This window comes from Amblyraja radiata, chromosome X (genome assembly GCF_010909765.2).
Source record: "Amblyraja radiata isolate CabotCenter1 chromosome X, sAmbRad1.1.pri, whole genome shotgun sequence".
Classification (NCBI taxonomy): Eukaryota; Metazoa; Chordata; class Chondrichthyes; order Rajiformes; family Rajidae; genus Amblyraja; species Amblyraja radiata.
Window position 1 is genome coordinate 6045814 of NC_045999.1, and position 72089 is coordinate 6117902.

The 72089-nt window shown below is 47.6% G+C and overlaps 2 protein-coding genes across 2 annotated transcripts; one reads left to right on the forward strand and one right to left on the reverse strand.

Moving 5' to 3' along the window:
* Positions 1–10686: 10686 nt before the first annotated feature.
* LOC116968231 (neuronal acetylcholine receptor subunit beta-4-like) lies at positions 10687–22895 on the forward strand. Its single transcript, XM_033014910.1, has 6 exons — positions 10687–10796; positions 14021–14166; positions 15384–15428; positions 15509–15618; positions 16466–17438; positions 22582–22895. The coding sequence occupies exons 1-6, from the start codon at positions 10754–10756 to the stop codon at positions 22708–22710; spliced, it is 1446 nt and encodes a 481-aa protein (XP_032870801.1). The 5' UTR covers positions 10687–10753; the 3' UTR covers positions 22711–22895.
* A 12266-nt stretch (positions 22896–35161) lies between these two features.
* LOC116968230 (neuronal acetylcholine receptor subunit beta-4-like) lies at positions 35162–52244 on the reverse strand. The gene is given in 6 exon segments (XM_033014909.1): positions 35162–35596; positions 40726–41698; positions 42546–42672; positions 42675–42780; positions 44805–44950; positions 52174–52244. Coding segments are annotated over 6 exon segments (1524 nt in total). The 5' UTR covers positions 52217–52244; the 3' UTR covers positions 35162–35467.
* Between the last annotated feature and the right edge of the window lie 19845 nt (positions 52245–72089).

Below are 72089 nucleotides of genomic sequence, written 5' to 3' on the forward strand. Positions count from 1 at the left end.
TCAAACCTTCTCTCATCGACAACACATATCAACAATGGGATAGACTGGGGATTAGGAAAGTAGGAGATATGTATGAATTGGGCAAACTGTTATCATTTCAACAATTAAAATTTAAATTTAAATTGAAGGATAATCAATATTTTAAATATATACAGATATGTGACTTTATGAAGAAATATACACATAGATTTCAAACTATATTTTTAGACCCTTTAGAAGAAGCAATGAATATTAAGGCTGATTCACAAAAATTAATATCATACTTTTATAATAATATATTATATAGAGAATCACCCTCAACAGAAGCACTAAGGGAAGATTGGGAACATGAGCTAATGATAAAGATCTCGAAGGATAGATGGGAAAAGTATTTGATAAATACACATAATTGTTCTATTAATGCAAGACATAATTTAATTCAATTCAAATTATTACATAGACTATATTATTCAAAAACGAGGTTGAATAAATTTTATCCAAACGTCTCTCCCAGATGCGATAAATGTTTGTTTCAAAACGCTAATATAACACATTCATTTGTAGGATGTACAAAGTTGAATAAATTTTGGAGCGATATATTTGATATGTTTACAAAGCTCTTCAAGTCAAGAATAGAACCCAAAATGGAATGGATTATATTTGGAATAATAGTAGAAGATACCAATTTAAATAAAGACCAAAATGTTTTTTTTAATTATGGGTTAATAATTGGAAAGAAATTGATACTTAAATTTTGGAAAAATACAACCATACCAACTGATAAAATGTGGATTAGGAATATGATGGACATAGCACGCCTTGAAGAAATGAGACTCCGACTAATAGATAAATATGACCAATTCTTAAGGAGTTGGTCTCCTTTCATCGACTTTTTGGAATCATGTGATGCAGCGGTACCATAAGGATTGCTGATTTCAGTTCATGACGCGGATAGATCTACATCTCCCAATACAGATTTGAAAATTTCTCTTTTAAGTGGCCTTCTCTCCTATTTCTACTTTCCACTTTTTCTTTTTTCTTTTTTTTTCTTTTTTATATACACACTTCACGTTTTTCTATTCTCTATCATCTATTTTTCCACTTTTTCCCCTTTCTATTGTTTTCTTTTTCTTGTCTTGCTTACTTCCTTCTCATAACATAAAACTAGAGGTTGTACATAGAATGGATTACGGTATGACATAGTTGGCACCTAAAATTAGGTTCCACTGTACTGTTTTGTATTGTATTAACTTCTAATCAAATAAACAAAAAAAAAAAGAAAAAAAAAAAAAAGAGCTTCCCAGCGAACATCATCATTCATTTAACGCCGACTACTGCAGACTACACTCCGCTACTATCCCCATTTTACTTCGGAGTCACGTGAGTGACTACGTGAAGAACCCCGCCAGGACGCATGCGTGTCATATCGCTACACGCATTGCAACGAGTCACAGCAGGGGGAACGACGTTCCACTTAGCGGCAGAATTTGAAAGCCGGGAACAGCAGGTAAGGAGACTCTGCGTTCCTTCCACTTACCTTACAGGTGGAGACATGGACCAGATCCACGGAGGCTGCGAAAAAGTTGGCGGGGGAGAACCGCGGAGTTGCGGGCAGCCGGCAGCAGCAGCCAACGGCACGCCAATCTCCCGTAATGGGAACAGCAGTGCCCGACTTCGCTCCCTCACCGGCCACGGCTGGGCCGTAGAGCGAAGCAAAAAACTAACAGAGTCGTTGACTCCGATGAGTCCGACTCTGAATAGCCGCGACGGCCAGTGCCCGTGAGCATTGGGGCCGGTTGGAGCGGCTGCAGGAGCAGCCGCAAGCGGCCAGTGCCCGTGCGCATTGGAGCCAGTTGGAGCGGCTGGGAGCGGGGAACAAGAGCAGCCGCGACGGCCAGTGCCCGTGAGTATTGGAGCCAGTTGGAGCGGCTGCTGGAGGAAATACTCCAAAGTGGCAGATGGAGGCTAGCCACAGTGGACAGTTAGAAAGCCCCACAGCAGTACCTCTTGTGGGGCTGCACAGTGTTTCTCCCTCATCAGAGGGGAGCACGGAGGGTCAATTCTGGGCTGACCCTGAAGAGGGGAGTGATCAACATACCCCTAGTATGCCTGGGGTGAAAGAAAACATGTTGGATATGGTGTCCCAGTTTATCCAACCCGACCAAACTGGCCTAAACCTGGAGCCGAAAATAGCGGCAAGCATTGACTACATGTCTTTTAACCAACTACAGGGACAGGCATTATCGGACACCACAGCACGACACTTACCACCAGGGAACTGCAAGTCGCTAAATGTTCCCAGTTTCAACCAGTGCATCTGGAAACATGTCGGGGCATCAATTAGAACCAGGGACTTAAAAATACAGAAAGTCCTAAAAGTCCTAACAGCAGGAATTACGGCTTTTGCCCGCACATTGACTGAGCAAAACATGACCCAAGGCCACCAAGATGCACTGGCTTTACTCTGCAACTCACAATACGAGTTAAACAATATTAGGAAGAGTGCTATCCAACCGGCTTTAGACCCCAAATTTGCAGGCCTCTGCAAACCTGGAACCACCAAACCATCAATACTACTATTTGGAGGGGATTTATCAAAACAAGTCAAAGAACTTGACGAAGAGGCAAAAACCCTGGGGCTCATAAAAGCAGCATCTAAAAGCTACTACGGCCAAAAACATCACCCCTACGCACCCACCAGTCGGCCAAGACAAACTGGAGAAAGCGCAAAAACCAGGAACACCCAACATCGGTCTTTTTCAGGCCATGGCCCAGACCGACCTTCCTGGAATATGCGCAAGCCCTCAACACCAACCCAACAACAGACCCAGACAACGGCGCCTCAATGTCCACGGAGGATGCCGAAGAAGTAACACACCTACCACTGGTAACCATGGAGGTAGGTGGGTCTGGTTCCTTAAGAATTAAAGGGAGCATGGAAGTTGGTGGGAGATTACGATATTATTTGGATGCATGGAATAAGTTAACTACCGACTCTTATATTCTAAGCAGTATCCAGGGTTATACCATAGAATTTATACAAAAATATAACCCTCCAGTTCAGCATGTACCGAACCGAATGTTCGTACTCACAGGCATAGAAAAATCTAAAGCACATGCTGAACTACAGCGGCTATATAAAAAAAGGAGTAATTGAACACACCCAACACGAATCACAGGAATTCGTGTCCAATATCTTTATAAAAAACAAGAAAGATGGTGGTTGCCGCATCATCATCGATTTGACTACTTTGAATACCTTTGTACAATATATTCATTTCAAGATGGAAACCTTTGTTACTGCTAAGCAATTGATTTCCGAAGGCTACTACATGGCAAGCATCGATTTAAAAGATGCTTACTATACAGTACCCACAAGAGGTGACCACAGATGTTATTTAAAATTCAACTGGATGGGTCAGCTCTGGCAATACAGGGCACTACCTAATGGGCTAACATCAGCCCCAGGCTGTTCACAAAAATTTGAAACCAGCCCTAGCGTTACTGCGGAAACAAAAACACATGGTAATGGCATATCTAGATGACATACTTATTGTTGGCAAAACTTTTGAATTGGCTAAACAAGCGGTAACAGCCACAAAACAATTGTTTGGAAAACTGGGGTTTATCATCCATCCAGTTCAGTCTAAATTAACGCCTTCAACAAAAATGGATTATGTGGGGTTCACCATTAACTCAGTTCTCATGTCAGTGACTTTGCCGAAAAAAAAGGTTACAGCCTTAATAGAGGCTTGTAGCGAAAAAGCTAGAAAAATTGGGACGATAGTGGCTGCATTTCCAGCCACACAATTCGGACCTTTACACTATCGAAATTTACAGAGAGCAAAAATAAGAGCACTCAAACTTAATGATGGCCATTTTGACAGACCAATGAAGCTACCAACAGAGGCCATAATGGAACTAAAATGGTGGGAACATAACGTCAGGTATTGTTCCAATCCACTAATTATCAGCAACCCGTCTATGGTACTACAAACTGATGCCAGTGCACTTGGTTGGGGAGCTACCAATTCCATCTCCAGCTGTGGAGGGAGATGGAATGCACAGGAGGCATCATTATTACAAACACTGGGCATAAACTACCTGGAAATGTTAAGTGCATTCCTTTGCCTTAAGTCATATTGTTCTGGGTTAAATCACCTGCATGTTAGACTACAAATTGACAACACCACCGTCGTATGCATATATCAACCATATGGGTGGAAACAAATCGACATCATGTGACAATCTGGCCAACACAATTTGGCAATGGTGTATCCAGAGAGATATTTGGATATCAGCTACCTACTTACCAGGTACACTAAATTTAGTGGCAGACACCAGGTCACGCAAATTCAATGAAAACACTGAATGGATGTTGGATAAAAATGTATTTGCTGAAATTACAGCATGGTATGGAACACCAGATATCGATCTTTTCGCATCCAGGCTCAATCACCAGTTATCAAATTATGTTTCATGGGAACCAGACCTGGGGCAGCGGCAACAGATGCATTTTCGCTGCATTGGGGGAAATTGTTTATTTTTGCATTCCCTCCTTTCTGCCTCATCAGTCGGGTATTAAGGAAAATACAGCAAGACTCTGCGTCTGGTATTTTGATAGTACCCGATTGGCCTACTCAACCATGGTTCCCGGTGATACTAGACATGGTATTCGAACCATGCATCACCATCCATCATAGACCTAATTTACTGGTCCATCCGGTAACAAAGGAAAGATCGCCCACAGATCTATGAACATCCCATCTGTTCTGGAATTCCTGGCAAGCCTCCATTACGATGAGAGGCTCAGTCATAGTGCCATCAACTGCGCCAGAAGTGCTCTGTCAACATACCTGTGGCAAGGAACAGAGCAGCATTCTGTTGGGACACACCCTGGTAACCAAACTCATGAGGGGCATTTTAATGTTAATCCCCCAAGAACCTGGTACTCCCAAATATGGGATGTGAGCATTGTACTGACCATGTTAAGAAATTGGTCTCCAGCTACAGCTCTGTCCCTACAGAAACTGACTATGAAAACAGTCATGCTGATGGCCTTGGTCACGGCACAAAGGGTCCAGTCACTACAGAACCTGAGGCTGGACAACATGACTATTTCATCTGGAAATTTAACTTTTCACATCAATGAATTAGTCAAACAGAACTGACAGGGGTCAGCAGGCCTAAAAACAGAATTCAGGGCATACCCGACAGATGATCGTCTCTGTATTATAACACACTTACTATTATATATGGAGTATACTAAGATCATCAGAGGGTAAGAAATGTCACTTTTAATCAGCTACAAACAGCCACTCAAAACAGTGGCAGTCCAGACCATCTCTAGATGGCTAATAAGGCTGGAGTAGACACTAGCATTTTAAATCTCACTCCACCAGGGCTGCCGCTACATCGGCAGCTATGAAGTTGGATGTTCCTATGGACCAAATCCTCAAGACAGCAGGATGGTCAACGGAGAAAACATCCCAACGATTTTATAACAAACCAGTCATTGAACCTGGAACATTTGCAGAAACAATTTTAAGTTCTGTAATATGATTTACCCCATAAATAGGGGCTTTAATTTGGTGTTAATATATTTATCGTTGGGTTTTCAATATCGTATTGATGTCTAATGATGTTAACACTACTCTCACCATAATCAAGGCAGATGTGATGCATGGACTCGTTTCCACGGCATGAAATCACAGAGCTTTAAAATCTTCACGTAGTCACTCACGTGACTCCGAAGTAAAATAGTAAGATTAAACGAGAACTTACCAGTTTGAAGTTTGATCGTTATTTTATGAGGAGTAACGTTGAGGGATTACGTGCCCTCCGCTCCCACCCTTGATCATATACTCAACTGGTATCTCTTCTCTAATCTTACTATGTTTAGTCATTACAGTTATCTGTGATTTCACACCGCTGCTTTGAAGAATGACACGCATGCGTCCTGGCGGGGTTCTTCACGTAATCCCTCAACGTTCCTCCTCATAAAATAACGATCAAACTTCAAACTGGTAAGTTCTCGTTTAATCTTACTATTCTCTGCCACAGAAGAGAATTGAGGCCACAGTTCATTGGCTATATTTAAGAGGGAGTTAGATGTGGCCCTTGTGGCTAAAGGGATCAGGGGGTATGGAGAGAAGGCAGGTACAGGATACTGAGTTGGGATGATCAGCCATGATCATATTGAATGGTGGTGCAGGCTCGATGGGCCGAATGGCCTACTCCTGCACCTATTGTCTATGTTTCTATGTTTCCTCACCCGCTGAGTTTTTCCAGCATTTTTGTCTACCTCCAGATTCAGGGACAATTTCTGCCCAGCTGCTATCAGGCAACTGAACCATCCTACCACAACCAGAGAGCAATTCAGAACTACCATCTACCTCATTGGAGACCCTCAGATTATTTATGTTCGGACTTTCCTGGACTTTATCTTGCACTAAACGTTTTCACATTATTCCCTTTATCCTGTATCTGTACATTGTGGGTGGCTCGATTGGAATCATGTACTGTCTTTCCGCTGACTGGATAGCACGCAACAAAAGCTTTTAGACAATAGACAATAGGTGCAGGAGTGGGCCATTTGGCCCTTCGAGCCAGCACCGCCATTCAATGTGATCATGGCTGATCATCCCCAATCAGTACCCCGTTCCTGCCTTCTCCCCATATCCCCTGACTCTGCTATTTTTAAGAGCCCTATCATGCTCTCTCTTGAAAGCATCCAGAGAACCGGCCTCCACCAGGCAGAGAATTCCACAGACTCGCCACTCTCTGTGAGAAAAAGTGTTTCCTCGTCTCGTTCTAAATGGCTTACTCCTTATTCTTTTCACTGTACACTCGGTGCAGGTGCCACTAAATTAAACCACACCTTGAATAAACTAAACTCAAGGAGAAAATGCACATGTTGTAGAGGTTTATCACCGTGATGTTTGGATGAGGGATATTAACTACAAGCGGAGGTTGAACAAACTTCAATCGGTCAATCGATCAATTTATTCATCACATACACAATGAAGTGCAGTGAAATGAATTTGCCAGCAGCGGCACTATCAAAAAATAACACACAATACACAATAAATATTAACACAAACATCCACCATAGCATTCATCACTGTGGTGGAAGGCACAATATACGGTCAAGTCAAGTCAAGTCATCACTTGTATTTCTATAGCACATTTAAAAAACAACTCTCGTTGGCCAAAGTGCTTTACATTGGTATAAGAATAATATAACAAACAACATTGGTTCATAGATTAAGTACATACAACACTACATACATGTAGCCCTCGCTCAGAGGACGTCAAGAAAGGCTTGGGAGTAGAGATGAGTTTTTAGTCTCGACTTAAAGGAGTCGATGGAGGGGGCGGTTCTGATGGGAAGGGGGGACGCTGTTCCACAGTCTAGGAGCTGCAACCGCAAAGGCGCGATCGCCCCTGAGCTTATGCCTAGACCGCGGGATGTTCAGCAGCCCCAGGTCAGCCGATCTGAGGGACCTGGAGGTGGGTGAGAAGACTTTTGATGCAGGCCCATTGAGGGCTTTGTAGACATAAATGAGTAGTCAGTCCTCCAAACCAGTCTGAAGAAGGGTTTCGACCCGAAACGTTGCCTATTTCCTTCGCTCCATAGATGCTGCCTCACCACAGCTGAGTTTCTCCAGCGTTTTTGTCCACCTCCAAACTTCGATTGGTTTTCACTGGAAGTTGAGGGGAGACCTGAGAGAAATACAGAAAATTGTGGGAGACATAGACAGGGTAGACAGTCAGAACCTTTTTCCCCAAAGTGGAAACATCAAAGAATAGAGGGTGTGAGGGGCAACTTTAACGGAGATGTGCGGGGCAACTTTATTACAGGGAGAATGGGTGCCTGGAACACGGTGCCAGGGGTGGAGGTGGAGGCAGATACGATGGTGGCGTTTAATAAGCTTGTAGATAGACATGTGGAAATGCCGGGAATGTTGGAATAGCGTGCAGCCAGGCGAGATTAGTATAACTTGGCATCATGTTCGGCACAGACATTGTGGGCTGAAGGGCCTGTTCCTGTGCTGTTCAGTTCTATGGGCATTGAAAGAACTGCAGATGCTGGTTCAATCGAAGATAGACCCAAAATGCTGGAGTAACTCAGTGGGACAGGCAGCATCTCTGGAGAGAAGGAATGGGTGAGTGAAGATGGGTCTCGACCCATTCCTTCTCTCCAGAGATGCTGCCTGTCCCGCTGAGTTACTCCAGCATTTTGTGCCTGTACGGTTGGTTCTATGTTGTGTGAGAATCACATCCAAATTAACCAGAGGAATACATTTCTTTGAAGTGCTAGTCAGTCAGCATTGGTGCAGCATTTAAACCAGGCACCTGGCTTTAAACACGATGAGTGTTTCTTTCATCAACTGCAGCAGGATTAGTACAGCCATCGAGTTTCACAAGACGGGCAGATTGTTGCCGTCTCACCTTTTCACGTCTGAGACCATTACAAATGTGTGGTCTAATCCAGGAAGAAGCCAGTAAGACCTTCTGTTCCTCTTCAAAGAAAAAGAAAGGGTGAGCTGTTACTTAGAACGGATCTGAGCATTTTACCGCTAATTAGCTGGAGCTAATGTTGTTGATGGATAAGCAGTGGTCAAGACACCAGGGAGAAGGTTGCTCCTCTCCTTTCTGCATTGAGCTGAGAAGGCAAATGGTTTAAAGTGCCCTCTTACCTTTGACAGTGGGGAGCAGCAGTCTTTCAGTCCCTGATATCGTAAACAAGGTTATCGAATGGGACATGATCTTACATAGAAACATAGAAAATAGGTGCAGGAGTAGGCCATTCGGCCCATCGAGCCTGCATCGCCATTCAATATGATCAAGGCTGTACCTGCCTTCTCTCCATACCCCCTGATACCTTTAGCCACAAGGGCCACATCTAACTCCCTCTTAAATATAGCCAATGAACTGGCCTCAACTACCTTCTGTGGCAGAGAGTTCCAGAGATTCACTACTCTCTGTGTGAAAGATGTTTTTTCTCATCTCAGTCCTAAAGGATTTTCCCTCTATCCTTAAGCTGTGACCCCTTGTCCTGGACTTCCCCAACATCGGGAACAATCTTCCTGCATCTAGCCTGTACAACCCCTTAAGAATTTTGTAAGTTTCTATAAGATCCCTCCTCAATCTCCTAAATTCTAGCGAGTACAAGCCGAGTCTATCCAGTCTTTCTTCATATGAAAGTCTTGACATCCCAGGAATCAGTCTGGTGAACCTTCTCTGTACTCCCTCTATGGCAATAATGTCCTTCCTCAGATTTGGAGACCAAAACTGTACACAATACTACAGGTGTGGTCTCACCAAGACCCTGTACAACTGCAGTAGAACCTCCCTGCTCCTATACTCAAATCCCTTTGCTGTGAATGCTAACATACCATTCGCTTTCTTCACTGCCTGCTGCACCTGCATGACTACTTTCAATGACTGGTGTACCATGTTGATACGATAAGATACGTTACGATAGAACTTTATTTATCCCAAGAGGGATATTGATCTGCCAACAGTCATAAAACACAAGATACATGAAACGTGGGGATGTGCAAAGATTTGGGGGGGGGGGGGGGGGGGGGGGGGGGGGGGGGGAGGAGGGGGGGAGGATGTGTGTGTGTGGGGAGGCAGTCTATCCCACGACAGACTGGGTTCTTTGATGAGCGTCAGTCCTGACACCCATTTGTGCCCATTTCCCAAGAAAGCGAATGGCCTTTACAACAAGAGGAGTCAAGTATAGGAACAAAGAGGTCCCTCTGCAGTTGTACAGGGCCCCAGTGAGACCACATCTGGAGTATTGTGTGCAGTTTTGGTCCCCTAATTTGAGGAGTAGGCCATTCGGCCCTTCGAGCCAGCACCACCATTCAATGTGATCATGGCTGATCATCCCCAATCAGTACCCCGTTCCTGCCTTCTCCCCATATCCCCTGACTCCGCTATCTTTAAGAACCCTATCTAGCTCTCTCTTGAATGTATCCAGAGAACCCGCCTCCACCACGGTCTGAGGCAGAGAATTCCACAGACTCACCACTCTCTGTGAGAAAAAGTGTTTCCTCGTCTCAGTTCTAAATGGCTTACCCATTATTCTTAAACTGTGTGGCCCCTGGTTCTGGACTCCCCCAACATCGGGAACATGTTTCCTGCCTCTAGCGTGTCCAAGCCCTTAACAATCTTATATATTTCAATAAGATCTCCTCTCATCCTTCTAAACTCCAGAGTGTACAAGCCCAGCTGCTCCATTCGCTCAGCATGTGACAGTCCCGCCATCCCGGGAATTAACCTTGTAAACCTACGCTGAGCTCCCTCAATAGCAAGAATGTCCTTCCTCAAATTAGGGGACCAAAACTGCACACAATACTCCAGGTGGGGTCTCACTAGGCCGGATTCGGTGGGCTGAATGATGGATTCCTTCTCTCCAGAGATGCTGCCTGTCCCGCTGAGTTATACTCCAGCATTTTGTGTCTATGTAGGTGTGTGAATGTCACATAACTTGGTGCTAGCTGGCGGCTGCGGGACCTAAGGCAAGGCTTTGAGGCATTGCCATTGTGGGACAGCTCTGGAGAGACAGCCTGTCGCTGAGTCCCCTCCAGTCAGTGACGCTGGGACACAACGAGCATGTTCCGCAAAGCAGCTTGCGGTGAGGTGACGCTCTCGCCCTCCTGCCTTTAACTAGCGCCGGCTGCTCCTGTCTCTGTTCCGCTTGAAGCGCCTCGACTCGTCGGACCGGGGCCAGGCTGGCGTGGGGCAGCGCTCGGCGAAGATGGACTCAATTCGCTACCTCTGCCTGCTAACTGTTGCAACAAGTAAGCACACCGTTTATATATACATATACATATATCCTATTGCCAGTGGCATTTAAGCGGGAGGAAATGCTTGCTTCACACCCACCGCTGCATACTAAAGAGTGTGGGGAGACCTGATCTGATTTCTATCAATGTTAGAGTTACATTTTAAAATCTTTGGAGTTGCATTTTAAAATCCTTATTAGAGTTGCATTTTAAAATCCTTAGAGTTAGAAATAGATACATAGAAAATAGGTGCTGGAGTAGGCCATTCGGCCCTTCGAGCCTGCACCGCCATTCAATATGATCATGGCTGATCATCCAACTCAGTATCCCTTTAAAATCCTTAGAGATGCATTTTAAAATCCTTAGTTGCATTTTAAAATCCTATTGCAATGGGGGATTTTGCGCTTTTTTTTTGCATGGGTCAATGGCGAGAGATTTTCCTTGCAATGTGGTGGCATTGGGTACATTGCGAGGGGCAGACTTGTTCGCAGTCAATATTTGGGGATACAACTTAAAACGAGAGAACTGGCCGATCGATGCATCTCCTCATCCAACGGGTCGACTCTCCCAAACTCGCACCTGATGTGTTTTAGACACACAAAAAAAAGCTGGAGTCACTCAGCGGGTCAGGCAGCATCTCTGGAGGGAAGGGATAGTGAAAATCGCCCATTCATTCCTTCTCTCCGGAGATGCTGCCTGTCCCGCTGAGTTACTCCAGCATTTTTTTGTGTCTGTCTTCGGTTTAAAACAGCATCTGCAGTTCCCTTCCTACCTACACCAGGGCTGTTTTAGACTGATTAGCACTGGCTTGAATGCCGCAGGTCGTTAGAACGTGGACTTTGACATCTGTCTCATACACATGGCGGTCCCTTTAACACAGTATCACCGCGTGTGTGAAATAGGACGCTATCTAAAATCTTGACATCGGATGTTGGGGAAGTCCAGAACAAGGGGTCACAGTTTAAAGATAAGGGGGAAATCTTTTAGGACCGAGATGAGAAAAACATTTTTCACACTGAGAGTGGTGAATCTGTGGAATTCTCTGCCACAGAAGGTAGTTGAGGCCACAGTCCATGGGCTATATTTAAGAGGGAGTTAGATGTGGCCCTTGTGGCTAAAGGGATCAGGGGGTATGGAGAGAAGGCAGGTACAGGATACTGAGTTGGATGATCAGCTATGATCATATTGAATGGCGGTACAGGCTCGAAGGGCCGAATGGCCTACTCCTGCAGCTATTTTCTATGTTTCTATTTTTCTATGAAACGTTGCCTATTTCCTTCGCTCCATAGATGCTGCTGCACCCGCTGAGTTTCTCCAGCATTTTTTGCCTACCTTCGATTTTCCAGCATCTGCAGTTCCTTCTTAAACACAATATCTCTAAGATGGTGCCAGGATTTTCACCGCGTCGCTGTGAGACTTAACATAAGAAGGCGGATGTTTCACTTTTCACTTTCCAAAGGCCATTGAATATTTAAAATATTCACCATTATCCTTTAATGTGTTTTTTTTAATAATTGAGAGACGCACCAAGAATTGACTGTAGACAAAAGTGCTGGAGAAACTCAGCGGGTGCAGCAGCATCTATGGAGCGAAGAAAATAGGCAACGTTTCGGCCCGAAACCTGAAGGGTTTCGACCCGAAACGTTTCCTATTTCCTTTGGGTTTCGGCCCGACACGTTGCCTATTTCCTTCGCTCCATAGATGCTGCTGCACCCGCTGAGTTTCTCCAGCACTTTTCTCTACCTTCGATTTTCCAGCATCTGCAGTTCCTTCTTAAACACCAAGAATTCACCCCTGCCTTTATCAGTTCACACGTTCATAAGTCAAAGGAGCAGAATTAGGTCATTCGGCCCATTGAGTCTACTTCACCATTGACCAGTCTGAAGAAGGGTCTCGACCTGAAACGTCACCCATTCCTTCTCTCCAGAGTGTCCCGCCTGTCCCGCTAAGTTTAATCCAGCATTTTGTGTCTACCTTTGGTTTAAACCAGCATCTGCAGTTCCTTCCTACACATCTAATCATGTGTGATCTATCTTTCCCTCTCAATCCCATGCTCCTGCCTTTTCCCCACAACCCCTGACATCCTAATCAAGAATCTATCAATCTAGCCCAACTTGCCTACACCGGCCAACATGTCCCAGCTACACTCGTCCCACCTGCCTGCATTTGACCCATATCCATCTAATAATAATAATAATAAATTTTATTTTCGGGCGCCTTTCAAAGTCTCAAGGACACCTTACAGAAATTAACAGAAGAAAAAAAAAACATATAGTCGGAGTAAAAAGAATAATAAGGACATCACCAATACACAAATTAAAGACAGAAATCGCTCCAAAGACAAAAAATCAAAAAACACAATGTGAAGAGAGAGCAGCGGCTTCATGTCTTATCCATGTACCTGTCAAACTGTTTCTTAAACGTTGCGATAGTCCCAGCCTCAACTACCTCCTCTGGCAGCTCGTTCCATACACCCACCACCCTTTGTATGAAAAGGTTCCCCACTCAGATTCCTATTAAATCTTTTCCCCTTCACCTTAAACCTATGTCCTCTGGTCCTCGATTCCCCTACTCTGGGCATCTACCCGATCTATTCCTCTCATGACTTTATACACCAGCAGCAAAATACTCCAAGGAACATGCTAACAACCAGACCAGATCTGGATGCTGATGCAAGGAAGGTGGTGGGTTTTCTAAAGCTTGGTCAACAGGGTACGGGTTCTTTGCAGAGATTGTGAGGGTCCATGGTGGGGTTTCCAGAGACAAATACATTTTTAGCTTAAGGTTTGTTCTCACATGCACCACGTTACAATGAAAGGCTTTGGGTTTTGCAGGTTATCCAAACAGACCATATAACCAGTTCAAACTCAAGCACTATAGATAGAGCAAAGGGCAAGATACAGAATACAAGCCTCAACATTATAGAGCATCAAAGATAGACACCAAAATGCTGGGTTAATTCCGTGGGACAGGCAGCATCTCTGGAGAGAAGGAACGGGTGACGTCTCAGGTTCAGACCCTTCATCAGACTCATTGCTTCTCTCCAGAGATGCTGCCTGTCCTGTAGTTTTACTCCACCATTTTGTTGTCTATCTTCGGTGTAAACCAGCATCTGCAGTTCCTTCCTACACGTTGTGGTTCATCAGTCCTTTAAACAATGCACAAAGTGACTCAATGGGGAAGGAAACGGGACTATCGATCCATCTGCTAGTCTGAAAGCATTGCTTCTTATTCTACAGCAGCCTACGGAGCAGAGGTTGAAGAAAGGCTGATGGAACACCTCCTGAATTCTGAGAAATACAACAAGCTGATCCGACCGGCTAAGAACAATTCTGAGTTGGTGTCTATTGTCTTCCAGGTCTCACTGGCACAACTCATCAATGTGGTAAGTCAACCTCATCACAACCAACCTCCATTTCCACAGCACCTGAAGGACCATTACAACTGCATAGGGAGATGTTAGAACGGGCCACCATAACTCGGTCAAAGGGATTTAAGCTTCAAGGGAGAGAGGGAGTGGGAAGGTCTGAAGAGCATCGGACTCTGAGTCTGGGAGACGTGGCCATCAATAACAATCCAGGAAACCCTCTAAACGTTAAAATCTTTAGAGGTTTCACACCTGGAGTATTGTGTGCAGTTTTGGTCCCCTAATTTGAGGAAGGACATTCTTGCCATTGAGGGAGTGCAGCGTAGGTTTACAAGGTTAATTCCCGGGATGGCGGGACTGTCTAATGTTGAGAGAATGGAGCGGCTGGGCTTGTACACTCTGGAGTTTGGAAGGATGAGAGGTAATTTCATTGAAACATATAAGATTGTTAAGGGTTTGGACACGCTAGAGGCAGGAAACATGTTCCCGATGTTGGGGGAGTCCAGAACCATGGGCCACACAGTTTAAGAATAAGGAGTAAGCCATTTAGAACGGAGACGAGGAAACACTTTTTCTCACAGAGAGTGGTGAGTCTGTGGAATTCTCTGCCGCAGAGGGCGGTGGAGGCAGGTTCTCTGGATGCTTTCAAGAGAGAGCTAGATAGGGCTCTTAAAAATAGCAGAGTCAGGGGATAGGGGGGGAGAAGGCAGGAACGGGGTACTGATTGGGGATGATCAGCCATGATCACAGTGAATGGCGGTGCTGGCTTGAAGGGCCGAATGGCCTGCATCTGTTGTCTATTGTCTATTGTCTATTGTCTATTAATAAATCTAGTCTGAAGCTTCTGCACCATGGGTTGGGAAAGCAATCTAGATTCACCAAAGAAAACCAAATATTGGGCTATTTGCCAGGAGAAATGTAGTTTAGTTTAGGGATACAGCATGGAAACAACCCTTCGGCCCATCTTGTCCATACTGATCACCATTCATCCATTCACATTAGCTCTATGCTATCCCACTTTCTCATCCACACTCCCTACACACTGGGGGCAATATACAGAGGCCAATTAACCTACAACCCTACAAGGGCCAAATGGGACATGTGACGAAGCCAGAGCACCCAGAGGAAACCCATGTGGTCCCGGGGAGAACGTGCAAACTCCACACATCTGGTAGCCGAGGTCATGGGACTCTGACATTGATGCTAACTCTCTGATCTCCCACTTGTGTCTTTAGAACGAACGAGAGCAGATAATGACAACAAACGTTTGGTTGAAGCAGGTGAGTGTCTCTCCAAGGGAATGTCCACCACTCTGGACCAGGGGGCGTAGTCACTTCCACCTGTGTGTGCTTCATTGCAGGAGTGGGTGGATTACCGGCTCAGGTGGGATCCCGACGAATTTGAAGGGATTAACAAGCTACGTGTAAACTCCACGCAGATCTGGCTGCCAGACATTGTGCTGTACAACAAGTGAGTCCAACATCTAGGTGTTGGAAGGAACTGCAGATGCTGCTTTACACCGAAGATAGACACAACATGCTGGAGTAACTCAGCGGGTCAGGCAGCATCTCCGGAGACAAGGAATGGGCGACGTTTCAGATTGAGACCCTCCATTAGTCTGAAGAAGGGTCTCGACCCAAAACGTCACCTCCATAGATGCTGCCTCACCCATTGAGTTTCTCCAGCATTTTTGTCTACCTTCGATTTTTCCAGCATCTGCAGTTCGTTCTTAAACTAAACCATTTGAAGTCTCTATTAGAGAATAAATAGCTGGAGGAACATCTATTGATGGGTTCTTTCTGTTCTTCTGTTATCTGCTTCAAATAAATATTCTAAGGTGAGAGTGGAAAGATTTCATAGAAACATAGAAACATAGAAAACAGGTGCAGGAGTAGGCCATTCATCCCTTCGAGCCTGCACCGCCATTCGATATGATCATGGCTGATCATCCAACTCAGTATCCCATCCCTGCCTTCTCTCCATACCCCCTGATCCCTTTAGCCACAAGGGCCACACCTAACTCCCTCTTAAATATAGCCAATGAACTGGCCTCAACTACCTTCTGTGGCAGAGAATTCCACAGATTCACCACTCTCTGTGTGAAAAATGATTTTCTCATCTCGGTCCTAAAAGACTTCCCTCTTATCCTTAAACTGTGACCCCTTGTTCTGGACTTCCCCAACATCGGGAACAATCTTCCTGCATCTAGCCTGTCCAACCCCTTAAGAATTTTGTACGTTTCTATAAGATCCCCCCTCAATCTTCTCTATAGCTTCTCTGTTCAACGCCGTGAACCTTTCTCTCTCTCTCGCTGCAGCGCTGACGGGAGGTACGAAGTCTCCCTGTACACCAATGCCATCATCTGGTGCAACGGAAGCGTCTACTGGCTGCCACCCGCCATCTACAAGAGCGCGTGCAAGATCGAGGTGAAGCATTTTCCCTTTGACCAGCAGAATTGCACCATGAAGTTCAGGTCGTGGACCTATGACCACATGGAGATCGACATGACCCCCAAATCGGAGAATGCAAGTATGGATGACTTCACCCCCAGTGGGGAGTGGGACATCGTGTCCCTTGCAGGGAGAAAGAACACAAACCCAATGGACCCAGCTTACGTTGATGTTACCTATGACTTTATCATTAGGAGGAAGCCCCTCTTCTATACCATCAACCTCATAATACCTTGTATCCTCATAACCTCACTGGCTATTCTGGTCTTCTATCTACCATCAGACTGTGGTGAGAAGATGACCCTCTGTATCTCTGTGTTGCTGGCCCTCACTGTGTTCCTGTTGCTCATCTCCAAGATCGTCCCACCAACGTCTCTAGATGTTCCACTGATTGGGAAGTATCTGATGTTCACCATGGTCCTGGTGACCTTCTCCATTGTGACCAGTGTCTGCGTCCTGAACATCCACCACCGCGCCCCAACCACGCACGCCATGCCCCAGTGGGTGAAGGTGGTGTTCCTGGAGAGGCTGCCGGCCTTGCTCTTCATCAAAAGGCCCCAGGGCAACGGCAGCGGGCAGAAGTTGTCCCAGCAGAAGAAGAGCAACTTCTGCTGCGCTCACTTGAGCACGGCGGAGAGGAACAAGAACCCCGCCTTCTTCATGAACCCAACGTCGGCCAAAGTCTACGACCTGAATGTGATCGATGCCCCCGACGGCTTTGGTTGTCATCAGGACGTGAGGTTGAGAACTTCCACAAGGCACTCCCTGGACCTCCAGGAGGCCATTGACGGCATCAAGTTCATTGCAGACCACGTGAAGAATGACGATGAGAATCAGCGTGTAAGTGTGGCTTCATCACAACAGATCTGGACACGCATTATGTTAGCAACAGGTGGCTGCGGAGGCCAAGTCAATGGGTATTTCTAAGGCGGAGATTGAAAGATTCTTGGTTAGTATAATGCCCCTGTCCCACTTAGGAAACCTGAACGGAAACCTCTGGAGACTTTGCGCCCCACCCAAGGTTTCCGTGCGGTTCCCGGAGGTTGCAGGTGGTTGCCGGAGGTTGCAGGTAGTGGAAGCATGTAGGGAGACTGACAAAAACCTCCGGGAACCTCCGGGAACCGCACAGAAACCCTTGGTGGGGCGCAAAGTCTCCAGAGGTTTCCGTTCAGGTTTCCTAAGTGGGACAGGGGCATTAGTGTGTCCAGGGTTATGGGGAGAAGGCAGGGAGATGGGGTTGAGAGGAAGAGACAGATCAGCCATGATAGAATGGCGGAGTAGACTTGATGGGCTGAATGGCCTAATTCTGCTCCTCAGTTTAGTTTATTGTCACGTGTATCGAGGTACAGTGAAAAGCTTTTGTTGCGTGCTATCCAGTCAGCGGAAAGACAATACATGATTACAATCGAGCCGTTTACAGTGTACAGATGCATGATAAGGGAATAATATTTAGTGCAAGGTAAAGGGCCTGTCCCACTGTACGAGGTAATTCAAGAGTTCTCCCGATTTTTCCCCCGATTCAAACTCGGAGAATGTCCGTAGCGGGTCCGTAGGAGTTCGTGGATGTCCCGTAGCGGCTCGTACGAGTAAAAAGTAACAATTTTTTTCATCACGAGTATTTTTTACTCGTGGACATTTTTCACAGTGTTGAAAAAACGTCACGAGTTTACCGGATTTCCCGAGTACCTGCCGTTACTCGTACGAGCCGCTACGGGACATCCACGAACTCCTACGGACCCGCTACGAACATTCTCCGAGTTCGGATCAGGGGAAAACTCAGGAGAACTCTTGAATTACCTCGTACAGTGGGACAGGGGCTTAAAGCCAGCCAGGTCTAAACAAGGATAGTCCGAGGGTCACCAATGAGGTAGATAGTAGTTCGGGACTGTTCTCTGGTTGTGGTAGGATGATTCAGTTGCCTGATAACAGCCGGGAAGAAACTGTCCCTGAATCTAATAATAATAATAATAATAATACATTTTATTTATGGGCGCCTTTCAAGAGTCTCAAGGACACCTTACAAAATTTAGCAGGTAGAGGAAAAACATGTAAGGGGAATGAAATAAATAGTAGAGACATGACTAGTACACAAAGTAAAGACAGAATTCAATTCAAAACACAATATGAGGCAATTAATGCACAGATGAAAAGGGAGGGGGACGTGGGGCTAAGGATAGGCAGAGGTGAAGAGATGGGTCTTGAGGCGGGACTGGAAGTTGGTGAGGGACACGGAATTGCGGATCAGTTGGGGGAGGGAGTTCCAGAGCCTGGGAGCTGCCCTGGAGAAGGCTCTGTCCCCAAAACTGCGGAGGTTGGACTTGTGGATGGAGAGGAGACCGGCTGATGTGGATCTGAGGGACCGTGAGGGTTGGTAGGGGGAGAGGAGGTCAGTGAGATATGGGGGGGCCAGATGGTGGAGGGCTTTGTAGGTGAGGATCAGGATTTTGTAGGTGATCCGGTGAATCTGGAGTTCTGCGTTTACACACTTCTGTACCTTGTGCCTGATGGGAGAGGGGAGAAGAGGGGGTGGCCAGGGTGCGACTCTTCCTTGATTGCAACTCTCAAAAACAACTGAAGCCCAGCTGAAGTGTAAGACTAATGACAGAAAGTATGGGCAAGGGGATAGGATTTAGGAGAAGGGACAGAGTCAGTGGGAGAGGGAGAGAGAGAGAGGATGTCAGAGAGCAAGGCAGGGAGGGAGAGAGATGGGCCTTGTGGGGGGGTTGACACAAAGAGAGGGAGACAGACAGATAGAGACAAAGAGAAAGTCAGAGAGAAAAAGAGAGCAAGAGAGAGGGGGGTGGAGCAAGTTGGGGAGAGAGAGAGAGAGGGGGGGGGGGGGGAGACAGAGGGACCAAGATGGGACAAGAGAGAGGGAACGAGAGAGAGAGAGTTGGAACAACTTGGGGGAGAGAGCAAGAGAGAGCAGGAGAGAGAGGGAGAGGAGGAGATGGAGGGAGAAGAGAGATAGAGGAAGTGAGGCAAGGAGAGAGGGAGAGAGAAAGAGAGAGGGAGAGAGAAAGAGAGAGGGAGAGAGAAAGACTGGGCTCAAATGCCCCCCCCCCCTCCCCCCCAGCCAAATAAATTAATTCCCATACAGCACAAAACAAGAAGAAAAGTTGCTCCGAAATGATAAAGGGTTTTTTGGTGAACACAGAGGGTGCTCTAACAATGGCGCTGTTCCAGACAGCAGAGTGGATGGGAGCAGGACACGGTGGCACAGCTGGTAATGCTGCTGCCTCACAGCTCCAGAGACCCAGGTGCTATCCTGACCCTTCCCCCCCCCCCCCCCCCCCCCCCCCCCCCCCCCCGGGTGCTGTCTGTTGTGGAGTTTGCACGTCCTCCCTGCTTCTTCTTCTTTCGTGTGGCGTGCACGGCCTAAAGTTGTTGGACAACTTGTTCTATTTGATCTTCCGTTTGTGCACGTCGAGTTGATTGCATTAGTCGAAACAGGGCGGACCCCGTGAAGGTTGCAATCTCCCACCCCACGCCCTCCCTGTGACAGGGGGAGTTTTTCAGGGGGTCCTCCCCACGTCCCGAAAATGTGCGGCAGATTAATAATAGGGGTGCTGGAAATAGCTGGTGAGTGGTGGAATCTGAGCAGACTAGATGGGAGTAAGAGGGAAGACACAAGGAGATTAGTGTAGGATTAGATTAGATTTTATTTATTTGTTGTCATTTGAACCCAGAAGTTCAAACGAAATTTGGTTTCTGCAGTCGTACAAACAAGAAGAAGAACCAAGACACAACACAATTCACACAAACATCCATCACAGTGAATCTCCTCCTCACTGTGATGGAAGGCAAAATCTTATCTCTCCCCTGCTCTCCTCATTCTCCTCCCGATGTCAAAGTCAAAGCCCCCGGTGGGCGATGGCAATCAAACTAGGTGCTAGATGATCTGCACAGACTCGATGGGCCGAATGGCCTATTACTACTGTCTGTCTCTCGATGGCACTTCAGACGAGTTTGGCTTCAGTAACGCTCTGCCCAAGCTCGGCTGACTCAGAAGGTCAGAAAGCGACAATCATCTTTCAACTCATTTATTTCCAGCCTACACTGATTTAGGATAATTGGTGGTAGATCATGTAGTCTTTCACAATGATGGATGGAGATCCCATCAACAATTCAGCGAGGAATCGTTACTTTAGTTTGGTTTAGTTTATCATTGCCACGTGAAAAGCTTTTTTGTTGCTTGCTATTCACTTAACAAAGACTAGGGGTTGGACAGGCTAGGTGCGGGAAGATTATTCCCGATGTTGGGGAAGTCCAGAACTAGGGGTCACAGTTTAAGGATAAGAGGGAAATCTTTTAGGACCGAGATGAGAAAAACATTTTTCACACAGAGAGTGGTGAATCTGTGGAATTCTCTGCCACAGAAGGTAGTTGAGGCCACAGTTCATTGGCTATATTTAAGAGGGAGTTAGACATGGCCCTTGCGGCTAAAGGGATCAGGGGGTATGGAGAGAAGGCAGGGATGGGATACTGAGTTGGATGATCAGCCATGATCATATCGAATGGCGGTGCAGGCTCGAAGGGCCGAATGGCCTACTCCGGCACCTAGTTTCTATGTTTCTACTATATGTGATGGCTCGAAGGGCCGAATGGCCTACTCCGGCACCTATTGTCTATTGAATACAATCAAGCCGTCCACAGTGTAGATAGGGCATAAAGAGTACAAGTGCAAGATAAAGTTCAATTAAAGATAGTTTTAAGGTTTCTGAACCTGCGGATTTTAAAATACCTGTGGTCGATGGAAAGTCAGGACCACTCTCCAGTTGGTGAGAGGACATTTCAATTGCCTGATAACAGCTGGGAAGAAACTGTCCTGAATCTGGAGCCAACCAAGCGTAGGCTTGGCGATCGCTTCGCCCAACACCTCCGCTCGGTTCGCAATAACCAACCTGATCTCCCGGTGGCTCAGCACTTCAACTCCCCCTCCCATTCCGAATCCGACCTTTCTGTCCTGGGCCTCCTCCATGACCAGAGGGAGGACCACCGTAAATTGGAGGAGCAGCACCTCATATTCTGCTTGGGTAGTTTGCACCCCAGCGGTATGAACATTGACTTCTCCAATTTCAGGTAGTCCTTACTGTCTCCTCCCCTTCTCAGCTCTCCCTCAGCCCACTGGCTCCTCTTCCTTTCTTCTTCCCGCCCCCACATCAGTCTGAAGAAGGGTCTCGACCCGAAACGTCACCTATTCCTTCGCTCCATAGATGCTGCCTCACCCACTGAGTTTCTCCAGCATTTTTGTCTACCTTCTGAATCTGGAGGATTCAGTGCGTTTTCACACTTCTGTCCCTCTTTCCTGGTGGGAGAGGGGAAAATAGGAAGTGTTTCGGACGAGATTAGTCCTTGATTATTCTGGTGGAGTCAATGGAAGGGAGGTTAGTTTGCATGTTGGGCTGCGTCCAAAACTCTCTGTAATTCCCTGCCGTCGTGGATGGAGCTGTTCCCAAACCATGCATGCTGCGATGTACCCCTCTCTACAGCGCATCTGTAGATGTTGCCGTGGGTTGCTGGGGACTTGCCGAACCTCCTAAACCTTCCAAGGAACCAGAGACGTTGGTGCGTTTCTCTGGCCTTGACTGCGCTAGCAAGCGGCCGTTTCGGAAACTCCCAAGCCGCTGAGAGCGTTCTTCCCAAGCCGGAGTTCCATCTCTCCGGGGAGAGGGCCTGAAACATCGGGGCCCCGACCACGGGTGAACATGGGGGAAGTGTACTGAACTATGCTGCCTTCCCTCACAGTGGGAACCATTGTGGGGGGATGTTTCTATGTTTAATGTTAATTTCTATAACGTTGTGGTTATTTTATTGGTGTGCTGCAAATGGCAACTCAAACTTCACTCCACCTATTGGTGTGTATGTGCCAATAAATGTCCTTTGTCCTTATCCTTGTGGTGTGACATGTTGAAGGAATATCTGTAAGAGAAACTTAGTTTTGTACCACATGTTAAGTGCAACAAATTCCCTCCCTTTGCAGGTGAATGAGGACTGGAAATATGTGGCCATGGTGGTGGATCGACTGTTCCTGTGGATTTTTATTGTGGTTTGCATCCTGGGGACGGTCGGATTGTTTCTGCAGCCGCTCTGCCAAACGCAGTATCACTGAGACCTGCCGCACCTGCCCCTGCACACGGACTTCCGCTGCTCTGGAAATTTTTAATCCACTGGCTTTTTTTCACCAGGATGGTGGAGCATTCTACAATCGCCTGCCCCCCCCCCCATGTCCTCGCTCCCGACCGATCCATATAAAGCCGTGCTATATCGGGGCATTATTACCTATGAATTGTACCTTAACTTTGGCTCAAACAGCTAAACTTCTATTAATCCGTTAAGGCTTTAGTTTGATACAAAATATTTTTGATTATTTAACTTTATATCTTCCTTTTGAAAATTGCTCAGTTCTAAATAAATAAAAACACTGTGAAACAATTGGTGCTCTTCCTCATTCACGGGCGGTCTGCCAGGGGCGGAAATCCTGGGGGGACTGGGGGGGACACACACACCCCCCCCCCCCCTGCTTTGAGAGGTGGGGGACAATCCCCCCCCCCAATGTTTTGTAATCCGGACTTTATCAGACGCTTTCTAAGGGTTGAATTGGCCCGATCGCTGGGTTTTTCAGCGCCCGGCGCGGCTTAAAATCAAACTGCTGCATCGAGGCGATCGAGGCTCCCGATGTTGAAACCCCCGGCGGGCGATGAAAGGCCCCGCGAACGGGCCGATTCAAGCCCCACGATTCGAGGCAGACGAAGCTGCTGTCGCTGGAGTTCGGAGTCGGTCACCAACCAGGTCAGCTGCCGATGTTACCGTCCACAGGGTCCACGCCCGAAGCCTCGGGTGTGTGAGCATGTGCGCGCGCGCTCGCCAAGAAATTGTGTCCCAACTTCTTCTTCTTGCGTATGGCGTGCACAGCCTAAAGTTGTGGGACAACTTGTTCCATTTGATCTTATTTGATTGTGCACGCCAGGTTGATTGCATTCGTCGAAACAGGGCGGACCACGTGAAGGTTGCAATCTCCCACCCCAATGCTGGAGCAACTCAGCGGGTCAGACAGCATCTCTGGAGAAAAGGAATAGGTGACGTTTCGAGACGACCCAGATCTCGATCCGAAACGTCACCTATTATTTCATCCCAATCCTATTTTCAAATACCATGGATAATTGATAATAGATAATGTTCAAGAAGGAACTGCAGATGCTGGAAAATCGAAGGTAGACAAAAAAGCTGGAGAAACTCAGCGGGTGCAAGTTTCTCCAGATAATAGATAATAATTGGTTTTGATGCCAGTGCCATTTGGTGGATTTTTACGAGGAAAATATGATTAAAAATTACTTTAATAAATTGGTTACTCCATTAATTCATTAGCATCAGGATGTGTGTTGGACCGGATTTCTGAACGAAAGCACTAGCTGTTAAAGATATTATTTACGTAGATGGCAATGTTTGTATCATGGGCACTTGGTTGAGATTAATGAACCTGCAAATTACAAATATCATAGTAATTTCCTGTTGGGTTTCTCCGAGTTGCGGAATTAGGGCCATTTTTCAAAATTATATGTGGCGTCTCTCGTGTCCTTAGGATGTCCAAAAGCACTTTGCAACCAATTAATTTCCCACTTGAGATGTTGTTACATTCTCACAAAATGCAACATGATCATGACCAGAGCATGCGCTTTAGAGGTGGATTAGGTTGATGCTGGGTAGTATGGAAGAGAATGTAGACGAAAAGTGCTGGAGAAACTCAGCGGGTGCAGCAGCATCTATGGAGCGAAGGAAATAGGCAACGTTTCGGGACGAAACCCAAAGGAAATAGGCAACGTTTCGGGTCGAAACCCAAAGGAAATAGGCAACGTTTCGGGACGAAACTCAAAGGAAATAGGCAACGTTTCGGGTCGAAACCCAAAGGGTTTCGGGACGAAACGTTGCCTATTTCCTTCGCTCCATAGATGCTGCTGCACCCGCTGAGTTTCTCCAGCATTTTTGCGTACCAAATGACTGGGCGGTCTTTGTTAGTTGAAGGATATTTAATGACCAGAACATTCGGGATGCCTTCGCTGTTCTTCAATGGAGGGACCTTTAGTATCTATCACTAGGGATAGACACAGCCTCCATTTATCCTCTCAGCTGAAAGATAACACCTCAGACTGTACAACATTCACAGAGCGGTCCACTGGAAGGTCAGCCTGAATGTTGAATCGAGTCGAATTAAGAGATGCAGCGCGGAAACAGGTACTTCAGCCCACCTGGTCCACGCTGGTCATCGATCACCCGTTCACACACTAGTTCTATGCAATCCCCGCTTCCTTACACATCAGGGGCAAATTACCGAGATCCAATTAACCAACAAACCAACACGTTTGTGGAATGTGGGAGGAAACCGGAGCACATAGAAACATAGAAACATAGGTGCAGGAGGAGACCATTCGGCCCTTCGAGCCAGCACCGCCATTCATTGTGATCAGATGGCTGATCGTCCCCAATCAATAACCCGTGCCTGTCTTCTCCCCATATCCCTTGACTCCACTAGCCCCTAGAGCTCTATCTATCTCTCTCTTAAATCCATCCAGTGACTTGGCCTCCACTGCCCTCTGTGGCAGGGAATTCCACAAATTCACAACTCTCTGGGTGAAAAAGTTTTTTCTCACCTCAGTCTTAAATGACCTCCCCTTTATTCTAAGACTGCGTGGCCCCTGGTTCTAGACTCGCCCAACATTGGGAACATTTTTCCTGCATCTAGCTTGTCCAGTCCTTTTATAATTTTATATGTTTCTATCAGATACCCCCCACCTTTCCCCTCATCCTTCTAAACTCCAGTGAATACAAGCCTAGTCTTTTTCATCTTTCCTCATATGACAGTCCCGCCATCCCAGGGATCAATCTCGTGAACCTACGCTGCACTGCCTCAATCACAAGGATGTCCTTCCTCAAATTAGGAGACCAAAACTGTACGAAACCGGGAGTCACAGGGAGAACGTGCAAACTCCACACAGGCAGCACCCCAGGTCACGATTGAACTCGAGTCTCCGGTGCTGTGCCGCCTGTGTTGCGCTTGAATCTGAGACGCAGGGATTTGAACTCTCTAACTCCCCACTGAAGTAGTGTTGGCTACTCAGCCATTGCTAATAGGTACATTATAATATAATGTGCTTATCATTTTGAAACAGCAAAGATTTAATTCAACCGCAATTTTCCCCATGGAGATCGGCATTTTAAGATTAAAAGGGATGACTGAAATAATGTAAAGTTTAAAATTAAATTTGTATGTTAGCATCATTAATGAGTCGCTATTAAATATTAAGGCCCTCAATGCCAAACAACAGACATCCAGGAAGTGTTAGACCTAGATTTCACATTAAGACAGCTATTTGCTTCTTTATAACCTTTCCAATATTTTCTACAATAAACAATAGGTGCAGGAGTAGGCCATTCGGTCCTTCGAGCCAGCACCGCCATTCAATGTGATCATGGCTGATCATCCCCAATCAGTACCCCGTTCCTGCCTTCTCTCCATATCCCCTGACTCCGCTATCTTTAAGAGCCCTATCAAGCTCTCTCTTGAAAGCATCCAGAGAACCGGCCTCCACCGCCCCCTGAGGCAGAGAATTCCACAGACATTTTTGTTATCTACGTTTTTAAATATTCATTAAGAAATAAATTAATCTTTTTGGAGAAGGCAGGAACGGGGTACTGTTTGGGGATGATCAGCCATGATCACATTGAATGGCGGTGCTAGCTCAAAGGGCCGAATGGCCTACTCCTGCACCTATTGTCTATTGTCTATTGTCTATTGTCTATTGTCTATTGTCTATAAATCATTTGATTTTAAAATATATATGTTGCTGACAAGACCAGCATTTCAAAGCTGGATATTTAAGAATGAACTGCAGATGCTGGAAAATTGAAGGTAGACAAGAATGCTGGAGAAACTCAGCGGGTGAGGCAGCATCTACAGAGCGAAGGAACAGGTGACGTTTCGGGTCGAGATCCTTCTACAGACCCGACCCGAAACATCACCTATTCCTTCGCTCCACAGTTGCAAAGGAAATAGGCAACGTTTCGGGTCGAAACCCTTCTTCACGCAATGTTTCGGGTTCTGAAGAAGGGTTTCGACCTGAAACGTTGCCTAATTCTTTCGCTCCATAGATGCTGCCTCACCCGCTGAGTTTCTCCAGCATTTTTGTCTACCTTCAAAGCTGGATGGTTGGCAACTTGTGATGTTCTCTTGCTCCTGTTGCCTTTTCCTCCTTGACAATGGCAGTGTGAGGGTTTAGAGGTACTTAGGTGAGTAGATATATCAAATCATGCGAGGCGTAGATAGGGTAGACAGTCAGAATCTTTTTTCCCAGTGTAGAAGTGTCAAAAACTCATGGGCGTAGCTTGAAAGCTGGAGTAACGCAATGGATGAGTCAGCATCTCTGGAGAACATGGGCAGCTGATGTTTTGGGTGGTTGCCCGACTTCAGACTGAAGAAGACCCCCGACCTGAAACATCAGCTATCCATGATCTCCAGAGATGCTGCCTACCCTGCTGAGTTACTCCAGCAGTTTGTGCCTTTTTTTGTTGTAATCCAGCACCTGCATTTCCTTGTTTCACTATAGCTTCAAGGTGAAAGGGGCAATGTTTAAAGGAGATGTTCGGGGGCAAGTCTTTTACACAGAGGGTGGTGGTGGGTGCCTGGAACGTGCTGCCAGGGTTGGTGGTGGTGGAGGCAGATGCAATAGTGATGTTTAAAGGGTTTTCGGGTAGGTCCATGCGTATGCAGGGAACAGAGGAATTTGGACCAGATGGTTGGTGAGATTAGTTTATCTAAGTATCATGTTCGGCACAGGATGGCCATCTCCCATGCTGTCCTTCTCTGTCTTCAATGTAGTGTAGACACTGCAGCTAGCGTGCATCAGTGGGCAGGAGAATGAATGTTTAGTGTGGTCAATAGGGTTCCAGTCAATCACTGAGTTCCATGGCCTTGTACGACGTCAATCTTCCTGAGAGTTATTGGCATTTCATTGACCTGGGCCACTGGAGAGTGTTCGACCACACTCCGAGCGTGACTTGACCATGGTGGAAAGAGAATGGTGGGGTCAGGAGATGAGTTGCTGTTCACAGGAGGTCGATAGAGGATGCTTCCACTAGTGGGAGAGTCTCGGACCAGAGGGCACAGCCTCAGAATTAAAGGACATCCCTTTAGGAAGGAGATAAGGAGGTATTGGTGAATCTGGGTGGCGAATCTGTGGAATTCAATGCCACAGAAGGCTGTGGAGGCCAAGTCAATGGACATTTTTAAGGCAGAGATAGACAGATTCTTGATTACTACGGGTGTCGGGGGTTATATGGGAGAAGGCAGGAGAATGGGTTTAGGAGGGAGAGATAGATCAGTCATGATTGAATGGTGGAGTAGGCTTGATGGGCCGAATGGCCTAATTCTGCTCCTATCACATGACATGATAACATAATAGACTCAGAACTGCTGTAGATTTGGGAGCAACAGCAGCAGGAGTTTAGCAAGAGATACGACTGATTGGCTCTAGCCCGAGTGGGAGGAGAGAAGTGAGTCAGAGGGGTGAAAACAGTTGAAAAGTAGAGGCCAAGGACAGGCAGACTTTACTCAGAACTGCTGTAGATTTGGGAGCAACGGCAGCAGGAGATTAGCAAGAGATACGACTGATTGGCTCTAGCCCAAGTGGGAGGAGAAAAGTGAGTCAGTGCTGGGAAAACAGTTGAAAACTGAGGAATTTGTAAACTGAGGTTTGTAAATTGGTAAATCAGGCAATTTATCAGTCAATTTAAGCAAGACGGCTCTTAGCGAGCGGCAGTGAGTGAGCGAAGTGCCCTGTGAGAAAAGTGTGAGTCTTTGGCTCGAGAGTCTTTGGCAAGGAGGCTTCGGAGAGGAGACCACGCAATACGCTTGAGAGGTAGAGACGAAAGAAGGAGATGTCAGGCAAGCTGATTCAGTGTGATGCTTGCAGTATGTGGGAGGTCAAGGACACCGCTGGTGCCTCTGGCTGCTACAAATGCGAGAAGTGCATCCAGGTAGAGCTCCTGAAGGGCCGTGTTGGGGAACTGGAGAAGCAAGTGGATGACCTCCGGTTCGTCCGAGAAACGGAGTCGTTCCTCGACAAGTCCTACAGTACGATTGTTACACCTAAGGTACTGGAAGAGAGAAGGTGGGAGACAGTGAGAAAGGGAGGGAAGCATGGAATGCCAACGTCCCCGGGTGTTGTACCTCTTGTGAACAGGTTCACCCACTTAGAAGCTGTCGGGACAGAAGACGTGTTTACACTGAGCGGCGGACTGGCTTGTGATGCGAATAGGGCTGTTGAGCCAAAACCAAAAAGGCCTAAGGCAGGCAACGCCATTGTAGTGGGAGACTCCATTGTGAGAGGTACGGACAGGGGTTTCTGCGGCAACAGACGGGATGCGAGGATGGTGTGCTGCCTTCCGGGTGCCAGGATCCAGGATGTCACGGACAGAGTGCAGAAAATCCTCAAGGGCGAAGGTGAACATCCGGAAGTGGTAGTGCATGTCAGCACAAACGATGTCGGAAAGAAGGGGATGAATATTCTGCAGCGTGACTTTAGAGAGCTCGGAAAAATGCTGAAAAGCAGGATCTCCAGGGTTGTTATCTCCGGTTTGCTTCCAGTTCCTCGTGCTGGCGAGAGCAGGAACAGGGAGATACGGGACCTGAACGTGTGGCTGAGGAACTGGTGCACGGGGCAGGGATTTAGATTCTTTGATCACTGGGATCTGTTTTGGGGTAAGGGGGAACTGTACAAAAGGGACGGATTGCATCTTAACAGGTGTGGGACCAGCATTCTGGCAGGCAGGTTTGCCACTGCTACACGGGTGGTTTTAAACTGAATAAGGGGGGTGGGGTGTCGAATGGGATAGTGGAGGATGGAGTTAAAGGGAAAGGGTTTCTTAAATGTGTGAGCGTAGAGACAGAGGGGTGTAAAATGAGGGTAGAAGCAATAGGTAGCAAGGTGAAAAGTAAAAGTGGCAGGCAGACAAAACCAGGGCAAAAATCAAAAAGGGCCACTTTTCAGCATAATAGTATAAGGGGTAAGAGTGTTGTAAAAACAAGCCTGAAGGCTTTGTGTCTCAATGCAAGGAGTATTCGTAACAAGGTGGATGAGTTGAATGTGCAGATAGCTATTAACGACTATGATATAGTTGGGATCACGGAGACATGGCTCCAGGGTGACCAAGGCTGGGAGCTCAACATCCAGGGATATTCAATATTCAGGAGGGATAGACAGAAAGGGAAAGGAGGTGGGGTAGCGTTGCTGGTTAGAGAGCAGATTAACGCAATAGAAAGGAAGGACATTAGCTTTGAGGATGTGGAATCGATATGGGTAGAGCTGCGAAACACTAAGGGGCAGAAAACGCTAGTGGGAGTTGTGTACAGGCCACCTAACAGTAGTAGTGGAGTTGGGGATGGCATCAAACAGGAAATTAGAAATGCGTGCAACAAAGGTAAAACAGTTATAATGGGTGACTTCAATCTACATATAGATTGGGTGAATCAAATTGGCAAATGGTGCTGAGGAAGAGGATTTCTTGGAATGTATGCGGGATAGTTATCTAAATCAACAAGTAGAGGAACCAACGAGGGAGCAGGCTATTCTAGACGGGGTATTGAGTAATGAGGAAGGGTTAGTTAGCAGTCTTGTTGTGCGTGGCCCCTTGGGCAAGAGTGACCATAATATGGTTGAGTTCTTCATTAGGATGGAGAGTGACATCGTTAATTCAGAAACAAGGGTCCTGAACTTAAAGAAAGGTAACTTTGAGGGTATGAGACGTGAATTGGCCAAGATAGACTGGCGATTGATTCTTAATGGGTTGACGGTGGATATGCAATGGAAGGCATTTAAAGACTGCATGGATGAACTACAACAATTGTTCATCCCAGTTTGGCAAAAAAATAAATCAGGGAAGGTAGTGCATCCGTGGATAACAAGGGAAATCAGGGATAGTATCAAAACAAAAGATGAAGCGTACAAATTAGCCAGAAAAAGCAGCCTACCAGAGGACTGGGAGAAATTCAGAGACCAGCAGAGGAGGACAAAGGGCTTAATTAGGAAAGGGAAAATAGATTATGAAAGAAAACTGGCAGTGAATATAAAAACTGACTGCAAAAGCTTTTATAGATATGTGAAGAGAAAAAGATTAGTTAAAACAAATGTAGGTCCCTTGCAGTCAGAAACGGGTGAATTGATCATGGGGAACAAGGACATGGCAGACCAATTGAATAACTACTTTGGTTCTGTCTTCACTAAGGAAGACATAAATAATCTGCCGGAAATAGCAGGGGACCGGGGGTCAAATGAGATGGAGGAACTGAGTGAAATCCAGGTTAGCCGGGAAGTGGTGTTAGGTAAATTGAATGGATTAAAGGCCGATAAATCCCCAGGGCCAGATAGGCTGCATCCTAGAGTACTTAAGGAAGTAGCCCCAGAAATAGTGGATGCATTAGTGATAATTTTTCAAAACTCTTTAGATTCTGGAGTAGTTCCTGAGGATTGGAGGGTAGCTAATGTGTAACACCACTTTTTAAAAAGGGAGGGACAGAGAAAACGGGGAATTACAGACCAGTTAGTCTAACGTCGGTAGTGGGGAAACTGCTAGAATCAGTTATTAAAGATGGGATAGCAGCACATTTGGAAAGTGGTGAAATCATTGGACAAAGTCAGCATGGATTTATGAAGGGTAAATCATGTCTGACGAATCTTATAGAATTTTTCGAGGATGTAACTAGTAGAGTGGATAAGGGAGAACCAGTGGATGTGTTATATCTGGACTTTCAGAAGGCTTTCGACAAGGTCCCACATAAGAGATTAGTATACAAACTTAAAGCATACGGTATTGGGGGTTCAGTATTGATGTGGATAGAGAACTGGCTGGCAGACAGGAAGCAAAGAGTAGGAGTAAACGGGTCCTTTTCACAATGGCAGGCAGTGACTAGTGGGGTACCACAAGGCTCAGTTCTGGGACCCCAGCTATTAACGATATATATTAATGATTTGGACGAGGGAATTGAATGCAACATCTCCAAGTTTGCGGATGACACGAAGCTGGGGGGCAGTGTTAGCTGTGAGAAGGATGCTAGGGGGCTGCAAGGTGACTTGGATAGGCTGGGTGAGTGGGCAAATGCATGGCAGATGCAGTATAATGTGGATAAATGTGAGGTTATACACTTTGGCGGCAAAATCAGGAAAGTAGATTATTATCTGAATGGTGGCCGATTAGGAAAAGGGGAGATGCAACGAGACCTGGGTGTCATGGTACACCAGTCATTAAAAGTAGGCATGCAGGTGCAGCAGGCAGTGAAGAAGGCGAATGGTATGTTAGCATTCATAGCAAAAGGATTTGAGTATAGGAGCAGGGAGTTTCTACTGCAGTTGTACAGGGTCTTGGTGAGACCACACCTGGAGTATTGCGTACAGTTTTGGTCTCCTAATCTGAGGAAATACATTCTTGCCATAGAGGGAGTACAGAGAAGGTTCACCAGACTGATTACTGGGATGTCAGGACTTTCATATGAAGAAAGACCGGATAGACTCGGTTTGTACTCGCTAGAATTTAGAAGATTGAGGGGGGATCTTATAGAAACGTGCAAAATTCTTAAGGGGTTGGACAGGCTAGATGCAGGAAGATTGTTCCCGATGTTGGGGAAGTCCAGAACAAAGGAGTCACAGTTTAAGGATAAAGGGGAAATCTTTTAGGACCGAGATGAGGAAAACATTTTTCACACAGAGAGTGGTGAATCTGTGGAATTCTCTCCCGCAGAAGGTAGTTGAGGCCAGTTCATTGGCTATATTTAAGAGGGAGTTAGATGTGGTCCTTGTGGCTAAAGGGATCAGGGGGTATGGAGAGAAGGCAGGTACAGGATACTGAGTTGGATGATCAGCCATGATCAAATTGAATGGCGGTGCAGGCTCGAAGGGCCGAATGGCCTACTCCTGCACCTATTTTCTATGTTTCTATGTTTCTATAAGTAAAAGCAACAGAGTGGGACATTCATGGCTGATCCAATCTAGGTCTCAGGATCACCTGCCTATGTGCTCCCCATGCCCCTTGCACGTCAGCTAACTATGTATCTGTCTCTACCTAGAATATAGTTTGATGTACGTTTCACCACTGCTCTCCAGTGGAGAGAATTCCCCCGATTCCCACTCATCGAGTGTATTCTGGAAATCCCATGATCCCCTTGACATCCTCAAACAAGATTTGAAAAAAATTCCAGATATGATTTTACATAGAAACATAGAAAATAGGTGCAGGAGTAGGCCATTCGGCCCTTCGAGCCTGCACCGCCATTCAATATGATCATGGCTGATCATCCAACTCTGTATCCTGTACCTGCCTTCTCTCCATACCCCCTGATCCCTTTAGCCACAAGGGCCACATCTAACTCCCTCTTAAATATAGCCAATGAACTGTGGCCTCGACTACCTTCTGTGGCAGAGAATTCCACAGATTCACCACTCTCTGTGTGAAAAATTATTTTCTCATCTCGGTCCTGAAAGACTTCCCCCTTATCCTATTTTGTCTTCTTAAAACCAAGTTGACCAGGATTGATTGTCTAAATATCTGATTATTTTCTGATTGTCTGATTATTTTCTGAATATCCTGTTCTTGCAACAACCGTGATGGATTGGAACAACTTTCCACTGACAGTCCGATTGGCCTATCATTTACGGTAGACACAAAATGCTGGAGTAACTCAGCGGGGCAGGCAGCATCTCTGGAGAGAAGGAATGGGTGACGTTTCTGAAGAAGGGTCTCAACCCGAAACGTCACCCATTCCTTCTCTCCAAAGATGCTGCCTGTCCCGCTGAGTTACTCCAGAATTTTGTGTCTACCTTCCCTTGTAAATCAGCATCTGCAGTTCTTTCTTACACGTATAAACTTGTGGTGTTGTCAAGCTTGTGTTTGTAGACTTGACCATATAAACTGGGCTGGCAGTGCGGTGACTAAGGGATTGTTGTGGTTACTGTTTTCTCAATGAGATGGTGAAGCAAGGAGCTGGTCCTCCTCGCTAGTCAATGTGAAACCATTGACACCAATAGTAGAAGGATTCTCTCCCATACTGTTTAAGAAGGAACTGCAGATGCCGGAAAATCGAAGGTAGACAAAAGTGCTGGAGAAATTCAGCGGGTGCAGCAGCATCTATGGAGCGAAGGAAATAGGCAACGTTTCGGGACGAAACGTTGCCTATTTCCTTCGCTCCATAGATGCTGCTGCACCCACTGAGTTTCTCCAGCACTTTTGTCTACATCCTCTTCCATACTACCCAGCATCAACCTAATCCACTTCTAAAGCGCATGCTCTGGTCATGATCATGTTGCATTTTGTGAGAATGTAACAACATCTCAAGTGGGAATTAATTGGTTGCAAAGTGCTTTTGGACATCCTAAGGACACGAGAGACGCCACATATAATTTTGAAAAATGGCCCTAATTCCGCAACTCGGAGAAACCCAACAGGAAATTACTATGATATTTGTAATTTCCAGGTTCATTAATCTCAACCAAGTGCCCATGATACAAACATTGCCATCTAGGTAAATAATATCTTTAACAGCTAGTGCTTTCGTTCAGAAATCCGGTCCAACACACATCCTGATGCTAATGAATTAATGGAGTAACCAATTTATTAAAGTCATTTGTAATCATATTTTCCTCGTAAAAATCCACCAAATGGCACTGGCATCAAAACCAATTATTATTTATTATCTGGAGAAACTTGCACCCGCTGAGTTTCTCCAGCTTTTTTGTCTACCTTCGATTTTCCAGCATCTGCAGTTCCTTCTTGAACATTATCTATTATCAATTATCCATGGTATTTGAAAATAGGATTGGGATGAAATAATAGGTGACGTTTCGGGTCGAGATCTGGGTCGTCTCGAAACGTCACCTATTCCTTTTCTCCAGAGATGCTGTCTGACCCGCTGAGTTGCTCCAGCATTGGGGTGGGAGATTGCAACCTTCACGTGGTCCGCCCTGTTTCGACGAATGCAATCAACCTGGCGTGCACAATCAAATAAGATCAAATGGAACAAGTTGTCCCACAACTTTAGGCTGTGCACGCCATACGCAAGAAGAAGAAGTTGGGACACAATTTCTTGGCGAGCGCGCGCGCACCCGAGGCTTCGGGCGTGGACCCTGTGGACGGTAACATCGGCAGCTGACCTGGTTGGTGACCGACTCCGAACCCCAGCGACAGCAGCTTCGTCCGCCCCGAATCGTGGGGCTTGAATCGGCCCGTTCGCGGGGCCTTTCATCGCCCGCCGGGGATTTCAACATCGGGAGCCTCGATCGCCTCGATGCAACAGTTTGATTTTAAGTCGCGCCGGGCGCTGAAAAACCCCGCGATCGGGCCAATTCAACCCTTAGAAAGCGTCTGATCAAGTCCGGATTACAAAACATTGGGGGGGGGGGGGATTGTCCCCCACCTCTCAAAGCAGGGGGGGGGGGGACGTGTCCCCCCCGTCCCCCCCAGGATTTCCGCCCCTGGCAGACCGCCCGTAAATGAGGAAGAGCACCAATTGTTTCAGTGTTTTTATTTATTTAGAACTGAGCAATTTTCAAAAGGAAGATATAAAGTTAAATAATCAAAAATATTTTGTATCAAACTAAAGCCTTAACGGATTAATAGAAGTTTAGCTGTTTGAGCCAAAGTTACGCTACAATTCATAGGTAATAATGCCCCGATATAGCACGGCTTAATATGGATCGGTCGGGAGCGAGGACATGGGGGGGGGGGGCAGGCGACTGTAGAATGCTCCACCATCCTGGTGAAAAAAAGCCAGTGGATTAAAAATTCCCAGAGCAGCGGAAGTCCGTGTGCAGGGGCAGGTGCGGCAGGTCTCAGTGATACTGCGTTTGGCAGAACGGCTGCAGAAACAATCCGACCGTCCCCAGGATGCAAACCACAATAAAAATCCACAGGAACAGTCGATCCACCACCATGGCCACATATTTCCAGTCCTCATTCACCTGCAAAGGGAGGGAATTTGTTGCACTTAACATGTGGTACAAAACTAAGTTTCTCTTACAGATATTCCTTCAACATGTCACACCACAAGGACAAGGGCAAAGGACATTTATCGGCACATACACACCAATAGGTGGAGTGAAGTTTGAGTTGCCATTTGCAGCACACCAATCAAATAACCACAACGTTATAGAAATTAACATTAAACATAGAAACATTCCCCCACAATGGTTCCCACTGTGAGGGAAGGCAGCATAGTTCAGTACACTTCCCCCATGTTCACCCGTGGTCGGGGCCCCGATGTTTCAGGCCCTCTCCCCGGAGAGATGGAACTCCGGCGTGGGAAGAACGCTCTCAGCGGCTTGGGAGTTTCCGAAACGGCCGCTTGCTAGCGCAGTCAAGGCCAGAAAAACGCACCAACATCTCTGGTTCCTTGGAAGGTTTAGGAGGTTCGGCAAGTCCCCAGCAACCCACGGCAACATCTACAGATGCGCTGTAGAGAGGGGTACATCGCAGCATGCATGGTTTGGGAACAACTCCATCCACGACGGCAGGGAATTACAGAGAGTTTTGGACGCAGCCCAACATGCAAACTAACCTCCCTTCCATTGACTCCACCAGAATAATCAAGGACTAATCTCGTCCGAAACACTTCCTATTTTCCCCTCTCCCACCAGGAAAGAGGGACAGAAGTGTGAAAACGCACTGAATCCTCCAGATTCAGAAGGTAGACAAAAATGCTGGAGAAACTCAGTGGGTGAGGCAGCATCTATGGAGCGAAGGAATAGATGACGTTTCGGGTCGAGACCCTTCTTCAGACTGATGTGGGGGTGGGGGGGTGGGGGGGGGGGGGGGGGGGACGAAGAAACGTAGTGGTGGAGCCAGTGGGCTGAGGGAGAGCTGAGAAGGGGAGGAGACAGTAAGGACTACCTGAAATTGGAGAAGTCAATGTTCATACCGCTGGGGTGCAAACTGCCCAAGCGGAATATGAGGTGCTGCTCCTCCAATTTACGGTGGTCCTCCCTCTGGTCATGGAGGAGGCCCAGGACAGAAAGGTCGGATTCAGAATGGGAGGGGGAGTTGAAGTGCTGAGCTACCGGGAGATCAGGTTGGTTATTGCGAACCGAGCGGAGGTGTTGGGCGAAGCGATCGCCAAGCCTACGCTTGGTTGGCTCCAGATTCAGGACAGTTTCTTCCCAGCTGTTATCAGGCAATTGAAATGTCCTCTCACCAACTGGAGAGTGGTCCTGACTTCCCATCGACCTCAGGTATTTTAAAATCCGCAGGTTCAGAAACCTTAAAACTATCGTTAATTGAACTTGATCTTGCACTTGTACTCTTTATGCCCTATCTACACTGTGGACGGCTTGATTGTATTCAATAGACAATAGGTGCCGGAGTAGGCCATTCGGCCCTTCGAGCCATCACATATAGTAGAAACATAGAAAATAGGTGCCGGAGTAGGCCATTCGGCCCTTTGAGCCTGCACCGCCATTCGATATGATCATGGCTGATCATCCAACTCAGTATCCCATCCCTGCCGTCTCGCCATACCCCCTGATCCCTTTAGCCACAAGGGCCACATCTAACTCCCTCTTAAATATAGTCAATTAACTGTGGCCTCAACTACCTTCTGTGGCAGAGAATTCCACAGATTCACCACTCTCTGTGTGAAAAATGTTTTTCTCATCTCGGTCCTAAAAGACTTCCCTCTTATCCTTAAACTGCGACTCCTAGTTCTGGACTTCCCCAACATCGGGAATAATCTTCCTGCATCTAGCCTGTCCAACCACTAGTCTTTGTTAAGTGAATAGCAAGCAACAAAAAAGCTTTTCACGTGGCAATGATAAACTAAACCAAACTAAAGTAACGATTCCTTGCTGAATTGTTGATGGGATCTCCATCCATCATTGTGAAAGACTACATGATCTACCACCAATTATCCTAAATCAGCATTGGCTGGAAGTAAATGAGTTGAAAGATGATTGTCGCTCTCTGACCTTCTGAGTCAGCCGAGCTTGGGCAGAGCGTTACTGAAGCCAAACTCGTCTGAAGTGCCATCGAGAGACAGACAGTAGTAATAGGCCATTCGGCCCATCGAGTCTGCGTAGATCATCTAGCACCTAGTTCGATTACCATCGCCCACCGGGGGCTTTGACTTTGACATCGGGAGGAGAATGAGGAGAGCAGGGGAGAGATAAGACTTTGCCTTCCATCACAGTGAGGAGGAGATTCACTGTGATGGATGTTTGTGTGAATTGTGTTGTGTCTTGGTTCTTCTTGTTTGTATCTGCAGAAACCAAATTTCGTTTGAACTTCTGGGTTCAAATGACAACAAATAAATAAAATCTAATCTAATCCTACACTAATCTCCTTGTGTCCTCCCTCTTACTCCCATCTAGTCTGCTCAGATTCCACCACTCACCAGCTATTTCCAGCACCCCTATTATTAATCTGCCGCACATTTTCGGGACGTGGGGAGGACCCCCTGAAAAACTCCCCCTGTCACAGGGAGGGCGTGGGGTGGGAGATTGCAACCTTCACGTGGTCTGCCCTGTTTCGACTAATGCAATCAACTCGACGTGCTCAAACGGAAGATCAAATAGAACAAGTTGTCCAACAACTTTAGGCCGTGCACGCCACACGAAAGAAGAAGAAGCAGGGAGGACGTGCAAACTCCACAACAGACAGCACCCGGGGGGAGGGGAAGGGTCAGGATAGCACCTGGGTCTCTGGAGCTGTGAGGCAGCAGCATTACCAGCTGTGCCACCGTGTCCTGCTCCCATCCACTCTGCTGTCTGGAACAGCGCCATTGTTAGAGCACCCTCTGTGTTCACCAAAAAACCCTTTATCATTTCGGAGCAACGTTTTCTTCTTGTTTTGTGCTGTATGGGAATTAATTTATTTGGCTGGGGGGGAGGGGGGGGGTTTGAGCCCAGTCTTTCTCTCTCCCTCTCTCTTTCTCTCTCCCTCTCTCCTTGCCTCACTTCCTCTATCTCTCTTCTCCCTCCATCTCCTCCTCTCCCTCTCTCTCCTGCTCTCTCTTGCTCTCTCCCCCAAGTTGTTCCAACTCTCTCTCTCTCGTTCCCTCTCTCTTGTCCCATCTTGGTCCCTCTGCCTCCCCCCCCTCTCTCTCTCTCCCTCCTCCCCAACTTGCTCCACCCCCCTCTCTCTTGCTCTCTTTTTCTCTCTGACTTTCTCTTTGTCTCTATCTGTCTGTCTCCCTCTCTCTGTGTCAACCCCCCCACAAGGCCCATCTCTCTCCCTCCCTGCCTTGCTCTCTGACATTCTCTCTCTCTCCCCCTCTCCCACTAACTCTGTCCCTTCTCCTAAATCCTACCCCCTTGCCCATACTTTCTGTCATTAGTCTTACACTTGAGCTGGGCTTCAGTTGTTTTTGAGAGTTGCAATCAAGGAAGAGTCACACCCTGGCCACCCCCTCTTCTCCCCTCTCCCATCAGGCAAAAGGTACAGAAGTGTGTAAACGCACAACTCCAGATTCACCGGATCACCTACAAAATCCTGATCCTCACCTACAAAGCCCTCCACCATCTGGCCCCCCCATATCTCACTGACCTCCTCTCCCCTTACCAACCCTCACGGTCCCTCAGATCCACATCAGCCGGTCTCCTCTCCATCCACAAGTCCAACCTCCGCAGTTTTGGGGACAGAGCCTTCTCCAGGGCAGCTCCCAGGCTCTGGAACTCCCTCCCCCAACTGATCCGCAATTCCGTGTCCCTCACCATCTTCCAGTCCCGCCTCAAGACCCATCTCTTCACCTCTGCCAATCCTTAGCCCCACGTCCCCCTCCCTTTTCATCTGTGCATTAATTGCCTCATATTGTGTTTTGAATTTAATTCTGTCTTTACTTTGTGTACTAGTCATGTCTCTACTATTTATTTCATTCCCCTTACATGTTTTTCCTCTACATGCTCAATTTTTGTAAGGTGTCCTGGAGACTCTTGAAAGGCGCCCATAAATAAAATTTATTATTATTATTATTATTATTATTAGATTCAGGGACAGTTTCTTCCCGGCTGTTATCAGGCAACTGAATCATCCTACCACAACCAGAGAACAGTCCCGAACTACTATCTACCTCATTGGTGACCCTCGGACTATCCTTGTTTAGACCTGGCTGGCTTTAAGCCCCTGTCCCACTGTACGAGGTAATTCAAGAGTTCTCCTGAGTTTTCCCCTGATCCGAACTCGGAGAATGTCCGTAGCGGGTATGTAGGAGTTCGTGGATGTCCCGTAGCGGCTTGTACGAGTAACGGCAGGTACTCGGGAAATCCGGTAAACTCGTGACGTTTTTTCAACACTGCGAAAAATGTCCACGAGTAAAAAATACTCGTGATGAAAAAAATTGTTACTTTTTACTCGTACGAGCCGCTACGGGACATCCACGAACTCCTACGGACCCGCTACGGACATTCTCCGAGTTCGAATCAGGGGAAAACCCGGGAGAACTCGTGAATTACCTCGTACAGTGGGACAGGCCCTTTACCTGGCACTAAATATTATTCCCTTATCATGCATCTGTACTCTGTAAACGACTCGATTGTAATCATGTATTGTCTTTCCGCTGACTGGATAGCACGCAACAAAAGCTTTTCACTGTACCTCGATACACGTGACAATAAACTAAACTGAGGAGCAGAATTAAGCCATTCAGCCCATCAGGTCTACTCCGCCATTCTATCATGGCTGATCTGTCTCTCCATCTCAACCCCATCTCCGTGTCTTCTCCCCATAACCCTGGACACCCTAATGCCCCTGTCCCACTTTGGAAACCTGAACGGAAACCTCTGGAGACTTGGCGCCCCCCCCCCCCCCCAAGGTTTCTGTGCGGTTCCCGGAGGTTCCCGGAGGTTTTTGTCAGTCTCCCTACCTGCTTCCGCTACCTGCAACCTCCGGCAACCACCTGCAACCTCCGGGAACCGCACGGAAACCTTGGGTGGGGCGCAAAGTCTCCAGAGGTTTCCGTTCAGGTTTCCTAAGTGGGACAGGGGCATTACTAACCAAGAATCTTTCAATCTCCGCCTTAGAAATGCCCATTGACTTGGCCTCCGCAGCCACCTGTTGCTAACATACTACGTGTCCAGATCTGTTGTGATGAAGCCACACTTACACGCTGATTCTCATCGTCATTCTTCACGTGGTCTGCAATGAACTTGATGCCGTCAATGGCCTCCTGGAGGTCCAGGGAGTGCCTTGTGGAAGTTCTCAACCTCACGTCCTGATGGCAACCAAAGCCGTCGGGGGCATCGATCACATTCAGGTCGTAGACTTTGGCTGACGTTGGGTTCATGAAGAAGGCGGGGTTCTTGTTCCTCTCCGCCGTGCTCAAGTGAGCGCAGCAGAAGTTGCTCTTCTTCTGCTGGGACAACTTCTGCCCGCTGCCGTTGCCCTGGGGCCTTTTGATGAAGAGCAAGGCCGGCAGCCTCTCCAGGAACACCACCTTCACCCACTGGGGCATGGCGTGCGTGGTTGGAGCGCGGTGGTGGATGTTCAGGACGCAGACACTGGTCACGATGGAGAAGGTCACCAGGACCATGGTGAACATCAGATACTTCCCAATCAGTGGAACATCTAGAGACGTTGGTGGGACGATCTTGGAGATGAGCAACAGGAACACAGTGAGGGCCAGCAACACAGAGATACACAGAGTCATCTTCTCACCACAGTCTGATGGTAGATAGAAGACCAGAATAGCCAGTGAGGTTATGAGGATACAAGGTATTATGAGGTTGATGGTATAGAAGAGGGGCTTCCTCCTAATGATAAAGTCATAGGTAACATCAACGTAAGCTGGGTCCATTGGGTTTGTGTTCCTTCTCCCTGGAAGGGACACGATGTCCCACTCCCCACTGGGGGTGAAGTCATCCATACTTGCACTCTCTGATTTGGGGGTCATGTTGATCTCCATGTGGTCATAGGTCCACGACCTGAACTTCATGGTGCAGTTCTGCTGATCAAAGGGAAAGTGCTTCACCTCGATCTTGCACGCGCTCTTGTAGATGGCGGGTGGCAGCCAGTAGACGCTTCCGTTGCACCAGATGATGGCATTGGTGTACAGGGAGACTTCGTACGTCCCGTCAGCGCTGCAGCGAGAGAGAGAGAAAGGATCACGGCGTTGAACAGAGAAGCTATAGAGAAGATTGAGGGGGGATCTTATAGAAACGTACAAAATTCTTAAGGGGTTGGACAGGCTAGATGCAGGAAGATTGTTCCCGATGTTGGGGAAGTCCAGAACAAGGGGTCACAGTTTAAGGATAAGAGGGAAGTCTTTTAGGACCGAGATGAGAAAATCATTTTTCACACAGAGAGTGGTGAATCTGTGGAATTCTCTGCCACAGAAGGTAGTTGAGGCCAGTTCATTGGCTATATTTAAGAGGGAGTTAGATGTGGCCCTTGTGGCTAAAGGGATCAGAGGGCATGGAGAGAAGGCAGGTACAGGATACTGAGTTGGATGATCAGCCATGATCATATCGAATGGCGGTGCAGGCTCGAAGGGACGAATGGCCTACTCCTGCACCTGTTTTCTATGTTTCTATGTTTCTATGAAATCTTTCCACTCTCACCTTAGAATATTTATTTGAAGCAGATAACAGAAGAACAGAAAGAACTCATCAATAGATGTTCCTCCAGCTATTTATTCTCTAATAGAGACTTCAAATAGTTTAGTTTAAGAACGAACTGCAGATGCTGGAAAAATCGAAGGTAGACAAAAATGCTGGAGAAACTCAATGGGTGAGGCAGCATCTATGGAGGTGACGTTTTGGGTCGAGACCCTTCTTCAGACTAATGGAGGGTCTCAATCTGAAACGTCGCCCATTCCTTGTCTCCGGAGATGCCGCCTGACCCGCTGAGTTACTCCAGCATGTTGTGTCTAGCTTCGGTGTAAAGCAGCATCTGCAGTTCCTTCCAACACCTAGATGTTGGACTCACTTGTTGTACAGCACGATGTCTGGCAGCCAGATCCGCTTGGAGTTTACACGTAGCTTGTTGATCCCTTCAAAGTCCTCGGGATCCCACCTGAGCCGGTAATCCATCCACTCCTGCAATGAAGCACACACAGGTGGAAGTGACTACGCCCCCTGGTCCAGAGTGGTGGACATTCCCTTGGAGAGACACTCACCTGCTTCAACCAAACGTTTGTTGTCATTATCTGCTCCCGTTCGTTCTAAAGACACAAGTGGGAGATCAGAGAGTTAGCATCAATGTCAGAGTCCCATGACCTCAGCTACTAGATGTGTGGAGTTTGCACGTTCTCCCCGGGACCGCATGGGTTTCCTCTGGGTGCTCTGGCTTCCTCACACGTCCCATTTGGCCCTTGTAGGTGGGCGGCGCGACTTTCGTCAGCAGCGGCCTCTGCAGTCCGTCTGCGTTTTTATTATTTTATGTCTATGTTTTTATGTAGTTTTTGTTATTTTTGTTGGGGTATGTGTGTGGGGGGGTGGGGGTGGTGTGGGTAACTTTTAAATCTCTCCCTGCACGGGAGACCCGACCTTTTCTTTGTCGGGTCTCCGTTGTCGTTGGGGCTGCAACGAGGAGCGGCCTCCAACAGGAAGACCGGGGGCTGTGGTGCCGACTACTCACCTCACCGTCGCGGAGCTGGCCGAGTCCGGAGCGGGTGGAGCTGTGGTGGACGCTGCTGCGGCCCGACCCCCGGAGTTTCGGAGGCTGCAACTGCGGGTTTGGCGGACGGTAACACCGGGAGCCCGCGGGTCCCTGGAGGGAGACCGCTTTTCGGGGCTTCCGCAACGGCGACTTCTCCCGCCCGAGTTGCGGGGTTGAAGAGCACCTGGAGCGGGGCCTTACACCATCGCCCCGCGTGGCTTGGAATGGTCGCGGGATTGCGAGCGCACGCCGGGGGCTCTAACACCAAGACCCGGTGTGCGACCTTGCATCACCCGGCGTGGCTTTAATGGCCACGGGACAATTCGCCATCGCCCGCCGGGGGCTTTGACTTTGACTTTGACTCTGACATGGGGGGGGAGAGTGCAGTGGAGAGAGAAGTTTTTTTGGCCTTCCATCACAGCAATGTGATGGATGTTTATGTAAATTATGTTGTGTCTTGGGTCTATTTGTTTGTAATGTATGGCTGCAGAAACGGCATTTCGTTTGGACCTCAAGGGGTCCAAATGACAATAAATTGAATTGTATTGTATTGTATTGTATTGTAGGGTTGTAGGTTAATTGGCCTCTGTAAATTGCCCCCAGTGTGTAGGGAGTGTGGATGAGAAAGTGGGATAGCATAGAGCTAATGTGAATGGATGAATGGTGATCAGTATGGACAAGATGGGCCGAAGGGCAGTTTCCATGCTGTATCCATAAATTAAACTACATTTCCCCTGGCAAATAGCCCAATATTTGGTTTTCTTTGGTGAATCTAGATTGCTTTTCCAACCCATGGTGCAGAAGCTTCAGACTAGATTTATTAATAGACAATAGACAATAGACAATAGATGCAGGAGGAGGCCATTCGGCCCTTCGAGCCAGCACCGCCATTCACTGTGATCATGGCTGATCATCCCCAATCAGTACCCCGTTCCTGCCTTCTCCCCCCCTATCCCCTGGCTCTGCAATTTTTAAGAGCCCTATCTAGCTCTCTCTTGAAAGCATCCAGAGAACCTGCCTCCACCGCCCTCTGAGGCAGAGAATTCCACAGACTCACCACTCTCTGTGAGAAAAAGTGTTTCTTCGTCTCCGTTCGAAATGGCTTACCCCTTATTCTTAACTGTGGCCCCTGGTTCTGGGAACATCGGGAACATGTTTCCTGCCTCTAGCGTGTCCAAACCCTTAACAATCTTAGATGTTTCAATGAAATACCCTCTCATCCTTCCAAACTCCAGAGTGTACAAGCCCAGCCGCCATCCCGGGAATTAACCTTGTAAACCTACGCTGCACTCCCTCAATAGCAAGAATGTCCTTCCTCAAATTTGGGGAACAAAACTGCACACAATACTCGAGGTGTGAAACCTCTAAAGATTTTAACGTTTAGAGTGTTTCCAGGATTGTTATTGATGGCCACGTCTCCCAGACTCAGAGTCCGATGCTCTTCAGACCTTCCCACTCCCTCTCTCCTTTGAAGCTTAAATCCCTTTGACCGAGTTATGGTGGCTGGTTCTAACATCTCCCTATGCAGTTGTAATGGTCCTTCAGGTGCTATGGAAATGGAGGTTGGTTGTGATGAGGTTGACTTACCACATTGATGAGTTGTGCCAGTGAGACCTGGAAGACAATAGACACCAACTCAGAATTGTTCTTAGCCGGTCGGATCAGCTTGTTGTATTTCTCAGAATTCAGGAGGTGTTCCATCAGCCTTTCTTCAACCTCTGCTCCGTAGGCTGCTGTAGAATAAGAAGCAATGCTTTCAGACTAGCAGATGGATCGATAGTCCCGTTTCCTTCCCCATTGAGTCACTTTGTGCATTGTTTAAAGGACTGATGATCCACAACGTGTAGGAAGGAACTGCAGATGCTGGTTTACACCGAAGATAGACAACAAAATGGTGGAGTAAAACTACAGGACAGGCAGCATCTCTGGAGAGAAGCAATGAGTCTGATGAAGGGTCTGAACCTGAGACGTCACCCGTTCCTTCTCTCCAGAGATGCTGCCTGTCCCACGGAATTAACCCAGCATATTTGTGTCTATCTTTGATGCTCTATAATGCTGAGGTTTGTATTCTGTATCTTCCCCGTTGCTCTATCTATAGGGCTTGAGTTTGAACTGGTTATATGGTCTGTTTGGATAACATGCAAAACCCAAAGCCTTTCATTGTAACGTGGTGCATGTGAGAACAAACCTTAAGCTAAAAATGTATTTGTCTCTGGAAACCCCACCATGGACCCTCACAATCTCTGCAAAGAACCCGCGCCCTGTTGACCAAGCTTTAGAAAACCCACCACCTTCCTTGCATCAGCATCCCGATCTGGTCTGGTTCTTAGGATGTTCCTTGGAGTATTTTGCTGCTGGCGTATAAAATCATGAGAGGAATAGATCGGGTAGATGCCCAGAGTAGGGGAATCGAGGACCAGAGGACATAGGTTTAAGGTGAAGGGGAAAAGGTTTAATAGGAATCTGAGTGGGGAACTTTTTCATACAAAGGGTGGTGGGTGTATGGAACGAGCTGCCAGAGGAGGTAGTTGAGGCTGGGACTATCGCAACGTTTAAGAAACAGTTTGACAGGTACATGGATAAGACAGGTTTAGATGGATATCATTCGGGAAAATGGCGGCGGCGGGAATTTCAAATTAACAACGGTCCCTTACCGCGAATCGGCTTCATCTCCTTCAATTGCCGACTGCGGTTTATTTTCATCCCGGACGAGGTCTTGATCTACCACCTGTCGTGGGACCACTGGAGGGTCACTCCAGTTGAGGTGGTCTGTGGTCTTTTTTGGCCGTTTTCGGCCGTTGAACGATCGTCCCCCTGCGGCCTATACAGCTAGCCGCCAGAACCGCTAGAATCCCTGCACGCTGCCCGGAGAGGACGCTGGCGTTGACTGTTCGCCGCTTCTCCGCCCGCTGTCCCCCACCCCGACGTCTGTTACCTACCTGTTAACTGTTACCTACCTGCCTGTACCTGTGCCTGTGCACCATCGACGCTGGACACCTCCTGTGCCTGTTCTCCATCGATGCTGGACGCTGGATGCTGGGCACCTCCTGTGCCTGTGCACCATCGACGCTGGACGCTGGACACCTCCCTGCACCAGCTGGATCATCTCTACACCCGCACCGCTGGACAACCTCTCTACACCCGCACCGCTGGACAACCTCTCTACACCTGCACCGCTGGACAACCTCTCTACACCTGCACTGCTGGATACTCTCTGCACCCTCATCACTGGACTACCTCTGCACCCTCATCACTGGACTACCTCTACACCTGCTCTGCTGGACAACCTATTTGCTCCCTCAATGCTGGACACCTCGCTGCATCTGCATTGCTGGTCAACCTCTTTGCTCCCTCACTGCTCGACACCTCGCTGCACCCGCTCTGCTGGACAACCTCTCTGCTCCCTCACCGCTGGATACTCTCTGCACCTGCACCTGCACCGCTGAACACCTCTCTGCACCCTCACCATCATGCTCAAATACTCAACTCTGCAGATGGCTGGTTTCTGCAACAACCACATCCCATCCTGCATCCAGGTCGTTAAACAGCTTGGACTTCTGCGTCGACTCCGTTACATCCACAGAGGCTCTCAGCGCAAGCTTGTTTGCTTCAACCACGGACGTTCCATTCCATCCGTCTGCTCATTACCACGCTCTGCCCCCCCTCAACCGCGTCACCCCCCATCCCAGCTGACCGCACGCACTGTCAACCGGGACAACCTCAGATCTCTCCAGCCTGCCCCCATCCCTCCACCCTCTCACAATGCCAACATTGCCCTCCTCAACACCAGGTCGCTCAACAACAAAGCCCTTGCCCTCCATGAACTAATCCTTGACAACACTCTGGACTTCCTTCTGCTCACTGAGACCTGGCAACAACCCAATGTCTTCTTCTCCCTCAATCAAACATCCCCACCTGGATTTAATTACATTTCCAAACCCCGCCCCTCCCGCCATGGAGGTGGCCTCGCTGTTATTTTTAACCAGAATTTTCGTATCACTGAACTCACCTTCCCCCCAGTAGCATCATTTGAATTCCTCGCCTTCAAAGCCCTTTCCTCCATGACAGTCATCCTCATTTACCGGCCACCTAAACCAAACCCCTCCTTCCTATCTGACTTCACTGAACTCCTCACACTTGCCTCATCCCTCTCCTCACGTCTGCTGCTACTTGGTGACTTAAATATTCACATGGACTCCCCCACCTGCAAGCTCGCATCTGAATTCGCCTTTTTACTGGACAACTTCTCTCTCTCTCAGCACGTCACCTTTCCCACCCATGACAAAGGTCACATCCTTGATCTGGTCTGCTCCATAAATCAACCGGTACTCGACCTCCATCCTTGCCTCTTCCCCCTCTCTGATCATAAGCTTATACGGTTCACCATCCCTTCTCCGACACCTCGCCCCCGCTTCCTCCGAGAAATCACCTTCCGGAATCTAAAATCCATTGATCCCCTCCATCTCTCTGACCTGCTCTCCACCACTCTCCCACTGGACTCAACCCCCATCTCACCTGATGATCTCACAAACCATCTCAACTCCACCTTGTCTACCTCCCTCAACACTCTGGCCCCCCTCAAAACAAGAACCGTAACTTTCAACACATCCTCACCCTGGTACACACCTGCACTTCGTAAACTGAAACAGACTGGTCGCCAACTCGAACGACTAATAAAGAAATCATCTCTCACAGTCCACCTTGAAGCTTACAAACTCCACCTCACTGACTACAAAGATGCCCTCATTGCTGCAAAATCTGCCTACCTCTCCTCCATATTCACCGATCCCTGCCTAAACCACAGAACCCTCTTCTCCACAGTGGGCAACCTCCTCAAGCCTCGAGCCAACACTCTCCCTACCTCTACTCCGGATCTCTGCAACTCATTCCTCCACTTTTTCGCTGATAAAATCAGCACCATCTATCAATCTTTATCCCCTGTACCCGACTCCCCAGCATCTCCTCCACCACCTACCAAGGCCCCTCCTTTCAACATCTCCACTGACCTCCTTACCCCTCCTCCACACTGCTTCCTCTCCCAGTTTGACCTGGTCACCCCTATTGAAATCTCCAAACTCATCAGCTCTTCCAAACCCACCACCTGCTCCCTCGACCCTCTCCCCACTCCCCTGTTGAAGTCCTGCCTCCCCGTTCTCTGCCCCTACCTCACTAATCTCTTCAACTCCTCATTGTCCCAAGGAATTGTCCCCTCCGCTTTCAAAACTGCTGCTGTCACACCAATCCTAAAGAAACCTGGTCTTGATCCCTCCTCTCTCATTAACTACCGCCCAATCTCAAACCTCCCCTTCCTTTCAAAAACCCTGGAGCGTATCGTTGCGTCGCAACTTCATTCCCACCTCCTTGCGTATAACCTACTTGAACCCCTCCAATCTGGCTTTCGCCCCCTCCATAGCACAGAAACTGCTCTCCTCAAAGTCCTCAACGACCTCCTCACCTCTGCTGACACTGGTTCCCTCAACATCCTCATCCTCCTCGACCTGAGCGCAGCCTTCGATACAGTGAACCATAACATCCTGCTCACCAGACTCAAGGACCTCGGCATTGAAGGCTCTGCACTCAGCTGGCTCCGTTCCTACCTTTCCAACAGATCCCACTTCATCTCTCTCCACAACCACACCTCTGCTACAGCCGCAGTCACTCAAGGCGTTCCCCAAGGCTCCGTACTCGGCCCCCTCCTCTTCATCATCTACATCCTCCCCCTTGGTCAGATACTCCGCCACTTCAATCTGGACTTCCACTGTTACGCTGATGACATCCAGATTTACCTTGGCACCAAATCCCCCCACAACCCCCCCCCTCTCCCATATCAACTCCTGTTTGTCAGCTATAAAAACCTGGATGCAACATAATTTCCTCAAACTCAACAGCGATAAGACAGAATTCCTCCTCATAGGCTCCAAAGCCACACTCAGCAAAATCAATAACCCCACTCTCACCATCGACGGCACCACTGTCTCCCCATCTCCCCAGGCCCGCAACCTTGGCGTGATCTTTGATTCCACCCTCTCCCTTGAGCCTCACATCCGCCATGTCATTAAAACCTCCTTCTTTCATCTCCGCAACATCGCCAAACTCAGACCCTCTCTCACTCCGCCTGCTGCTGAAAGACTCATCCATGCCTTCATCTCCTCCCGACTGGACTATTGCAACTCACTTCTCCTTGGCATCAGCTCCACCTACATCAACCGACTCCAACTGGTCCAGAACGCAGCCGCCCGACTCATCACCCACACCAAATCCTGGCATCACATCACTCCAGTCCTCAAAAAACTTCACTGGCTTCCCATCTCCCACCGGATCACCTACAAAATCCTGGTCCTCACCTACAAAGCCCTCCACCATCTGGCCCCCACATATCTCATTGACCTCCTCTCCCCCTACCAACCCTCACGGTCCCTCAGATCCACATCAGCCGGTCTCCTCTCCATCCACAAGTCCAACCTCCGCAGTTTTGGGGACAGAGCCTTCTCCAGGGCAGCTCCCAGGCTCTGGAACTCCCTCCCCCAACTGATCCGCAATTCCGTGTCCCTCCCCATCTTCCAGTCCCGCCTCAAGACCCATCTCTTCACCTCTGCCTATCCTTAGCCCCACGTCCCCGTCCCTTTTCATCTGTGCATTAATTGCCTCATGCTGTGTTTTGTATTGAATTCTGTCTTTACTTTGTGTACTAGTCATGTCTCTACTATTTATTTCATTCCCCTTACATGTTTTTCCTATACATGCTCAATTTTTGTAAGGTGTCCTTGAGACTCTTGAAAGGCGCCCATAAATAAAATGTATTATTATTATTATTATGGATAAGACAGGTTTAGATGGATATGGGCCAAATGCAGGCAGGTGGGACGAGTGTAGCTGGGACATGTTGGCCGGTGTGGGCAAGTTGGGCTAGATTGATAGATTCTTGATTAGTACGGGTGTCAGGGGTTGTGGGGAAAAGGCGGGAGCATGGGATTGAGAGGGAAAGATAGATCAGACATGATTAGATGTGTAGGAAGGAACTGCAGATGCTGGTTTAAACCAAAGGTAGACACAAAATGCTGGATTAAACTCAGCGGGACAGGCGGGACATTCTGGAGAGAAGGAATGGGTGATGTTTCAGGTCGAGACCCTTCTTCAGACTGGTCAATGGTGAAGTAGACTCAATGGGCCGAATGGCCTAATTCTGCTCCTTTGACTTATGAACGTGTGAACTGATAAAGGCAGGGGTGAATTCTTGGTGTTTAAGAAGGAACTGCAGATGCTGGAAAATCGAAGGTAGACAAAAATGCTGGAGAAACTCAGCGGGTGCAGCAGCATCTATGGAGCAAAGGAAATAGGCAACGTTTCATAGAAACATAAAAAATAGGTGCAGGAGTAGGCCATTCAGCCCTTCGAGCCAGCACCGCCATTCAATATGATCATGGCTGATCATCCAACTCAGTATCCTGTACCTGCCTTCTCTCCATACCCCCTGATCCCTTTAGCCACAAGGGCCACATCTAACTCCCTCTTAAATATAGCCAATGAACTGGCCTCAACTTCCTTCTGTGGCAGAGAATTCCACAGATTCACCACTCTCTGTGTGAAAAATGTTTTTCTCATCTCGGTCCTAAAAGATTTCCCCCTTATCTTTAAACTGTGACCCCTTGTTCTGGACTCCCCCAACATCGGGAACAATCTTCCTGCATCTAGCAACAATCTTCCTGCATCTTGCCCGAAACGTTGCCTATTTCCTTCGCTCCATAGATGCTGCTGCACCCGCTGAGTTTCTCCAGCATTTTTGTCTACCTACCATCTCAGTTGTGGCAGAACTGAGGCACAGGCAGCCAGCGATGAAAATGAATAAGTACGCTGGTGCTTTCTTGATGTTGGTTAGCTGTAAATGTCAGTGCAGGCAGTTCCTAGGGTGTGATTTATATGAGCGCAGTATGCCGAGCGCAATATCAAACTGGCTTCAATCCCAGGGAACTATCCCTTCCTATACTCCCTGCCTCACACAGATTTAGAGCTCCAACCAACTCTGACCAAAGCCTTATGTCAACGACCACTGAGTTATTCGATGTCAAGATTTTAGATAGCGTCCTATTTCACACACGCGGTGAAACTGTGTTAAAGGGACCGCCATGTGTATAAGGCAGGTGTCAAAGTCCACGTTCTAACGACCTGCGGCATTCAAGCCAGTGCTAATCAGTCTAAAACAGCCCTGGTGTAGGTAGGAAGGGAACTGCAGATGCTGTTTTAAACCGAAGACAGACACAAAAAAATGCTGGAGTAACTCAGCGGGACAGGCAGAGCATCTCCGGAGAGAAGGAATGAATGGGCGATTTTCACTATCCCTTCCCTCCAGAGATGCTGCCTGACCCGCTGAGTGACTCCAGCTTTTTTGTGTGTGTGTCTAAAACACCTCAGGTGCGAGTTTGGGAGAGTCGACCCGTTGGATGAGGAGATGCATCGATCGGCCAGTTCTCTCGTTTTAAGTTGAATCCCCAAATATTGACTGCGAACAAGACTGCCCCTCGCAATGCACCCAATGCCACCACATTGCAAGGAAAATCTCTCGTCATTGACCCATGCAAAAAAAAAAGCGCAAAATCCCCCATTGCAATAGGATTTTAAAATGCTACTAAGGATTTTAAAGGGATACTGAGTTGGATGATCAGCCATGATCATATTGAATGGCGGTGCAGGCTCGAAGGGCCGAATGGCCTACTCCTGCACCTATTTTCTATGTATCTATTTCTAACTCTAAGGATTTTAAAATGCAACTCTAATAAGGATTTTAAAATGCAACTCCAAAGATTTTAAAATGTAACTCTAACATTGATAGAAATCAGATCAGGTCTCCCCACACTCTTTAGTATGCAGCGGTGGTTGTGAAGCAAGCATTTCCTCCCGCTTAAATGCCACTGGCAATAGGATATATATATATATATGTATATATAAACGGTGCGCTTACTTGTTGCAACAGTTAGCAGGCAGAGGTAGCGAATTGAGTCCATCTTCGCCGAGCGCTGCCCCACGCCAGCCTGGCCCCCGGTCCGACGAGTCGAGGCGCTTCAAGCGGAACAGAGACAGGAGCAGCCGGCGCTAGTTAAAGGCAGGAGGGCGAGAGCGTCACCTCACCGCAAGCTGCTTTGCGGAACTTGCTCGTTGTGTCCCAGCGTCACTGACTGGAGGGGACTCAGCGACAGGCTGTCTCTCCAGAGCTGTCCCACAATGGCAATGCCTCAAAGCCTTGCCTTAGGTCCCGCAGCCGGCAGCTAGCACTAAGTTGTGTGACATCCACACACCTACATAGACACAAAATGCTGGAGTATAACTCAGCGGGACAGGCAGCATCTCTGGAGAGAAGGAATCCATCATTCAGCCCACCGAATCCGCCCTAGTGAGACCCCACCTGGAGTATTGTGTGCAGTTTTGATCCCCTAATTTGAGGAAGGACATTCTTGCTATTGAGGGAGCTCAGCGTAGGTTTACAAGGTTAATTCCCGGGATGGCGGGACTGTCATATGCTGAGAGAATGGAGCAGCTGGGCTTGTACACTCTGGAGTTTAGAAGGATGAGAGGAGGTCTTATTGAAATATATAAGATTGTTAAGGGCTTGGACACGCTAGAGGCAGGAAACATGTTCCCGATGTTGGGGGAGTCCAGAACCAGGGGCCACACAGTTTAAGAAGGTAAGCCATTTAGAACGGAGACGAGGAAACATTTTTTCTCACAGAGAGTGGTGAGTCTGTGGAATTCTCTTCCTCAGAGGGCGGTGGAGGCGGGCTCTCTGGATACATTCAAGAGAGAGCTAGATAGGGCTCTTAAAGATAGCGGAGTCAGGAGATATGGGGAGAAGGCAGGAACGGGGTACTGATTGGGGAGGATCAGCCATGATCACATTGAATGGCGGTGCTGGCTCGAAGGGCCGAATGGCCTACTCCTCAAATTAGGGGACCAAAACTGCACACAATACTCCAGCTGTGGTCTCACTGGGGCCCTGTACAACTGCAGAGGGACCTCTTTGTTCCTATACTTGACTCCTCTTGTTATAAAGGCCATTTGCTTTCTTGGGAAATGGGCACAAATGGGTGTCAGGACTGACGCTCATCAAAGAACCCAGTCTGTCGTGGGATAGACTGGCTGCCCCCCCCTCCTCCCTCCCCCCCCCCTCCCTCCTCCTCCCTCCCCCCCCCCCCCCCCCCCAAATCTTTGCACATCCCCACGTTTCATGTATCTTGTGTTTTATGACTGTTGGCAGATCAATATCCCTCTTGGGATAAATAAAGTTCTATCGTAACGTATCTTATCGTATCAACATGGTACACCAGTCATTGAAAGTAGTCATGCAGGTGCAGCAGGCAGTGAAGAAAGCGAATGGTATGTTAGCATTCATAGCAAAAGGATTTGAGTATAGGAGCAGGGAGGTTCTACTGCAGTTGTACAGGGCCTTGGTGAGACCACACCTGGAGTATTGCATACAGTTTTGGTCTCCAAGTCTGAGGAAGGACATTATTGCCATAGAGGGAGTACAGAGAAGGTTCACCAGACTGATTCCTGGGATGTCAAGACTTTCATATGAAGAAAGGCTGGATAGACTCGGCTTGTACACGCTAGAATTTAGCAGATTGAGGGGGGATCTTATAGAAACTTACAAAATTCTTAAGGGGTTGTACAGGCTAGATGCAGGAAGATTGTTCCCGATGTTGGGGAAGGCCAGGACAAGGGGTCACAGCTTAAGGATAGAGAGGAAATCCTTTAGAACCGAGATGAGAAAAACATTTTTCACACAGAGAGTGGTGAATCTCTGGAACTCTCTGCCACAGAAGGTAGTTGAGGCCAGTTCATTGGCTATATTTAAGAGGGAGTTAGATGTGGTCCCTGTGGTTAAAGGTATCAGGGGGTATGGAGAGAAGGCAGGTACAGGATACTGAGTTGGATCTCCGTTAAAGTTGCCCCTCTGAGGGACTCCAATGAGGTAGATAGTAGTTCAGGATTGCTCTCTGGTTGTGGTAGGATGGTTCAGTTGTCTGATAGCAGCTGGGCAGAAATTGTCCCTGAATCTGGAGGTAGACAAAAATGCTGGAGAAACTCAGCAGGGGGGGAAACATAGAAACATAGAGAATAGGTGCAGGAGTAGGCCATTCGGCCCTTCGAGCCTGCACCGCCATTCAATATGATCATGGCTGATCATCCAACTCAGTATCCCATACCTGCCTTCTCTCCATACCCCCTGATCCCTTTAGCCACAAGGGCCACATCTAACTCCCTCTTAAATATAGCCAATGAACTGTGGCCTCAACTCTCTTCTGTGGCAGAGAATTCCACAGATTCACCACTCTCTGTGTGAAAAATGTTTTTCTCATCTCGGGCCTAAAAGACCTCCCCCTTATCTTTAAACTGTGACCCCTTGCTCTGGACTTCCCCAACATCGGGAACAATCCTCCTGCATCTAGCCTGTCCAACCCCTCAAGAATTTTGTAAGTTTCAATAAGATCCCCCCTCAATCTTCTAAATTGTAGCGAACACAAGCCGAGTCTTTCTTCATATGAAAGCCCTGACATCCCAGGAATCAGTCTGGTGAACCTTCTCTGTACTCCCTCTATGCCAAGAATGTCTTTCCTCAGATTAGGTCTCTATGGAGAGAAGGAATAGGCGAGGTTTTGGGTCGAGACCCTTCTTCAGACTGAATCTGGACTGGAGGTGCCTCTCTCTCTCTGCCTAGTGCAGAAAATGTTTACAGCGAATATCTTGAGCAGGAATCAACATCATCACGCTGGTGACTTGATTGAGTTACCCGCCTCCTGGCACTCATCGGAGGTTGTAATCCTCATTTATATTTCTGCTGATTGGATTGTCCGGGCAGCTGGTTTCTGTACAGTTTGGACACTGGCTTCTGATTGCCATCGCTCAGCATTCACAAAGTCATTCTCTGCTTCTGGCAATACTTTCTGTGCATTAAAGAGATTATCCTGAGCAGAGAGATGCGAAACATGCAACTCCACTCGCAGACACATCTATAAATCTTGATTACAAATCCATCGTTTCTGGACGGGATGACATTATTATTCCAAACCAGTGATTCTAACCCATGATTCTAACTTCGTGTCCTGGTGATTTAGTGCAGAATCAGCTGTGTCTCAGTTGAGTCAACCCTTCTGGGATGAAGTCCCACTTTAGACATCTGAGCATGAAATCTAAGCTGACACTCCCATTGCGGTGCTGGGCACAAGCCCAATGAAGTAGTTGTCTTAGCGTCAGGGAGTCATAGAGCTCAGAAACAGGCCCTTCGGCCCAACTAGTCCGCGATGTCCAAGATGTTCCATCTACACTCTTCCCACCTGCCCATCCCTCCATAACAAACTGCCAGAGGAGGTTATTGAGGCAGGGACTGTAACAGTTTAGAGAAACAGGCCCTCAAGTTCACTGAGTCCACACCAACCAGCGATCCCCGCACATTAACACTATCCTACACACACTAGGGATAATTTTACATTTACCAAGCCAATTAACCTACACACATGTACGTCTTTGGGATCAAAACCGAAGATCTCGGCGAAAATCCACGTAGGTCCTGGGGAGAACGTACAAACTCCGTACAGACAGCACCCGTAGTCAGGATCGAACCCGGGTCTCTGGTGCTGTGATCAGAATCAGACTGAGAATCAGAATCACACTTTATTCCCCAAGTATGCTTTGCAACTAACGAGGAATTTCATTGGCCAGGTCAGTCATACAATTAAAAGCAACAGATCACTCAAAAACACACATTTTAACATCAACATCCACCACAGTGACTCCTCCACATTCCTCACTGCGATGGAAGGCGAAATAAAGTTCAAGTCCCTTCCCTTAGTTCTTCCTCGGTCGTAGGCCTCGAGCCCCCGTTGATGGGACGATCTAGACTCCCGTAGCCAGCGGTGTTCGGGCCCTCTGCATCGAGGCGATCCACTCCCGCATCGGGGGGGATGTCAGCTCCCCCGCACCGGGCGATCGAACCTCACGTCGGGGCTGGTCGAACCTTCTGTGTCGTTGGAGCTCCCGACTCAGCCTCTCCCGACTGCCAGCTTGTTGGTGAGTCCACAGTGGCCGCGGTGGGAGCGACCCCAGGCGAGGGATCAGCTCCGATGATAAGTCCGCGCCCCGCGGTGGGGCTCACGACAGTCTGAGGCGGCCTCCAGCTCCATGGATGGAAGGCCGCAGAGCGCGCCGGAGAACATGATCCGAAAAATAATCACATCTCCGGCAAGGTAAGAACCTGAAAAAAAAGTTTCCCCCGATCCCTCCCCTCCCCCACATTAAAAAAAAATGAAGAACATTCAAACAAACTTTGAACACACTAAAAAATAACAAAAATAATGGAAAAACGAACAGACTGCCGGCAGGGCAGCCATCGCCCGGCGCCCCCTGGTGGTCATTACCATACCTCTACCGCAGTGCCGTCCAAGTACATGGATAGGAACGTTTTAGAGGGATATAGAGCAAACATGGGCAGGTAGGATTAGTGTAGATGGAGCATCTTGGTCGGCGTGGGCAAGTTGGACCAAGGGGCCTGTTTCCATGCTGTACGAGTATTTCGATTCTGTGTTCTGGTGTCCACATCTACATTAGAAACTGCTCAAGTAGACTGGTCCATCTTACCTTACTGCTTCCATTGGTAGCCCATGGGGCTACTGCAGTGCCCTTGCTGGTAGAAGTGTGTAATTGCAGCGTGACATGTTTACATAGCAAGCTTCCATTGTAAGTCCAGGCAAATAAATCGTAACAGCAATATCGAAAAGGAAATAAGGCATCGAGGCTTCAAATAAATGATTGGTTTTGAGGCAGTGACTTTTAAAACAATTAGGCTGTTCTGTCTTACAGAATAAAGAGTTCCACCTTTAAACGCAGAGGATTCTGGCAATGCACAGCAGTTTTTCAAGGACGTGATTTGATTAGCAGAATTTAGTTGAAAGAACTAATCAGCACTCATTCCCAGGCCTGTGACTGCAAATGATTTGAAAATTTGATCCCAGGATAATGATCTCATGTTTTCACAGGGACTGCGTTTAACCCGTTAAATCCTGGGCTGTGTTGTTGTCTTGTGGAATTCATGATCAGATTAGTCCTCTGGGTGAACTGAGTTGGAGAGATGGATATAAACCAGAGGAGACTAATGCCCCTGTCCCACTTAGGAAACCTGAACGGAAATTTCTGGAGACTTTGCGCCCCACCCAAGGTTTCCGTGCAGTTCCCGGAGGTTTTTGTCAGTCTCCCAACTTGCTTCCACTACCTGCAACCTCCGGCAACCACCTGCAACCTCCGGGAACCGCACGGAAACCTTGGATGGGGCGCAAAGTCTGCAGAGGTTTCCGTTCAGGTTTCCTAAATGGGACAAGGGGCATAAAGTTTCCAAGCCTGGAGTTAGATACAGAAACATAGAAACATAGAAAATAGCTGCAGGAGTAGGCCATTCGGCCCTTCGAGCCAGCATCGCCTTTCAATATGATCATGGCTGATCATCCAAAATCAGTACCCCATTCCTTTTTCCCCATATCCCTTGATTCCGTTAGCCCTAAGAGCTCTATCCAACTCTCTCTTCAATACATCCAGAGAATTGGCCTCCACTGCCTCCGTGGCAGAGAATTCCATTTAACGGGCCAATCTTAATTCACTCTCAAGCAAATTGCTCTGCACATGCCTCAGTTGTAATGAAGTCATTAGCAGGGGCAATGTTCGCAAGGGCATAGGTGATAGGAGCAGAATTAGGCCATTCGGCCCATCAAGTGTATTCTGCCATTCAATCAATTCTTCAGACTGAAGAAGGGTTTCGGCCCGAAACGTTGCCTATTTCCTTCGCTCCATAGATGCTGCTGCACCCGCTGAGTTTCTCCAGCATTTTTGTCTACCTTTGATCTTCCAGCATCTGCAATTCCTTCTTAAACATAGATTGGGGGTTTAGTTTTAGCCTCGAGGGACGGTGAAGACAACAGTTCCTTTCCACACGACCACAAGACACACGATTATTGAAACATAGAAACATAGAAAATAGGTGCAGGAGGAGGCCATTCGGCCCTTCAAGCCAGCACTGCCATTCATTGTGATCATGGCTGATCGTCCCCTATCAATAACCCGTGCCTGCCTTCTCCCCATATTCCTTGACTCCACTAGCCCCTAGAGCTCTATCTAACTCCCTCTTAAATCCATCCAGTGACTTGTCCTCCACTGCCCTCTGTGCCAGGGAATTCCATAAATTCACAACTCTCTGGGTGAAAAAGTTTTTTCTCACCTCAGTCTTAAATGACCTCCCCTTTATTCTAAGACTGTGTGGTCCCTGGTTCTGGACTCGCCCAACATTGGAACCATTTTTCCTGCATTATTGCTACAAGACTCATTTGTATTCGACACAACACGGATGAAACAGTTAGTAAGAACAAAAAGTTATATGAATCATTTCTTTGTTTTGTACTACTTCAATAATATACCAATGAATCAAGAAACAAAGGCTGGAAGATTCGTTTTTGCTATCTGCTTGTGCGTAAGCCATATCTCCACCACATCCCCGAGTAGTATTAGCTATCAAAGTTGGACATTGGACAAAGTTAAAGAAATTGCCATTACAAAATGTTATGATGTGAAGATAGACACAAAATGCTGGAGTAACTCAGCGGGACAGGCAGCATCTCTGGAGAGAAGGAATGGATAATGGGTGACAATAGACAATAGACCCTCTGAGGCAGAGAATTCCACAGACTCACCACTCTCTGTGAGAAAAAGTGTTTCCTCGTCTCCGTTCTAAATGGCTTATTCCTTATTCTTAAACTGTGTGACCCCTGGTTCTAGACTACCCCAACATTGGGAACATGTTTCCTGCCTCTAGCGTGTCCAAACCCTTAACAATCTTATATGTTTCAATGATAACCCCTCTCATCCTTCTAAACTCCAGAATGTACAAGCCCAGCTGCTCCATTCTCTCAGTCCCGCCATCCCGGGAATTAACCTTGTAAACCTACGCTCCCGTTGTACTTCCCCTTTTCCCAACGACGCCATTTAGATAGTAATCTGCCTTCCTGTTTTTGCTACCAAAGTGGATAACCTCACATTTATCCGCATTAAACTTCATCTGCCATGCACCTGCCCACTCCCCCAACCTGTCCAAGTCACCCTGCATTCTCATAGCATCCTCCTCACAGTTCACACTGCCACCCAGATTTGTGTCATCTGCAAATTTGCTAATGTTACTTTGAATCCCTTCATCCAAATCATTGATGATTCGGGCCGAGACCCTTCTTCAGACTGAACTATGACGTGAAGGAGGCCTTTCAGCCCATTACTGGGTCCTGCCAGTGCGATCCCATCAGTCTCACACCCCATCTTCTCCCCAACCGCCCTTTGATGTATTTGGCGGATCGATACACTCTGAGTAACGTACAACAACCATCACATTTTCGGGGTGTGGGTGGGTGGAAGCCAGAGCAAGCCTTGGGTTGTGGAAGGAGACCTGGACGTGGTCACCGGGAGAACGTGCAAACTCCACCCGCTCAGCAACCAAGGTCAGGATGGAACCTAGTGGAACCTGGAGATGCGAGGAGCAGCACTACCTTCCGCTTTAGTTAGGACCTCAGCTATACCGGGAATTGGGGGGGACACACATTCCCTTTAAGACACAGCCAAGCGTTTCAGTGAGAAGGCATCTTTGCACGCTAGTGATAGATGTCTTGAAGGCATTGCCATCTGTGTGACTGGGAGATGCCATCTGCCTGGTGCTCAGGGAATGGTTCGTTGAGGCGTTGCACTTGGGTCGATGCAGTCAGATGCCTTTCCCAGGGACAGTTATTTTTTAATAACTCTTCAGATTTGGGGAACTGCAGATAGTTTATCACTTGTCCATACTATGTGAACTAAATACCCTGTTTAATGACATGCTTTACCTTGAATACAAAGCGCTGGAGTAACTCAGCGGGTCGGTCAGGCAGAATCTCTGGAGATGTTTTTATTTATTGAGTATGGTGTTTACAAACCTTATGATGCTGCTGTTGCTGCTGCTGCAAGTAAGAATTTCATTATTCCGTTTTCGAGACATAAATCAATAAAACACTCTTAATTCTTAGAGGGTGGCACAGCGGTAGAGTTGCTGCCTTATTTATGCCCCTGTCCCACTTAGGAAACCTGAACGGAAACCTCTGGAGACTTTGCGCCCCACCCAAGGTTTCCGTGCGGTTCCCGGAGGTTTTTGTCAGTCTCCCTACCTGCTTCCACTACCCGCAACCTCCGGCAACCACCTGCAACCTCCGCAGACAAATAGGGATAGACAAATGATTGATTAATATGGGTGTCGAGGGTTATGGGGAGAAGGCAGGAGAATGGGATTAGGAGTGTTCAAGAAGGAACTGCAGATGCTGGAAAGTCGAAGGTAGACAAAAATGCTGGAGAAACTCAGCGGGTGCAGCAGCATCTATGGAGCATCAGGGATTAGGAGGCAGAGATCAGCCATGATTGAATGGCGGGGTAGACTCGATGGGCCGAAAGGCCTAATTCTACTGCTGTTCCTTATGACCTTATGAGCGGGTGACGTTTCGGGTCGGGACCCCGCAATCCCAAAACGTCACCCATTCATTCCTTCTCTCCAGAGATGCTGCCTGTCCCGCTGAGTCACTCCAGCATTTTGTCTCTATCTTCGGTTTAAACCAGCATCTGCAGTTCCTTCCTACACCTACATTGCAAATGCGTTTTCATTGTAAATTCCAAGTATGAAGATCGATTCTTAGCTCTGCCTGTTGGTCTGTGGATAATATATGCTGACCGTCCCTGCACATCAAATGGTCCTGATATCATCTATGTTAGAATTAATGTAAAGGTAATGACTTGAGAGCCATGAGTCAGTGTAATGGATGTTGAAGGGAGGCCATTCATAAAATATGTACACTAATGTAATTACATGCTGATGTGATTCTTAATAAAAATCACTCCACTGGCATCATTGACCTTGGCTTAATGAGGAGGCATTTACCTCCCTATTCAATCAGAGAAAAACATTTCCTTCGATTTACTCTCTACGTTTACAGCAGGGAAGCAAAGATGAGGTGTATGCAAGAGGGGTAAATGTCCCGCACTTAGCTCCAGTCAGGAAGTCATGTTGCAGTTTTATAGGGCCTCGGTTAGGCCGCATTTAGCTTAGGTTGGAGATACAGTGCGGAACTAAGCCCCTCGGCCCACCGGGTCCGCGCCGGCCAGCGATCCCCGCGCATTAACGCTATCCCACTAGGGACATTTTTTACATTTACCAAGCCGATTAACTTGCATACCTGTATGTCTTTGGAGCGTGCGTGGAAACCGAAGATCTCGGAGAAAAAACGTGCAGGTCACGGGGAGAAACATAGAAAATAGGTGCAGGAGTAGAGGCCATTCGGCCCTTCGAGCCTGCACCGCCATTCAATATGATCATGGCTGATCATCCAAATCAGTATCCCATCCCTGCCTTCTCTCCATACCCCCTGATCCCTTTAGCCACAAGGGCCACATCTAACTCCCTCTTAAATATAGCCAATGAACTGGCCTCAACTACCTTCTGTTGCAGAGAGTTCCAGAGATTCACCACTCTCTGTGTGAAAAATGTTTTTCTCATCTCGGTTCTAAAGGATTTCCTCTCTATCCTTAAGCTGTGACCCCTTGTCCTGGCCTTCCCCAACATCGGGAACAATCTTCCTGCATCTAGCCTGTACAACCCCTTAAGAATTTTGTAAGTTTCTATAAGATCCCCCCTCAATCTCCCAATGAACTGTGGCCTCAACTACCTTCTGTGGCAGAGAATTCCACAGATTCACCACTCTCTGGGTGAAAAATGTTTTCCTCATCTCGGTCCTAAAAGACTTCCCCCTTATCCTTAAACTGTGTGACCCCTTGTTCTGGACTTCCCCAACATCGGGGACAATCTTCCTGCATCTAGCCTGTCCAACCACCTTAAGAATTTTGTAAGTTTCTATAAGAAGGTACAAACCCTGTACAGACAGCACCCGTGGCCGGGATCGAACCCGGGTCCCTGGCGCTGTGAGGCATCAACTCCACCGTTACACCACTGTGTTGCGTAGATGTGATGGGCGGGTTGGCAGGCAAGTTGGACTGAAGTACAGGAGACCCCAACCCCCTCCCTCACTCCCTTCCTCCCTCCTAGTGAAAGGCTTTTGTTGCGTGCTAACCAGTCAGTGGAAACACAATAACATGATTACAATCGAGTCCTTCACAGTGTACAGATACATGATCAGGGAAGAGTCAAGAATCAAGATGGGACAATGAAATTCTTACTTGCTGCAGCACAACAGAATATGTAAATATGTAAATATTGTACTTTATGGGGAAGAGAAAAAAAAGAAAAAGTTCAACAAATAACAAATAGTGCAATAATTATATGGTCTTTTGCAGCTCAGAGCTCAGAGCTTATTAGCTGTTGTGTTTAATAGCCTGATGGCTGCAGGGAAGAAGCTGTTCCTGAACCTGGACGTTACAGTTTTCAGGCTCCTGTACCTTCTTCCTGATGGTAATAGAAACATAGAAACATAGAAAATAGGTGCAGGAGTAGGCCATTCGGCCCTTCGAGCCTGCACCGCCATTCAATATGATCATCCAACTCAGTATCCTGTACCTGCCTTCTCTCCATACCCCCTGAAACCTTTAGCCACAAGGGCCACATCTAACTCCCTCTTAAATATAGCCAATGAACTGTGGCCTCAACTACCTTCTGTGGCAGAGAATTCCAGAGATTCACCACTCTCTGTGTGAAAAATGTTTTCCTCATCTCGGTCCTAAAAGATTTCCCCCTTATCCTTAAACTGTGACCCCTTGTTCTGGACTTCCCCAACATCGGGAACAATCTTCCTGCATCTAGCCTGTCCAACCCCTTAAGAATTTTGTACGTTTCTATAGGATCCCCCCTCAATCTTCTAAATTCTAGCGAGTGGTGAGATGAGTGCGTGGCCCGGATGGTGTGAGTCTTTGATGATTTTTGCTGCCTTTTTGAGGCAGCGACTACGATAGATGAGGCAGCGACTACGATAGATGAGGCAGCGACTACGATAGAATGTTTGGTGCAAGGTAAAGCCGGGACTGTAGGCGTAGAGATTTGAAAGCGTGGAGCAATTGTAATGTGTGATTTGCAGATCCGATTCTGTGACGAGCACACAAGTACTCGCCTGGGTTGGGGGCCATCTTGGAAACAAAGATGGCCCCCGGGACATGTGACAACAACAAACCTCGGTCCCCTGGTCAAGGACCGACTTCGGGAGCTCCAAGCCGCGGGGTCTTCGACCGACCCGACACGGGGGGCTTCAATCTCGAATGGTTCGACTGCCCCGACCGCGGGAGATTAAAGAGGAAGAAGATTAGACTTCATCACAGTGAGGAATGTGGGGAATCCACTGTGGTGGATGTTTACGTTAACTTTTATGGAGTTGTGCGTCTTGTTGCTTTTTTTAAGTATGGCTTTTAGTATGGTAATTCCAGTTTCAATGTACCTTGTGTTGAAGAAGGAACTGTTTCGGCCCGTGTGCAGCAGCATCTATGGAGCAAAGGAAATAGGCAACGTTTCGGGTCGAAACCTAAAGGAAATAGGCAACGTTTTGGGTCGAAACCCAAAGGAAATAGGCAACGTTTCGGGTCGAAACCCAAAGGAAATAGGCAACGTTTCGGGTCGAAACCCAAAGGAAATAGGCAACGTTTCGGATCGAAACCTAAAGGAAATAGGCAACGTTTCGGGTCGAAACCTAAAGGAAATAGGCAACGTTTCGGGTCGAAACCCTTCCGGGTTTCGGCCCGAAACATTGCCTATTTCCTTTGGGTTTCGTCCCGAAACGTTGCCTATTTCCTTCGCTCCATAGATGCTGCTGCACCCGCTGAGTTTCTGCAGCATTTTTGTGTACCTTCACTGTACCTTAATTGGTACACGTGACAATAAACTGGCCTCTGAACCTCTCGGCCTTGTGTTCCCTCAGCATAGCTCGCTAATTCCAGTCCTTTCTTTGACTGACGCAGTGGGACTCGAACCCACCACCTCCTGGCTCCTGTAGCCGCTGACTAGACCAGACTGAGCCGTGTGTGAAGACACCCGGACAGTTGTCGTGTATTCTGTAGACGGCTGTCCGGTGCCACTGAAATTCAGCAATTGATGACACAATGACATTATTGAAAGGTAATTCCAGCTCCTGCAACAGATATAAATCTGCGTTCAGCATTAAAACTGACACGTAATGATCTCAGCATTCAATTACAGTTGATACTAGGGGGGAGGGGGTGTACATAGGCGGATGGAAAACACTGGGCAATTATTCAAATGAGCAAGGACCATACACTCAGGAACGTCTTGCAATAATTGATCCATTCCCAGAGGTATCTTGAAATATTGATTCACTTTCCCATGCACTCCCTGGGATATTTCAGATATATTGTGAAGGCATTTATTCACCATTACGAAGGTTATTTAATGTAGATAACTAGGTACTGCTCCGCTCGCAAGAGGGTTGGTAGCAATGATGGGAAGTGCAGGTCCAAGTTACAACATAAGCCTCAGAGTTACAGGACGTTCTTTTAGGAAGGAGGTGAGGAGGAATTTCTTCAGTGAGAGGGTGGTGAATCTGTGGAATTCTTTGCCACAGAACGCTGTGGAGGCCAAGTCAGTGGATATTTTTTTAAGGCAGAGATAGATAGATTCTTGATTAGTATAAGTGTCAGAGGTTACGGGGAGAAGGCAGGAGATGGGGCTAGGACAGAGAGATAGACCAGCCATGATCGAATGGCGGATAGACTTGATGGGCCGAATGGCCTAATTCTACTCCTATCCCTTATGCCCTTATGAATGATCAGAGATTCAGGGCTCCAGAGATGCTGCCTGTCCAGCTGGCTTTACTGGCTTTCCCTTGCACTAAACGTTATTCCCTTATCATGTATCATGTAATAATGTATTGTATTTCCGCTGACTGACAATAGACAATAGATACAGGAGTAGGCCATTCGGCCCTTCCAGCCAGCACCGCCATTCAATGTGATCATGGCTGATCATCCCAAATCAGTACCCCGTTCCTGCCTTCTCCCCATATCCCCTGACTCCGCTATTTTTAAGAGCCCTATCCAACTCTCTCTTGAAAGCATCCAGAGAACCTGCCTCCACCGCCCTCTGAGGCAGAGAATTCCCCACACTCACCACTCTCTGTGAGAATAAGTGTTTCCTCGGCTCCATTCTAAATGGCTTACCCCTTATTCATAAACTGTGGCCCCTGGTTGCGGACTCCCCCAACATTGGGAACATGTTTCCTGCCTCTAACGTGTCCAAGCCCTTTGACAATCTTATATGTTTCAATGAGATCCCCCTCATCCGTCTAAACTCCAGAGTGTACAGGCCCAGCTGCTCCATTCTCTCAGCATATGACAGTCCCACCATCCCGGGAATTAACCTTGTAAACCTATGCTGCACTACCTCAATAGCAAGAATGGTTATTCCATTATCATGTAATCATGTATTGTATATCCGCTGACTGGTTGGCATACAACAAAAGCTTTTCACTGTACCACGGTACACGTGATCAGAAACTAAACTAAACTAATGCCCCTGTCCCACTTAGGAAACCTGAACGGAAACCTCTGGAGACTTTGCGCCCCACCCAAGGTTTCCGTGCGGTTCCCGGAGGTTTTTGTCAGTCTCCCTACCTGCTTCCACTACCTGCAACCTCCGGCAACCACCTGCAACCTCCGGGAACCGCACGGAAACCTTGGGTGGGGCGCAAAGTCTCCAGAGGTTTCCGTTCAGGTTTCCTATGTGGGACAGGGGCATTAGTCTCAAAGATTGTACCTCTCTCTCTATCTTGTCAATGGAGCAACTGCAGGTCCTGAACTGAAAAACTGTTGGCCATATCTAATAGTTCGAGGCGGTTGGCCCCTTCCTGATGGATGATAATGTCTTTGATTTTGTTTTCAATGACCTTCCAATCCCCAATCCTGCCCTGTTCGTCGCTAATATCGCTTTTTTTTAATAGCCATTGACATCGGGATATATGCTGCAATTCTCGGAGCGGCTTCAGGCTTTGATGAGTTTACTGGTTAATAAAAATGCTTCATGCCCAGCGAATCGGCCTCAGGCCCAGTGGCAGCTTATTCCTCTTGTAGATTCTCCAATCAATGTTGTTAATTAAAACCTTAACAGCGCTATTTGTTATGGAGCGTGGATTCACTTACTTATACCCAGAGATATTGGATTGAGAATGGGATTTCTAATGAATCTCGAAAGATTGCAGCTTTTCTGCAGCTTGCTTAAACCATTGTGAGTGCCTCTCTAACTCTTCATATTTATCTTCTTAAAGTATGCTTCCAGAAATTCCTGCATTTTCAGCCGAGAAATAAAAGTACGTTTAGTCCCCAAGGATATTGCCATCTGTCAAAGTAAGTCCTTTTTATTTAAGAGGGAGTATTGTGGTTGTTAGAGTCAGACGCATTGTTCCCTGGCAATCTGGAACAATTTTTATTTGACATATTAAGTGCCGCTGGTTCTTGGTCAGGCATAGAAGAGTTACCCAGAGTGAAAATTCATCAACATTATCTGGGGGAAATAAATATAGATGTGTGGGTGAAACCAGTGTGAAGTACAGCTGGAGGCATGGGCTGGTTAAGTCTGAAGAAGGGTCTCGACCCATGCCTAATCTCCAGAGATGCTGCCTGTCCCGCTGAGTTACTCCGGCATTTTGTGTCTATCTCTGGTTAAACTCACTGTTGTTTTTCACCCTTTAGGCTCCAGGAGATTGGCAGTTCATCAGAATAAAACTGCCTCTCTTGCCGTCCCATCCAACACATCACGGTGAGACAGAAGGGGGTTGCATGCAGTATGATTTAAAGCCCCTTTGGTCCCGTCAAACACATCGTGGTGGAACAGGATGGGTTGGATACGTAGTAAATCTCACTCTCATTGCAAGGTCAACACAGGATAAGTACAGAGTTTTTTTGTTTTTTTAATATTTTAGTACAGAGTTACGCGCACCCTCTGTACTGTCCCGCAAGAGTGGCAGCCCCGCCAACAGTCTGTCTGTTCTTTCATCTTTTTAAAAAAATGTTTAGTTTGTGTTAAAAGTCTATGTAAATGTTCTCCGGTTTGTTTTATGTAGGAGGAGGGGGAAACTTATTTTTCAGTTTCGTACCTTGCCGGAGATGCGATTTTTCTCCGAGTCGCATATCCGGTCGCTCTGCGGCCTACCATCGATGGAGTCGGAGGCCTCCTCCTTTGTGCCCCACCGCGGGGCGTGGACTTAACATCGGAGCCGATATCTTCCCTGGGATCGCTCCCACCGCGGCCTGCGGACTTTACCATCGAGAGCTCGCAGTTTCGGGAGAGGCTGGTCGGGAGCTCCAACGTCACGGAAGGCTCGACCAGCCCCGACGCGGGGTTCGGTCGCCCGGTGCGGGGGACCTGACATCTCCCCGATGCGGGAACTAATCGCCTCGACGTGGGGGGCCCGAACGCTGCCGGCTATGGGAGTCAAGATCGTCCCATCAACGGAAGCTCGAGGCCCCTGAAGAGCAAAGAAGGGAAGATATTTGAACTTTTTTTCGCCTTCCATCACAGTGAGGAATGTGGAGGAGTCACTGTGGTGGATGTTTATGTTAAAAGGTATTTTGTGTGTTCTGTTGCTTTTGTATGACTAACTTGGCAAATGAAATTCCACGTATATGTTGCAAAACATACTTGGCTAATAAAGTATTATTGTGTTTGTGTGATTGTGAAGAAGGTCAGCATGGTGGCACAACGGGAGAGCTGTTGCCTTAGAGCACCAGAAGCGTGGGTTCAATCCTGACTGCGGCTGCTGTCTGTACAGAGTTTGCACGTTCTCCCTGTGACCACGTGGGTTTTCTCCAGGTGCTCCGGTTCCCTCACACACTCCAAAGACGTGCTGGTTTGTAGCTTGATTGATTGTCCCTAGTGCGTAGGGACAAAAAATTGTAAGTTATCCCTAGACTGATCCCCTGACATCAGCCTGAAGAAGGGTCTCGACCCGAAACGGCGCCCATTCCTTCTCTCCAAAGATGCTGCCTGTCCCGCTGAGTTACTCCAGCATTTTGTGTCTATCTTGGGGTAAGTATGTAGTACTTTCTCCCCGTCACCTGCGTGGGTTTTCCTCCGCTCCTCCAGTTTCCTCCCACACTCTAAAGGCGTACAGGTTTGTAGGCCAATTGCTTCGGTAGAAGAATTGCAAATTGTCCCACGTGTGTTGTGTGTGCTAGTGTGACAGCGATCGCTGGTCGGCGTGGACTCGGCGGGCCAGTTTCCACGCTGTTTCTCTAAAACTAAAACTAAAATAACTACTGTGCATGAAGTCCTTCACTACACACACATTAATCATGTAGTGAGTGGCTTCTCCGACTGCCTTGTATGATCTTTCCTCCGAGCCCAAGTTAATTCTTCCTCTCTCCCACAGAGTTTATTGATCAACATCTATCATCTGAGACTGGACAAGAAACTTGCTCCCATCAAAGCGTGGCCCACCCCTTCAACCTTCACTGACCCATCCATCCCTGGCTCAGCAATAAATCCAGAGCGAGAGAATTAAAATGCTCTTCATTCATCTATCAAGTCAAGTCAAGGCAAGTCTATTCGTCACATACACATACGAGCTGTGCAGTGAAATGAAAAATGGCAATGCTCGTGGATTGTGCAAAAAACAAACAAACTTCAAACAGAATGGAACAGAATCACATATTACATATTTGTGGGAGGGAGGGAAGAAAAAGGAAAAAAAAAAAACAGCGATTTAAAAAAAACTGTAAAATTACAGTAGAGTTAGTCCCTGGTGAGATCGGAGTTTACAGACCTAATGGCCTCCGGGAAGAATCTCCTTCTCATCCTCTCCGTTCTCACAGCATGGCAACGGAGGCGTTTGCCTGACCGTAGCAGCTGGAACAGTCCGTTGCTGGGGTGGAAGGGGTCCCCCATGATCTTGTTGGCTCTGGAGTTGCACCTTCTGATACAGGGACGACAGATGGCACAATGGGCTAAGTGTTCGGCTGGCAACCTGAAGGTAGCCGGTTCGAATCCCGCTTGGAGTGCATACTGTCGTTGTGTCCTTGGGCAAGACACTTCACCCACCTTTGCCTGTGTGTGAATGTGTGTGAATGTGTGTGAGTGATTGGTGGTGGTCGGAGGGGCCGTAGGCGCAGATTGGCAGCCACGCTTCCGTCAGTCTGCCCCAGGGCAGCTGTGGCTACAGAAGTAGCTTACCACCACCGAGTGTGACTGAGGAGTGAATGAATAATGCGATGTAAAGCGCCTTGAGTATTAGAAAGGCGCTATATAAATCCCATCCATTATTATTATTCTGATGTATAGTTCCTGCAGGGGGAGGTGAGTGTAGTTCCCATAGTGTGCGTTCGGCCGAACGCACTACTCTCTGCAGAGCCTTCTTATCAAAGACCCACGGCAGGAGTCCATGGGAGTCATGCCAAAACTGGTTACAAAACGGGAATTTAAAATGATATTGGAATGGAATAGCTAAAATGATCAGAGATCATAACCATAGTCTTAATCACACTTTATTAGCCAAGTATGTTTTGCAAAATACGAGGAATTTCATTTGCCATACAGTCGTACCAATAAAAAGAACACAGAACACACAAAACACATTTTAACATGAACATCCACCACAGTGACTCCTCCAAGGAAGACAAAAATGCTGGAGAAACTCAGCGGGTGCAGCAGCATCTATGGAGCGAAGGAAATAGGTAACGTTTCGAGACGAAACCCAAAGGAAACAGGCAACGTTTCGGGACGAAACCCAAAGGAAATAGGCAACGTTTCGGGTCGATGGTGGGGAGGTCAGAGCCGATGATGGACTGGGCAATGTTTACTACTTTTTGTAGTCTTTTCCGCTCCTGGGCGCTTGATTACAATTTATCCCCTTTTGCAATTATTTGTGTGAAAATCAAACCACATTTTAACTTTAACTTTCCAAGCAAGTCAGTAAAGCACACCCACTGATGCGATGGAAGTGTGAATATTAATTTTTAATTAAAAAAAAATTTTTCGGGGTGGTGCAGCTGGTAGTTCTGCTGCTGCACGCTCCCGTTACCTGGGTTCAAACCTGACCTTCAGTGCTCTCTGTGTGGAGTTTGCACCTTCTCCCTGTATCCGCACTGGTGCTCAGGTTTCCTCCCACATCCTGAAGGTTGGAAGGTTGTCCCCGTGGACACAGAATGTTCCCTCTCCAGTGACACACGGGCATCCATGTGTGACAGGTTGGTGTCGTATGAGCTTTAATCTCTATCTAGCCATGCTTTCCCTGCTCTCAGTTTGTTATTGTCACGTGTACCGAGGTACAGTGAAAAGCTTTTGTTGCGTGCTATCCAGTCAGCAGAAAGATGTACAAAATCTTCGCCGCCATCAGCGTGGCGCGCAAATAACGGCCAAGTGGGACAGGCCCTTAAACCTTTAACTAAACCTACTCTTTGAATGTTGGATGGGACAATGCAGAAGTATCTTCCGACTGCATCTAACACATAAAAGTCTACCTTTGGAAATATTTCATTCTGAAAGTGCGTGCCTGAATTCGTAATTGTTGTGTTAATTGCATAGTTAATACTTCATTTTTGTACTTGATTAGAATTTATCCCCTTTTGCAATTATTCGTGTGAAAATTAAACCACACTTTATCGGAGCTTTTAATTTTCCAAAGGAGGTCATTAAGTTAATGACAAATTTCCAAAGTACATTTTTCTCAATTGGGAAGCGATTCATTTTTTAATTGCAATTTTCTAATTGTCTCTCCTGAACATGTAATATGCGATGGAACAGCAACACCACTTTGCGATTATGTGCAAAGTTTGTTTAGTCCCAGGTTGTTTTGAATTTGGGGATGCAGAAAGTAGTGCTTGTGCTGAATGCTGAAACCATTTTGCGTTTACGGGCAGTGTCGAAGTTCACAAAGATGTCCCAAGGGCAAGAACCACACACGTTAGAACGAAGTGTGTCGGAAGGAACTGCAGATGCTGGTTTAAACCGAAGATTTAAATCCGGTAGGCAGCGCGGCTCTCGCCAGCAGCGGCCTCTGCAGTCCGTCTGCGTTTTTATTATTTTATGTCTATGTTTTAATGTAGTTTTTGTTATTTTTGTTGGGGTATGTGTGTGGGGGGGTGGGGGTGGTGTGGGGGGGGAGGGGGAAACTTTTAAATCTCTCCCTGCACGGGAGACCCGACCTTTTCTTTGTCGGGTCTCCGTTGTCGTTGGGGCTGCAACGAGGAGCGGCCTCCAACAGGAAAACCGGGGACTCCAGTGCCGACTACTCACCTCACCGTCGCGGAGCTGGCCGAGTCCAGAGCGGGTGGAGCTGTGGTGGACGCTGCTGCGACCCGACCCCCGGAGATTCGGTGCCTGCAACTGCGGGTTTGGCGGACGGCACCGGGAGCCCGCGGGTCCCTGCTGGGTGACCGCTTTTCGGGGCTTCCGCAACGGCGACTTCTCCCGCCCGAGTTGCGGGGTTGAAGAGCTCCTGGAGCGGGGCCTTACAGCACCGCCCCGCGCGGCTGGGAATGGCGGCGGGCTGCGAGCGCACGCCGGGGGCTCTAACACCAAGACCCGGTGCGCGAACTTGCATTACCCGGCGTGGTTTAATGGCCACGGGACAATTCGCCATCGCCCGCCGGGGGCTTTGACTTTGACTCTGACATGGGGGGGGAGAGTGCAGTGGAGAGAGAAGTATTTTTGGCCTTCCATCACAGCAATGTGATGGATGTTTATGTAAAATATGTTGTGTCTTGGGTCTATTTGTTGTAATGTATGGCTGCAGAAACGGCATTTCGTTTGGACCTCAAGGGGTCCAAATGACAATAAATTGAATTGAATTGAATTGAATTGAAAAGATAGACACAAAATGCTGGAGTGAAGGGCCT

Excerpts from the sequence above, each read along its gene's own strand:
- LOC116968231 (XM_033014910.1), top strand. The coding sequence starts at position 10,754 with ATGGACTCAATTCGCTACCTCTGCCTGCTAACTGTTGCAACAA. Across the intron at positions 10,797-14,020 it reads CCTGCTAACTGTTGCAACAA|CAGCCTACGGAGCAGAGGTT; the intron begins GTAAGCACACCG and ends CTTATTCTACAG. Across the intron at positions 15,619-16,465 it reads GACATTGTGCTGTACAACAA|CGCTGACGGGAGGTACGAAG; the intron begins GTGAGTCCAACA and ends CTCTCGCTGCAG.